Source organism: Sitophilus oryzae, unplaced genomic scaffold (assembly GCF_002938485.1).
Source record: "Sitophilus oryzae breed Bouriz unplaced genomic scaffold, Soryzae_2.0 scaffold_347_pilon_pilon, whole genome shotgun sequence".
Classification (NCBI taxonomy): Eukaryota; Metazoa; Arthropoda; class Insecta; order Coleoptera; family Curculionidae; genus Sitophilus; species Sitophilus oryzae.
In genome coordinates this window covers 96,444-168,532 of record NW_022146915.1, presented here as the reverse complement: position 1 = coordinate 168,532, position 72,089 = coordinate 96,444, and the positions used below count along the sequence as shown (strand labels likewise).

Here is a 72,089-nt window from a genome sequence, read left to right as displayed (position 1 = left end):
GATGAAAAAAAACTATTTTTGGTATGCTCTTAAATTATTTCAATATTATTACATAGTTATCAATAGTAATTATAACATTTTGTAGTAAAAAAGACAAAAAAAACTTATTCATTTACATTGTTTCTAATCAAAATAAAATTCATCACTTTTTTTATTTCGACTTTTTCAAATAATTTCTGCAGTAAGGACAATATTTAGATGAAAATTGGTGTCTGGCAGTTTTATAACATGAGAAATTTGATTTTGATGTCAATGTGACTCCTACTTGAAGAGGGCTCCACCTACATATTTTTAACTGGTTTAAAAAATTATAAATTTTCGTTCGTACCTGAATAAAACTACCGAGTAAAAGAAGATACATTCACGACGTTTTTTAAGTAAAAAAGGTCTTTCTCTTGGTAAAAATCGCTACGAATTATCAATACCTGTCATCATTGACATAAATTATACATGTTTACTAAATAGTTATGAACTAATTAGACTGAAATCATAAATTTAGAATTAGAAACTGTTTTATCAACATTTTTTTCAAAGAAAATCATAAATTTTATGATTATTATAATTTATAAATATTAAGTAAAAAATAGAAAGTTCGCAAATTTATCATTTCATTCAAATAACTATCTACTTAACATGTTTATTTTTTGTCAGTAATTACATGTTTTGAATACTCCCATTCTAAATATCTTGAGAACGGTTACTCGTAGCATTTTTACTAAGAGACATTTTTTACGTAAAAAATCACGGAAATGATTATTTTTTCACTCAGAAGACAGGTACGGACAAAAAATATTACTCTTCAAAACAGTTAAAAGACATGTATGTGGCGCCCTCTACAAATAAAAGTCATACTGACATCAAAATCAAATTTCTCATGTTAAAAAACTCCCAGAGAACAATTTTCATCCAAATATGGACGTTAGTTCTAAAATTATTTGAAAAAAATCGAAATATAAATGAAACTTCTACACCCTGTATCTCTGAAACTAAGCATTTTAGGACATACATTGATACGAACTTTTTTACTTATTTTTATCTACAGAATATGCTGCCGAAATTTCCGTAATACAGTTTGGACCACCCTGTATATCAAAATAAATATATTTAATAGGTTATCTTAAACACGAAACCAAGTATTATAGCTTTTTTAACATTGAATCACTCTGTATATTGAGATAATTAATTATTATCAACATTAAAAATTCCAAACTAAAAACAAATTAGAAAGAAGGACGTTTAAAAACGTCAATGTCACATTCATTTTAACTTTAACAAATTTCGAAAACTTCGCAAACTAGCAGTTTGTAAAAACACTCAATGCAATAACAGTAAACTAGTAACGAAGGGGTAATTACAGCCATTACTTCAGCCAGGGTGACATTTTGCGTCACGAGCAGAAGCCAAGTGGCGCAACTCGCTCAAGTGAATAATGGCCATTAATTGCGAGATGAATACTGTACGTACTTTGTCCACGACTAAATACAAGGACTGTCTAAATATTTACTTCTAGTAGTATTAATTATTCGGATACTTTAATAAACAATCTTTAAAAAGAAACAAAAATGTTTTGTGGAACTTTCATTTTTTCCAATTTTTGTGAGTTACATAATTACGATGGTTACGATTGTCATATCTTTATTACAGATTTAAAGTATACAAATAAATAAATAAATAAATGCCTTTATTGTCAAAAAATTTTTCAATTTGTAGAGAAAGGTAAACTAAACAAACAAAGTAAACAAACAAGGTACACAAACAAACAAACAAAAGATAATACAAAAAAAAATTCTAGTTGTATAATATTGTACTTTTAACTAACTCTGAGCGTGGGGTAGGTAGATAAAGATCTTGCTCCGCGTTCCTGAGTGGATAAGTGTGAGATGGCCTTTTTTGAGAAGCTGATACATGTTTACGTATTAGGCAAACGGATTAAAATATAAATAAGGAAGGAAGAGTCAATATTTTTAATTCTTTAGATGTCTTTTGAATAAAGATATTAAGAAAGAAGTATAATGCCAGCTATGTATTTATTAGGGTTTCCGGAACCGGAACTGTTTTTTGGAACCGGGAATTTCGGTTCCGGGCCTCTTAGGAATCGAGATTTCCCGTTTTTTTGTACTCTTTCGGTACTGACTAATTTTTGATCAATGGTGGTGCAGTTCATCAATCAGAAAGAAAGGGATGTTTTTTCAAAGTAAAATGGATAAAAAATTGAGATTTTTAATGAAAATAATATCAAATTATTCAGTTATGAAAAAATTAACATTAACACAAGTAATTCACACATAAATTTCACATCAAACAACATAAACCAACTAAATTTGAGATAAAAGCCCTAAAATATTGAATTAAAGATGCAAATATCTATTAAAGCATAACAATAAATATTATAAGAACTTCAAAAGAGAAAAGACGCAAAAGCAATAAGAAATAGCATCATTACTTATTTAGAAGAGTTTGATTTCGACTACTAGAAAATATCAAAGGACTTTCTCAAGTAACAAAAAAAATAATTTTTGAATTATTATTACCGAGGCCCTGTTCTGTGATAGTCAAAAAGATCTAAACCTTAATTGGTAGTATTAATTAGAGTTTCCAGAACTGTATTGAAATATTTTCGTTCAACGATTGTGGAGTTCGTCAATTAGCAAGTAATGGATGTTTCTCAAAAGTAAAACCGATAAAAAATTAAGTTTCAAATGAAAATAATATCAAATTAGTAAGTCATGGAGAAAGTAAACATGAACACAATAATAAACACAAGCAAAAAAATAAAGAAAACACATCGGTAGATTAAAAATTACATCAAACAAGATCAACCAACCTCAAAACCAGCTTAACTAAATTAGAAGAAAAACTTAACATTTTCAATTAAACATGCAAATGCCTATAAAAACATAACATAAAAAATATAACTACACAACGGTTCTTTGATGTCTCCTTGGAATTCCTGGTACTTTCGGTACCGGGATTTCCCGGTTCCGAACCCTAGCATCATAGCTATTCATGTATCGATTATTAACAATTAATTATGAACCCCCATTTGACAGCTCTGTTTGGTGGTTCAATTGACGCATTTGAATTTGATTTGAAATTTTGCGAATTTGTTGGGCTTTTCTGAGTTTATTTTTTGTGATTTACTATTTATTCTAGAATATATGTTACGGTTAAAGTTCGATGTCCGGTTAATGTCGACATTAACATGTTAATGTTCGGGTTAGGTTATGTTTTTGGTTGTTTTGTTGTGTGTTATTCTCGAGATTAACCGGGTAATGTCGACATTAACCGGACATCGGAGCTTAACCGTAACATATATATATAATACAGAAAAATATATAGAAAAAAAATCACAATTTTCTCATTAAATATCGATTTTACGTATAGGAAGTGCTTAAAAACAAGAAGTTTAAACAAAACCTTTTTCGATTATGATACAAAATAAGGGTGTTTCACTTAAAATAGTGGAGAAAAATACAACAATAAATTTTGACTCGCCCTGTATATTACAAACAAGAATGCCTAACCATTATACAATAATTCCCGTTAACTTTTTTTAAAATTCTTCGAATTTAGAATTTTAAGAGGGCTTTCGATAAGCAGTAAATTTAGTTTAAAAATGGTTATACTTCGAAAACCACTGGGTGTAGTATATGACATTATGGTATTTTTGGAACGGAAATTTAGTGGCAAATCCACTGAGCTAAGAAAAATTATAGTATCCCATTTAAAAATATACCACTTTGGTTTAAAAAAATATGTTGAAAAAATTGGCGCCAGGAGGCACGTATAACCGCCCATACTAAAAAAAAGTGACTGACATACTGATTAATCACGATCCTGCTCAAACCACTCAACGTAAGAAGCTCAATTTTGGCATACAGGATGATTCTAGGGTGTAGAGGTTTGATAAGAAAGGATATTTCGAAATTCCAGTTCCAAGAGGGTGAAACCACTCGTCAAATATTACAATATTTTTTATTTAAAAAACGGTTAAACACGTATATTTTATTTTGTTTTTTTACATATTTTAAGATTTTTTAAAAATGTATACAGGGTGTTTCGAAAAATCTGATCTTTGATTAATCACGATCCTGCTTAAAGCGCTTGACGTAAAAAGCTGATTTTTGGAAAACAAATTAGGGAGAGATAAGAGAGGTTCGATAAGAAGGGATTTTTCGAAACTCGAATTCTAAGGGGGTGAAACTATCCCTCAAATATAAAAATATTTTCTATTTAAAAACCGGTGAGTTTTTCGGAAAAACTCTTAAACACGTAATTTTATTTTGTTGTTTTACATATATTAAGATTTTTTATAAATTTATAGAGGGTGTTTCATAAAATATGACCATTGAGTAATCACGATTCTGCTTAAACTGCTCGACGTTTAAAGCTGATTTTTGGCAAACGGTTTGACTGTGGGGTGTAGAGGTTCGATAAGGAGGGGTTTCTCGAATCTCAAATTCCAAGAGGGTGAAAACGCTCCTCAAATATTACAATATTTGTTATTTAAAAAACGGTTAGTCTTTCGGGAAAACGCTTGGACACATAATTTATTTGGTTTTTTTACATATTTTGAAATTTTTTAAAAAATCATACAGGGTGTTCCAAAAAGTTGGGTAATTTCTTAACCACGATTCTGCTTAAACTGCTTGACGTAAAAAGCTTATTTTTGGCAAACGGATTTTCCGAAAGTCATATTCCAACGAGATGAAACTACCCCTCAAATATTACCAAGTTATATAATAATATCGCCATATTGTTTTTTCTCATGCTGATATAAATGTGAGAAAATTTTATCCAGTTTCTATGTTAATGGAAATTCTTGCTTTGCTTTATCATCACCATTACAAATGATTAATTCGACGTGAACGAAGTCGCTGGGACACGCTAGTATGTTAGTAAAAAGTCGGTAGGTAATTCTTTTAGTTTCAAAGTAAAGGAATTTTTCCAATTTTTTTTATCTCAAAAACTGCGACTTTGACTAATTTTGATGTTATTACTAATTTTGTTGCAAATATTATTCCTAATCTTAAATTGAAAACCGCGTTTCCCTAGCTACTGTAATTTTGGAGTTACAAGTTTTTAAAATTTTTAACTCCCTCCCATACCCCCTTACCAACCCCCACCCCCACCAAAAACTAATGGTCAGATTATCCATTCTCTGCCATTATTTTTGTGCCAACTTTGGTTAAAATCGGTTTAGCGGTTTTTGAGTTATCGTGTTACAGACAGACGGACAGACGGACAGACGGGCAGACGGACAGACAGACAGACACCATAAAAATATTTCGTATTTAGGTTATTTATGACCCAAATAACTCATTTTGAGTGAAATTAAAAAAAAAAAAAATTATCGATCTTAATAGCCTATACTGTGTTTTTTTTTCTCAGGTAAGATTTCGACAGACGATGACAGAAGAAAAGCAGATGACGTCCCATACCAATCTATTTATTTTACTAAAAAAAGTTTCTAATCATTTTTAAGTTATCTATGGATGGGTTTTTTAGATTTTTGTCATTTTTGACGCTTGTCAAAGTCTTGCCAAGTTATAGGTTATAATTTTGTGTCAACTTTTGTTAAATACCCTGCGTTTTGGAAGATGATGCATTTTGATACGTATTATTACGTGTGTTTTGTGTCTTTTGAAGTCAAGTGGAAAAAAAATCGAGTGAAAATTAACTGTAGAGCCAGAGCACAGTTTATGGTTAATACTCGCTGCCCAGGCAGAAAGTCTTATACACCATTATACACCAATGAAGTTGCCATCGATAAAGTTTGTATACCATTTCGTCGTAGATAAGTGCATCTCGTATATGGTAGAAGGATCAAACTAAACACATACTAAAAACTGGAGTAGCTGTAAAATATCGACATCACACGATAGGTAAATAATGGATTTTAGTACTGCAGAAAAATAATGTCAAAAGGGACTGGTTTAAAGAAATTAAGATTAAAGTTAATTAATCAACCTTTAAGGTATAAAATTTGGTAGGTGTTATTATTAATAAAATAGTTTGTTTTATTTACCTATGTTGTTTTATTTATTCCTGTGGAATATTACAAATTTGTATTTGTACATAAGTTATATTGATAAATATAATCATAAATGCGGGTAGTTTCATAAAGCTTGAAAGTAAATAATAGTTCATTTTTATATTTTTTTTGGTATGTAATGTCTTGTTCTTGTTTCTTTCGTATTAACACATACCGTTTTTATTAAATAAAATAACTCGATTACATTTTTTCAGTTTTATATAGTTTTTTTCACAATATTTTGAAGTAATCACTTGTCATCTTGTCAATCAAATTTTAAATATATCCTGCTATGCGTTACAGTTGTACCAACTTATTTCTTTGTAAAATGAAATAAACTACTTTGAAATTAAAATGACAGACTATACCATACCTGTTGGTATTTATAGTAGACAGTTAATTTACAGTTATAAAGTTACAGTTATAATATACAGTTAGTTACAGTTATAAAAATAATGATCACAATTTACACAAACTCAATATCTCTATAACTTTAATGAAAAAACTTCAAAAATATAGACAGTACTTATTTCACCTTTTATGCTAAACAATATCTAAGTTAAAATAAAGATTTACTTATCACTTATTAAACATTATCTCTAATTCTATCTGAAACAAATCTGCAATTAGTCCTAGTTCATATCCAAACTAAGCCTTCTAACAAATTACCAAGACATGCAAATCGAAATTACACTAAGAACTAGCCCCCTCTCATTTAAATGAAGTAACAAATCATACCGTGACATTGTGAAATGCTAACACGGTTAAAATAATCGGTCTAATATCTTGTCTGGCTTCCATGTTTGACGGAAGATGTTTAAACACAACCCTGTGTTTAACTTTGTGGAAGTTTCAATGTAATTAGATAAGAGTATGTAGAACCATATTGTTCTTAGATTAATCAGTGTTTAGTGCGTTATTCTACTGTATTATTGTGTAAGCATTTTATTTTTTATGAGTAAAAAATCTTTTATATTAGTTATTTTAATGTTTTTTGTTAATTAGAAATACAATATACGGTAATCGTAAAACATTTTCCCATGCACGTCATCAATCATATCGAAATTGACACTAAAGCCTATAAACTTGACTAAATGAAATGTTGGCAAAAATGGTTAAATTTGTTGTATAATTTAAAATACCGGGCAGCTCTTCATTTTACTTTATAGAGCAAATGATTGTAACAGGTATTTTATGTAGATTAAAGCTGCAAAAATTAATTTAAAGCGATTTTCATTGTCGCCATGTTGGTCACATTGCGCCGCGATCAGCAACGTTGTCGTTTATTATTTGACAATAATTATCATAATGTCAGTCACTGTTTTGTATAATATCGTGTTGTTGTTGAATCTTTGGGAGTAATTCTCGTTTTTTTGCCGATTTTCAAAGCCTCTTTTAAAAATTGTACTTTTAAGCACAAACAGTTCTTATAAGAACTAAATTTTCGAGTTTTTCTATTGCATTTCTTCAAATTGTGTGTTGAAATATGCCGAAGCATATAAACAGTCGTCCTGATATGAGTTTATATTAATAATTCAGTAAGAAATAAATAATTCAAATTTTAACATCTTTTCATTTTTCACCTAGTCCTTTAGCCCCCTCCATTTTGTTTTGCCTTAAGCAAATCTGCATCCATGTTAGTCCAGCTACCTCTGGAAAATCAGAGAAAATATCTATTGCGTCATGTTTTTCTAATTTTCTTTTATACTTATTTCAACTCATCGCATGATCAAAGTAATTCATTTTAATATAGCGAGCATTAAACAAAGAAAAAATAAAGATATTTTCGAAAAATGGTTGCACAAAGCTGAACAGTTTAAAAGATTAATTAATTTTTCACCGCGTAATTTAAAATGTTATTTTTCCTTTTTTAGTGACCTTTTGATCTTTCCTGAAACAGTTCAACTGCTATCTTATTTTTCGCAAGGTTAATACATTATTTTAATTATGTTACGTAGGTATAAAAAAATTAAAAAGCTTTGAACTATGTAGAATATAGGTCATAGAAAAATTAATAAAGTAAAATGGGTGGTTTATACAGGGTGTCCCAGAAATGAGTGCAGATATTTTAAGGGGTGGTAGATCTGGTCAAAATAAACATATTTTCTCTTTACCATTTTTAAAATAAATTGAAAATAACCGAATTATTTAACTTTGAAAATTTAAAAAAATAATCGCAACATTTTGAGAACCGCCGGCAGATATCGCCAACTACGTCCAATTACCCGGATCAAGCCCGGATTTCAGTTAATTCGACGCACTGTGTTGCCATATGGACAAGAAAGTATATGTTTAAAAGTAAGTCATAAAATCACAACACCTGAGGAGTTTGCAGAGATGCATTACATTTTTAAGATTGTGATATTATTACATAAAATGAATTAAAAGTTAAATGTTTAAAAGTTAAAAAAGTTAAATTAAAAATCTTACCCAACATTAAAAAGATACTTATGACAGATCGATGTAACTGCGACAGTTCTCTTTTTCGATACACACTTAACTAAATACACTTCATTGTGCTGCTTTACTTGTACATGCTATTATAAAAACTGCTAAAATAACAGTCCCCATTTTTAACTTAACACATTATTTTCATATAGGCTTCATCACAATTTGAACCACTGATTTACAAAACACCTTGAAAAGCACACATTACATATTACTTTGAATACCTTTCTGAATGAATAAATGTTGAGAATTATTGTCTCCTACCGCCACTTTACGAACTACTTTCAATCTAAGAAAATACATGTTTCACTCAACAATTTTAAATACGCAATTTGTTTTTTCGCTATTTTTTCGATGTATTTCGACAATTCCGTCGACAGCCCAACCGTCGGCCAAGACAGTCGCACATCACTGGTTGGTAACTGCTCACTGCTCCTTTCTCGCCGGCGTGTCGAGCTTGCGTCATGCGAGGTTGCCGTAGTTTCAACAATTTCAAATTCAACACTCGACACTCGATTAAAATTTCAAATTCTACACTCAGCAATCAAATCTTCATACTCAGCAATCAAAGCAATCAAATTCTTATTAAATTTTAAAAATAAATCAGAAAAACATGAAAGGAAACAAACAAAACACAAATGAATTGATTATTGATAAGGTCACAAAAAAGAAATTTCTAAAATGTTTATCGTAATTCAGAATTCAATATATCGAAAACAGCCCGACGAATAATCAATTCATTTTTGTTTTGTTTGTTTCCTTTCATGTTTCTCTGTTTTATTTTTAAAATTTAATACGAATTTGATTGCTTCGAATGGCTTGAATTTGAAATTGTTGTAACTACGGCAACGTTGCTTAACATCGTCGTCTGACGCAAGCCCGCCACGACGGCGCGGCTCAAAGGACCAGTTCACACGTGGCACTCTTGGCCGACGCGCGACGTTTGGGCTGTCGAAATACATCGAAAAAATAGCGAAAAACAAAATACGTATTTAAAATTGTTGAGTGAAACATGTATTTTCTTAGATTGAAAGTAGTTCGTAAAGTGGCGATAAGAGACGGTATTCAAAGTAATGTGCGCTTTTCAAGGTGCTTTGTAAATCAGTGGTTGAAATAAAACAGAGAAACATGAAAGAAAACAAACAAAACAGAAATTAATCGATTATTCGTTGGGCTGTTTTCGATATATTGAATTCTAAATTACGATAAACATTTTAGGAATTTCTTTTTTGTGATCTGGTTGTGAATAATATGATGAATCATTTTCGTAAACGTCATAAACGTAATGTTTTAGCCATTTAGTTAATTTTCGGTGGTTTTTGTTAAGTTTTCATTGAAAGGGTAAGTACTAAAAATGTGTTTTTTTCTATAATAATTATTAATAATGAGTACTGATAAAAGATTAAACTTAACATTCCACTTAATTTTTGAACAATTCATTAATGTTTTATTTTATATTATATTTAAATGGGTTGTAAATCCATTGGGGCTGGTTCTGGTGTTTTATTTAGTTTAAGAAAATAAGAAGAGTAATATTTAGGTAAATTAAAAGTTAATTGAGATACTAACAAAAAGAATTATTGCGGATGTTCGCCTACCTTATTTCCAAGTCAGCTCCTTGCACGTTCTTGCACTTTTTCGTGGATAAAAAGTCTATTTAATTTCTTCGAATATCGCGATACAGAAAATGACCAGTTGAGTCTGCGGCGGACTATATCGAAGTCACACTCGGAGTCGTAGTTTCCTGCCCGAGGCGCAATGGCGTAGCGGGCGAACATTTCTTATGAACAAAAAAATTATGCGCGAAATTAAATTTATAAAATGAATAGTAATAAAATACCGAACAATTAATTTTTGAGTAGAAATTTGTCTATGAATTTATAAATGTAGAACTATGTAGAATGTGGATAACATAGGAGGTTGCAACACTGCAACGTTTAGATACACCATAGAGAAATCTCAGGTGAATAAACAAGTGGCACTAAAAAGTTTTTTTCAAATTTCCCGGAAAATGTCAAGAAAAATTTTAAATTTTCAACATTTTTTTTTCGCAAAAAAAACCTCATAGGCGTGTTTCTGGCGTTGAACTATACTACCAGTTAAAATATTTGCACTTATTTCTGGGACACCCTGTATAATATTTATAATAAAATTATATAAGGATTTTTGCCACTTAACTGCTGATATAGAAATTTAATTCTACGCTGTGTTTGTCATAATGTGGATCAATCTGCTCTCACTACCGGTTTCGGAGCCCTACTCCATCATCAGGTGAGCTTGGGTAGATCCACAAAATGACAACCACAGCGCAGAGATAGTTAATTACGACTTGTCGGAAAGTGTCGGTTAGATATTAAGTCCCGAACGTGAGATAGCGGCCTGCGTGCAATGGTAGTACTTTCGTACCACCGAGGCGCAACTATCGATACTAAAGGATGGAAAGGCTTTTTTTCAGGCAAGCCAAATTATAAAATAGAAAACAAATTTCTTGCAGTATAGGTATATAATAAAATAAGGATTCTTGCCTGATATTCACTACTGATATAGAAATTTAGTTCTACGCTGTGTTTGTCATAATGTGGACCAACCTGCTCTCACTACCGGTTTCGGAGCCCTACTCCATCATCATGACAAACACAGCGTAGAATTCAATTTCTATATCAGCAGTTAGGTGGCAAAAATCCTTATATAATTTTATTATATCCCTATACTGCAAGAAATTTGTTTTCTATTTTATAATATTTATGTTACATTATGTAAATATGTAGGGAAAGAAAATAAAGTCCTCCTACTCTGGGCGCCAGCTCCCCAAGGGATAGAAAGTAATGAAAAAGCATATGATCTAGCTAGAAAAGGAGCGAACACTCCACTAACTAGACTAGGACCGTTCTGCTTTCCAAGTGGACACTAACTCAAAGCGGAGAAATCAAGAACATGGAAGATTCCATCCGTAACCTGGAATGGGAATCTCCCAAAGGTTTAAGACACTCGAAGAAATTTCTCAGAACTGACGACCTACAAAAATCAAAGAATCAGTGACGTAGTGAGCAAGACGCGGGCCGGTTTTCAAATATTTATTGAGCCCCTTGCGCCCTCAACAAATAATAATTTTGTTCTATTTTTTTAATAAAAATGATAACAACACTTCTTTATGTTATTATAATATACAAATAGTTTTCTAAAAGAAACGCAATCGCTATACTTCTAACGTAAATAATTATAGATAATAAAATTGATATGCATATTAAAACCAAACATATTATTTTGGAAAATGTTCTGATATGGCTTCAAGATATTTGTTCTGAAGCATCTTTGCTCCTGTCCTAATTCTACATGGGAATAGTTGGAAAGTACACATTTCTTTCACATTTCTCTGATACTGGCTTTTGCCAAAGTCCTGATACTGTATGATGTGTTATAACTCCAGAAAGGAGACATAATAAATCTATAAGCCCAAGCAGCATTTGGACGTCGGGACAACGTTGTGTCACGCGACCAAACGTCGCGTCGGGGCCCAACGTCGGCACAACCTCGTGCCAACCCTAGTCTGCACTAGTTTGGAGAATAATTTTTGGGTCGAAACGACGTTGGATACCGACGTTGGCTAGAAGCCTAATTTAGTACAAACTGCAACGTTGTTTAAAACACTAATTCACAGAAATACAAAACTAATATGGTGTCTAAGTCGCGTTTTATCCTAAATTGGGATAATTATAGTAAAAATATTATTTTTATGATTTAGTTAGAAACATATGTCAGATGGCAGTGAAGGAAAACAAAACAAAAGTATTTAAGTGTGGAGGATGTTTGAAGATCATAATTATTGAAATACTTTAACCGACTCTGTAACTCGTTACCCAAGGCAAAAAAGTTAAACGCAAACTACTTTATTGATAAATGTATTGTTTCTACTTTGAAAAATACTAATGGGCCTTAAAATTAAGGAACTTTTAAACATTTTCTTGAATTTTTTTAGTAAAATGAGAATAATTTATTCGCAGTCGAAAAAATTGTTTCCGCGTGTTTTTTAGGGTCAAATATTTCAAGTTAATGTATTCAAAAAGCAGGAATTGCTATTTTAGGAACGAAACATTTTCTTATTTAACAACATGGCGGCTTTCACGTTTTGGAGATTAAGATGGAGTAGTTCGGGTAGTCGCATACTGGACTAATAAAGTCGCAGTTCGGCCTTAACAGGTAGTATACTAGTCGCAAGATTGCCTAATTTAGTCATCCTAGAGTCTAGCTTGTGGCGTCCTCTATAATCTAAATAAACGAGGGAGTGGATAAACTATCGGTAATATATGTCGATGTATATTTAAATTTAGTTTTATATGTACCTTTCTTATGTCCCATTTTAATTAATTTTTTTTTATAAAAACAAAAACAGCACTGAACTGTCTGACTGAACAGAACAATGAAGTGAAAATTTAAGATTTAAGGTTATGGTTCAATACAGTTGCAAAAAGGTAGTGACTCGACGTCCTACCAACGTAAGAATAAGGAAATCTAAACAACGTTGGAATTAGTAAAACAGACGACGTTTGCATAACGTTGGAATAGGTCCTGAAACTGACGTCGAAAAACTCTATATTGTCCAACGTTGTAACTACGTTGTCCGAATCACCTAAAGATCACTTAAGCAAAAAAGGTTACAAGACAACGTTTATTCGACGTCGCAGAAGCTTCTACTTTGCTGTAGCACTAGTCCAACGTCGGCACAACGTTATAAAAGCGTTTAAATTTATTTTAATACCTAAGGTAGAGAGCTAACTATTTTTTGTAACTAATCCAACGTTGTGTTTAGTAAACATGTGGTCGCAAGTCGTGAAAATGCTACTTGGGAGGTCGATTGTGGATAAAACATATTTATTATGAATTCGTCAAGTAAAAGGTTCGTAATGAAATTCAGAAAGTTTATTTGTGAAAAAAATAACAATGACTTATTTAAAATCACCAATCATAAAGATGGAGTAATAAAACATCGAGAAAGTCCCCAGATTGTGACGATTAAATTTTTATTCTCCCAAGAGATCGGAAGAGAGTAGTAATAAACTAGACAGCCTCTCTCGGAATTTTTACACTTAAGAATTCAACGAAATCATATTTCTGGCACAAACACGTAATTCCCAGAGCAGGCTGTAATACAATTAAAAAAAATGTACAGCGCTGAACGTAGATCGTAAATAGAATTTTATGTTAGTTTTAGATCAAACTCAATAAAGCCCTAAAGGGTTCCCTGGACGTTATTTATATCAGTCTTGCCTGTAAAGTGTACCACACATTATACATTCATTCATTGCCCAGGAGCCAGTGCATGTTTGAATATTTTGAGACTGCACATTTTCAGAAAAAAAAACGGTGTAATGTGACCACGCCCAACAATAGTATATTGTTTTATTAGGAGTAAAAATGAGATTTCTTGCGGCAAGGCTATACGTTTGACATACAGTCGAGGCACAAAAAGTTATTTTTACTCCTAATAGAACATGCTATTTTTTTTTCAAACGCCACAAATAAGTTTTTAAACAATTTCAAACCTTCCAAATAATATAAAAATATTTAAACGTCATACCTTGAATGTAATTAATATCGAGAAACTATGGTTACGCTCGTTGAATTTGACACTTTATGTCAGATTAATAATATATTTTCGTGCTTTTATGCTTAGGCGCAAAAGTGCTTCACTTTTATACCTAGGCGTTAAAATGCCTTTTTTATATTGTCAATCACGTCGCAAAAATTAATACTTTTGTGACGTTCGAAAAAAAAAATATTATGTTAGGATTATTCTAAGGTTGACTCAATCTAAGATTGCAAAATCTTAAAAGAAAGACCTTATCTTGTTCATAAAATCTAAAAATCCTCTGTACAGTAGTTTTTTGGATTTTGTCTATCAAAATCTTTCCAAAGACTTTAACAATGTCTTTGAATGAAAAGAGCATTAGAAAAGAAATCTACATCATGAACCCTATATTTGACAGGTCTGTTTTTTGACAACATCATCATACCAATGTATACCTAAAGTAAATCGTTTTAAGTTATTTAAGATTTAGTTTTAAAGCGTATATTTTTCTGGTTTTTAACCAGTAGCTGCAGACCAACCAGTAACCAGCAGACTTTAAGCGTCAAGCGATGTAAAACTATATCTGGTCATACCATACTGCCGTTAGATTTCACTAAAACACGATATATAATTTTATAAATACACTTTATAAAGTTTTAGCAGCACTATTTATAATATACGAATACTCATTCAAATCATATTCAAATCATTAGTTTTTTGACAGAAATTAATAAATTGTTTGATGGTTTGACACTTAATGTCAAAGGAAGCTAGATAAAATCAAGAAAAAAATACGCTTTTAAATTTTAAATAACTTAAAAACAACTTATTTGGGGTATAGGAGCATGTATAATCAAAAAGTGACGAATTGAAAAACCTCCTCAATAGTGAAATAAAAAAGTGTGTTTCCATTTTCCACAGAAAAAAATGATATCTGATAATTTTTTAATCTCTCAATTCCATGACAGCTACGGCCAATATTATATGACATTCAAACAATTTAATTTTTAAAATAGATAGCCATATGTTTTCTATTTATATCACAGTGACTGTGGTAATCACTAAATTTGACGTTTATGCTATACACTTTTTTTTTGATAGGCAGTGTTTTCCTCCAAAAATTTTAATTTTTTTTTCTCAAAAACGGTTAATATTAGTTAGCTATAGAGTGTTGATATAAAAATTCATAAAATTTTACAGAGAATATAAGTATGCATAAGAAATTGGGGTACCGATTTAAAATAAGAAAGTTGCTGTCACCTTCCGGTTTCTCCGGAAGTGTCAACATATTGAAAATAATTTTAATTTTAAAAAATGTCTATACCTATGGTATTATTTTTAATTGGTAATGGTGTGGATCCGGTGGCTTGACTTGAAACGAGTTTTTGCTGCATATAGTCACAGACACTACGCATGCGCACATCTTCGATGTTGCCAGATTGCAAGTTATTTTGGAATTATTTTCAGTAGAAAACAAATATGTCCTTTTCAGTTTTTCTTTCTCAATATATACCGTATGATCGAAAAAACGGTGTTCAGTTGGCTGAGAAATGGCGATTGATGACATTGAGGACACAACACGTGAACGCTTATTATGTATTTTCATAGTCAATAAAATTAAATAGAAATAAAACTCTAGATTCCTATAATTAATCTAATTGCTCTAGATTATTATGGTACGTTTAAAAAGGGCTTTATTAAAAATTCGGGAAATTAAAAGGGATATGTGTCCAAGTTTTTTCTTTTTTTTAATTTTTAAATGCTGTAGCTCCATGTCATGTTCATAATAGTTTTTTTTAACATTCCATCAAAACTACGGAGGCCTTAAAAGGCCTTTTAGCCTCCGTAATTAAAATTGTAGAATCAGCTTCAGCAACATTAACAGTTACCTTGTTTGAGTCTGCTTATACATATATTGCATTAATTTTTCTGCTACCTTAAGATTTCTCTATTCTTACACCTAATTTATGTGATTTTCTTAGCATATATGATTTATAAACCATATTTTTCCTAATGGAAGGATATGCAAAATTAAGATATTTTAACATTTATTTTCCAGACAAAGCATAATATAGTATTAAGATTAAGACATAACAAATATTATAAGAAAGATCTTAAAATAAGTCACAAATTAACTAAGTCTTGTATAAACACAGGTATAAAACTAATAAGATCAAAACTCAACCTTCGCCATATTGTCAAGATTTGGCATTATAGGAAACAAGAAATTACAGTAAATTAAGAAAAGAATATCAAAGTACACGATATTAAATACTGTAATGTATTTTACGATACAAACCATCTCCCTTCTAAAGAGAAAAAGATAAAACGTAAAGCTTATAATATATTAGTCTTATCACCATACTCTTCGATAAAATATATGTCTAAAATTGCTATTAATCCACTAACTTGATATTTTTAAGAAATTATGATACAAACATTATGATCAAAGTATATTATATTAGTAACATTATAGGTAAAATGTTACCTCTATCTCCCATTGACGTGTATTGTTCTATAAGACTCGTCATGGTAGAACTTCAATATATCAATACATATAATCAAAACTATTGTTGCCTGTAAATAACTAGAAATTAAATAATTTGAAAAAAATAAAATAATTCTAATAAGTTTAAAACCATTAAAAAAAAATCCGTAAATGATAATTTTTAATTCTAATGTAAATATATAAGTAAATGTTATTATTATTACAATTCTATATATCATTCCTTAATTTTGGATTTCAAGATAAATCTGAAATTATAAAATTAATTATAGAATTTGTATTATTATTGATTAACACTCAAAAAAAAATTTCAACTGCAAATAATTCGAAAATAAACTGCAATTTGGCAACATCGACGATGTGCGCTTGCGTAGTATCGATGATCAAATGCAGCAAATATGGGCTTCAAGGTCAGCCACCGGATCCACACCTTTACCTTTTAATTTATAATACACCCTATATACAACTGGGACACCCTGTATATCATGTAACAAATCTTGATGGAATACCCTGTATTAAAGAATAAAACACAACATATATTCAGTTGAGTGTATTTATTTTAAATCTCCACTAAGTGAAGATTAATTCTATTTATTTTTTTGTACAAACACAAACACTTTGAACACAACAAACAAACATTTTACCTTAAAAACAAGAAAAAAAAACATTCACAGACACACGCTATAACTTCGATTTAGTCACTCGAGACACTAGATTGTTCGTGGCAAAAGTGTTCTTTGGATCCACCTCGTTTTTTATGGCAAGAAACAGGTCAACTCCCACCTGGCTCACTGTATTTTTGTACCACCTTTTTCTCAGTTTACCCACACCGTGGTGATGGGATATACTGCCCCCACAGTTTATTATTTCATCTCTGGCAGAGTCCTCCAAGTGGTGGAACAGTCCCACTGGATCAGGAAGGTTTGTATAGTTGAAACCCAAGTAGAAATAGATGACGCAACCGGCGTCGTAGGTTTGCGTCACACGGGAATTGATGATGAAGTGGGTAATGCCCTTGTTACGGCACTCGTTGGCGATCACTTGTTTGACGTTTTTGACTAGAGTGATGGCTCGGTCCCAAGGGCAGGATGTTTCGAAGGATTCAGCGACTATGTTGAACTGTAGTGCCAAGTCCTGAAAAAAGATATATTTTAAAGAAATTTATCGACAATATTGGAATATGAAGGTAATGTCACAGTTTAAAGAATATAAATATATCAGTTGACCTACTCTCCGCCCGTATCAAAATTCCTCACGCCGCTCCCCGCCTGTCTTGTAGACTTGGGTCAGTCTACATCCGTTGCTCGACGTGTACACAGCGTTCCAAGTTTATTTTAGTTTTGTTTTCGGTCCGACGCATAGGGTGAACCAAAAATAGTGTTTTAGTTGTTTTGTTCGAATTGTGAATAAAATGTCTACTAGAAATATTTGTGCAGTGGATGGTTGTGAAAGTAGAATGACAGACAATATATCGTTCTTTAGGTGCCCAAAAGATGACGGAAGGTATGTGTTGATATAGTATAGGATATTAAGTATATAATAATTAAAGTATTAGACATATTAAATATATTATCATTATGGAAACCTAACTATGAATAAATGGTTTTAAAAATATACATATAAATTAAGAAAAGATTTTACTCGAAATATGCACAAAATATTTAATTTAACAATTAGTTTATTATTTTAGTAGATATTTTAGAGTAGTAGTAGATACTTTACTATTATGTTTTGGATTTTGCAGTATTTACCGGTTTGCAAAGTGCATATTAAATTATTATTTAAGATATTTGCATTTTTTAAATAGCATGTTTTACTTTTTAGATGTTTGTATTTAACTTTAACTACCTACCTGGAAAGTCCAAATTCTATCGTCAGGTAATATAATACGTGCATACAACTTCTTCTGCTATTGAAAAGTTTTTTAGAGCTTTTATTAAATTTTATGTAACAGTAAATATAACAATTGACGAGCACATGGGAAAAACGATGAGTATCCAGAAATGATAAATGTTCAGGAAACGTTTTTTTTAATTGAAATTACGCATGGACTTTTATATCCGAGTTTATATCGTTTTTCCCATTTTTAAATGCCTGTTTCTATGTGGCCGTTATCGATATTCCCGTGTATTTAGGTACCAAAAGGTGTAGCTTTTTGGTACTTTCATTATTTTTCCCGTGTGCTCTTCAATTAGTAGTAAATACTGTAATAAATTATATTTGCATATTTCTTAAGTTATAGCATGTTTTGCTTTTTAGCTGTTTGCATTTAACATGAATTATCTAGCAAAATAAAAACACTAAATCACCACAATACACCAAAACACTTTTACTTTTACACTGGACGCGCGTTTCGCTAACCATGTTAGCATCATCAGCAGATGATTATAAACTAAAGTACAATCTGCAAGTTGAGCGTTTATATACTCGCTCAGTGGGCACCGAGTGGGCGTGGCAAAATCTAGCCAAACCGAGTCAGAGCCAACTGAGCGTAACAGTTAAATTTCCGCCACTAGAGTAGTAGGAACAAAGAACTTGAAGGAATTGGACCGTTGACTCTGTTCATACTATCTTTACATTTATTAATTCTGATGCTTTCATATGCATCTAATTGCTTGTAATTTGAGACTTGTTTAATTAATTTTAAATTATTAAGATCTATACAATGTTCTTTATCAACAATATGTTCGGCAACGCAAGATTTATCCGGTCTACCATATCTTATCTGAGCTAAATGTTCTTTAATCTAGTTAATATTGATTTTCTAGTTTGCCCAACATATTTCTGATTACAATCTTTACAAGAAATTTCATAAATACCCGACCTTTCCAGTGGAGGTGTTTTATCCTTTGGATTACCTAATAATTGTTGTAATTTATTATTAGCACTATACACAAGTTTATAATTTACATTCTTCAAAATTCCTTTTAGACCACGGGATAACTCTCTATCAAACGGCATCGAAAAATATTTAGACGTGTCTTTCTCCACTTGAAAAGTCGAATTTTCAGAAATCATTAACCTATACCTACGTTTTCTAATTAATTTATCAACTAGTGAAGGAGAATATCCATTACACTCAGCTACATTCCTAATGTAATCTCTTTCTATTTCATATCTTTCTTTGGAAAGTGGGAAACTAAGTTATCTATGAACTAGGAAATTTAAACTAGCCATTTTATGTTCAACACTATGATGTGATTCATTAGGAATATATCTGCGTGTGGTCGTATTTTTCCTATAGATATTAAATTCCAGGCAATTATTAATATTTCTAATAACTCATACATCTAGAAATGGTAATCTGTCGTTGTTCTCAATTTCATGCGTAAATTTAATGGAAGGAAAACGATTATTAACTTAGAAATAAAATTATCTATGGTGTCTCAATGTGTGTCAAAAACAACAAAAATATCATCCACATACCTAACCCATACTCTTGGAAAATACTTAAACTGATTCTTAGCTTCCACTTCAAACCTGCTCATGAATAAATTAGCCAAAAATGGAGACAATGGATTACCCATTGCTGTACCTTCCCGCTGTTCAAAAAAGTTGTTATTAAATTGAAAACAGTTTTGTTTCATACATAACGATGTAAGCTCAATATATTCAATCACAGTTTTGTTGTCGAGACCATTTGCGTTCAGTAATTCCTTCAAATAGCCTAAAGTATGTGGAATTGGAGCACTTGGGAACAACGAAGATACATCAAAGGAGACCAAAATTTCACCTTCATGCAATGTTATATCTTTAATTTTGTTAATGAATTCAATATTATTTTTAACTGAGAAAGAAGGTTCATGATCAGGTAAATTTTCGAACTCCCTTGATAACCATTTTGCCAAATTATAAGTCGGAGAACCTACAGCCGAAACAATTGGGCGCATAGACTTGTCCGGTTTATGAATTTTTGGCAAAGCATACAATTTTGGTAATGAGGGATTGAATCTTGCGTTGCCGAACATATTGTTGATAATGAACATTGTATAGATCTTAATAATTTAAAATTAATTAAACAAGTCTCAAATTACAGGCAATTAGATGCATATGAAAGCATCCGAATTAATAAATGTAAAGATAGTATGAACAGAGTCAACGGTCCAATTCCTTCAAGTTCTTTGTTCCTACTACTCTAGTGGCGGAAATCTAACTGTTACGCTCAGTTGGCTCTGACTCGGTTGCCTAGATTTTGCCACGCCCACTCGGTGCCCACTGAGCGAGTATATAAACGCTCAACTTGCAGATTGTACTTTAGTTTATAATCATCTGCTGATGATGCTAACATGGTTAGCGAAACGCGCGTCCAGTGTAAAAGTAAAAGTGTTTTGGTGTATTGTGGTGATTTAGTGTTTTTATTTTGCTGTGTAACACCAAAGGTTCCAACCCTCAACTGTAATGAATTATCTACCTTTTTATTAAAAGGTTATAAAAAGTACTTGGATACAACTTGTCCAAACCAAACCACAGTCATTTTTTTTAGTTTTTACTAAATTTTATCGAACACTAAAATTTATTACACAATTAACTATTAACAGTCATAATTACTGTTCATGATAATCATAAAATTTAGAAAAAATTAAAAAAAAAATTGACAATGGCAACACAAGTTGTATGCAAAGGTACTTTTATTACCTTACGATAAAATTTAGGCTTTCCGGGTAGGTAATTAAAGTAAAATGCAAACATCTATAAAGCAAAACATGCTATAATTTAAGAAATATGCAAATTATTATTATATATATTAAAAAAATTAACTTATTATATTTATTTAGTATACATTTTTCATATGGGGTTTCCATAATAATTATTAATAATAATTACCCTATTAACAATTCCATATTACAAAGAATTAGGATAGAATAATATATCTAATATTTTAATATTAATGTAGGTATATTTAATACTAAATACTAATAAATGTTGATCAATTATTAAAGACGCCTAAAACTGTTAATCAATAAAACTAGTACTGTATTTTTATTTTTCTACTTGCTATATTAAAATTCCTTAGTATTTTTAGTTGATCCCTCGTATACGGCCAGCGTTCTGTCTGATAAAATAGCACTTCCGCTGCACCCGGTAAACGTACAAATTTTTTGTCACCTCAAAGGGTCACGGGCCGCCTTTGAAGTCAAAATAACAATAGAATTCCTTAGAGTAGGCCAACTGATACATTTATATTCTTTAAACTGTGGTAATGTGAATAGTTTCCGATCTTACTATGTAAACGGTAACAGTAACTCAGATGCAAAAAAAAGTCAACGGAGAATTTTTTCGTCAAGTTTAAAGTGTTATACTTCTTTTATTTTTAACCCCATTTTCATGATGTTTTTAGCAAACTATACAGGGTGCTAAAAATTCGAGGTACGAGTATCTCGGAAACCGCAATAGATGATGGTTAAATTGGGGCAAACTTGCGCTTTGGGATGTTCACCAAGATGCCATCTAAAAAGTTTTAAAAATTTCAAGGATTGCTGAGTTTTTTGAAGAAAAAAAAACGTATTTTTTGGGAAATTAATTTTATATTTTCCTGTCGTTTCTTGAAAATCAAAAAAATAATTGCACATTCTCATAGCCACTTTATTAGGGCTATCTGATGAGTTTCTTAAATTTTCAAATAGCTGATAATTTGTGAGATACAGAGACCAACTTAATTTTTTTAAATACGGACCTGCAATTTTTATTTAATTTTTTGAAAGAACTCGGCTCCTGAGTACAATAATATGCGACTCTATACTTTTTTTGTTTTGGGTACCTAACAACGAAACTATTTAATTTTTATTTAAAATAATTTCAAGTCCGACTCTGGGTTTTGAAATTATATAATCTGATTAAATTCATCGCAACAATATTGATTAGCGCTAATTAACAATGAATAAAGAAAATCGAGCCAACTGCAAGATTCAAATAAATAATATCCAGGTCAGCAATTTAAAGATATTATTTTTAACTTTTTTTATTGTGAATTTGAAATCTCAGTGTACAATCTAATAATATGCATAATATTGATCTTAGTTATTATAAATAAATAAACTTCTACAATCTAGTTTCAAATGCTCTACATGCTCGAAAGGGTTACCACCCTTCCTATTGCACAAATTTATTATTCGTTCAATTTTAATTACAGCTCTTTGAACATATATGTTCTTCTTATACTTCCAAATGCATTTTGTATTCTTTATTGTAAATGTTGAAAAATATTGATTTCACTTTTACAAACGACGTCAAGTAATGCAACACCCACCTGCCCCTTGACGACAGGTCCAGGAACCTCGATGGCCATTATATTGCTCTACCATTTCCAATCCATCTTCCGGGAAAATAATTTGATTGTTTATATTATAGTATATTATACATATTTATATTATTTATTTTATATTGTTTTTTATTGCATTTGATTTGGTTTGGTTTGGTTTGGTTTATCAATATTGTAACGATGAATAAATTAAATATTGACAAAAACAGAGCCGGACTTGAAATTAGTTTAAATAAATTGTGTTCAAATGTCCGAAACATACAAAAACTATAAAGTGTGGCATATCATTGTACTCAGGAGACCGAGTTTTTTCAAAAACTGAGATAAAAAATGCAGGTCCGTATTTAAAAAAATTAAGTCGGCCTCTGTATCTCCCAAATTATCAGCTAATTTTAAAATATAAAAATACTATCAGATAGCTCTGATAAAGTGGCTATGAGAATGTGCAATTAGTTTTTTGATTTTCTAAAAACTAACGACAGGAAAAAATAAAATTGATTTTCAAAAAATCCGTTTTTTTCCAAAAAACTCAGCAATCCTTGACATTTTTAAAACTTTTTTGATGGCATCTTGGTGAACATCCCAAAGCGCAACTTTGCCCTAATTTATGGCGCGACTTTGCCCTTTTAAAAATATGGAGGTTGTCCCAAATAAAAAATCAATTTTTCTGTTGATAACTCTCAAATTATTAATTTTAAAAAATTTATACTTAAACCATTAAATTCTACGTAAAAAGGTGCTTTGGAAATGTTTTCATAGAAATACAAAATTGTCCATAGCAAAAAAGTTACAGCGATTTGTTAAAGATGCACAGTTTTGAAAAACACCCCGTAACTCCGAAACGGTAACAGATATTGATGTGCGGTTTTCACCATCATGTTTTTGATGAAAATTGAGCTCCAGACACCGATATTAGTTTTCGTCTATCTCCTATAGAAAAGGGTGTTTCCATTTAAAAGCGTCGAATTTGACCCACCCTGTACAGTGAGGCCAACTAAGTATGACACAAAGAACAAAGAAAAAACTATTTAAAATACCTACACATTTTAGTTTTTAAGGAGATACGAGTGTTATAAACATTTGACGTTCTGTTAAAATAAAAAAAAAACAAAAAAACCAAGTGGAGAAATGAAAAATACCCAAAAGCCTTTTTTGAAGAAATAAATCCGCCACAAATGTAATATACATTATTTCTCTCAATATCATTAAGTTATGTAAGAATTATTTAAATATAGCGCCAAAAACTAGGTTGACAACTCCTTCCTGGAAGCTTCATGGAAGCATAGAATTATGGGTAGTTAGTTGTTATGGTGTTATCAGTTGTTATTATTGATAAATAAACAAAATTGGAGAATAAAGAACGAAAATTATTTGAAGTCGTTTTTATTGAAAAGACAATAAAAATTGATGCTCCCCCTTTTATAGTTAACAAAAAAAAATCAATAAAATATTACACAAATTAACAGATTACTAAACTAAATATAAAAAAGTGCTTTAACAAACTCAATAAACTAAATAATAATTTTTTAGCCTCCATACAAACAAATTTCTATAATTTGCTATCAATTAAAAACAATAAATTTGTCAATTAATATCGAATTGATACAAACAACGCTCTTATTTATATTTAATCGATTATATTATCTATTTTAATTAAAAAAGGTTGCATAATTCCGGTTAATCGCAATTCAATGTCCCTAATTTCATTAGCTGCATTAATAATAACTAATTTTTCGAATATTAATTTATCGTGTGCAACGTTGGGCTACAAATTTCCCTTATTTTGCCGTAAAATGTCACATGCAATACAACATTATTTCAAAATGCATTTATTTGGACGGGATACTAATTCGAAACAGGAGTTTTGCCGACATATTTTATGTAAAACCGCGAAACAGGGCATGCATATGGATATGATTATAAATTTATTTGATTAAAAATATATAAATCGCGGTGTATAGGGTGTCCAGTTTCTCGTTTGTAGTAGAGAAACAAATATACGCCCTTTTAGTTCTTGAAATACATGGCGAATTTCAAGATGTTGCATTTTCGACCTACTTCGTATCTTGGTTATGTTACAATTTATCGACAACTGAGTGTCATATGGTTTTCCATGTAGAATCCAGTAGTATAACTAGTTTTTAGTTGGAAGCTCTCATTCTTGAAATGTGACCGAAAGTTATTTTACTTCAAATGGGACGCCCTTTGTATTATTTTATTTTATTTGCTTTGTTTTTTTTTTATTTTATTTGTATGTAGTTATCTGTTGTCCGTCCTTCTTGCTAGGTGTCCTACCCATTGCCACTTGAGAGATATGATTCTGTTGATGACATCTGTTACCTGTTTTTTGTCGTATCCACTCTATTCTTCTACGGTCTTTCTTGGTTACTTTCAGCATATTTCGTTCCATTGTGCGATCTGTAGTCCTTACAGTGTCCGTTTTATTCGCATGCATAGGTCATGACGGGTAGTACACATTGGTCGAATGTTTTTTTCTTTAGACAAAGTTGCATTCTAGATTTGAACATGATAAGTTTCTTCCGTAAGCACTCCATGCTAACTTAATTCTTCTGTTGATTTCTGGTAGTAGAGATCCAGAGCTGTGTATTAGTTGTCCCAAATATACCGTATGATAGAAAAAAACGGCGTTCAGTTGGCTTGGAAATGACGATCGATAACATTTCACATATAATTTTACATATAAAATGACAGCGATCTACATTTCATAGCCATTGCTGACGCCGTTTTTTTCCATCATACGCTATATATTCTTCTACTATTTCCAGTGTTCTGTTATTTATTTGAATGTCTTTTGTGTGTGTTTACTCTAATAGTACAGAGTAGACTATCTATACTACTATTTTATTATTATTTAGAATTATTAGATTTGTTTTGTATTACTTATTTTCTTTTCTTTTGTATCTTATTTAGTATGTAGTGTTATTTCCTTTGTTTTATACTGACTGTTCAACAGTGTTATGTAATATTATTGTGAACTAAATAAATTTACCTATCTATTTATACTTATTTTGACGAACAAGGTAAAAATACGTTATTTAACTTTTTAACATAGGCGCAGGGTTACTTTGAGTAGAATATATCTATAGTCGTAGTTGTTTTATGGAGGAGTAGAAAAATCTGGGTATTTCGCTACTCAAACAGAAATCTAATAAAGTTTTTTACATAATTCAAAATTATTTAGAAATTATTTTTCGAAGATTTAGTAACAAGGTTCAAATCCTACCCACTGCGCCATTTCACTTACCCTTATGTAAGCTATCAGAAACGTCAGCATATATCCTCTTTCCCCATTGGTTTCACCCGCTGGGACTCCCCTAAAGGTGGCAGCGATGTCGTAGATCCTTTTTTCGCTGACCTTAACCTCATTTTCGTCTCCTTCGAAGAGCAACGTCATCACGCACATCCGGTCAGGGTCGAACTTTTTTATTTTGGTAACGTAGACTTTCTTCAGGCCATCCACGACGCTCTCCATGAATGTGCTTTGAGGTTTGACGATTAAACCGAACTTGAACTGGTCGTTGTCCATGAGTCTGATAGAGGCAGGTTGACATCTAGGTATATTAAATAAAAATCTCAATATTTTTGTTGAAATTTCCATTTTTAATAATGTAAAAAGTATTGAAACTAAGAAGAATTTCGGACTTCTATTGTCTTTATTTATTTTGCTTACACAACGTTTCGCTCAGGACAAATCTAAATTCTAAAATTATGAGCTAATATACCCTGCTGGTCATCCAAACTATGTGGTCTGGATTTTAATGCCTGTGACAGAATAATATAAATGACCGATTGACAGACAGAGAGACATAATCAAAAGCGGCATACAGTGTTGCCGGTTTTTACGTTTATAGGAAAATATGTGTAGAAAAATACCGTATGATCGAAAAAAAATGGCGTCCAGTTGGCTGGGAAATGACGATCGATGATATTTCCCATATAAATTTACATATAAAATGACAGCGATCTTCATTTCCCAGCCAACTGGACGCCGTTTTTTCTCGATCATACGGTATAAGCAACTAGCGTGTACCAGCGACTTCGTTCGCGTCGAATTAATCATTTGTAATGGTGATGATAAAGCAAAGCAAGAATTTCCATTAACATACAAACTGGATAAATTTATGTCAGCATGAGAAAAAACAATATGGCGATATTATTATATAACTTGGTAATATTTGAGGGGTAGTTTTATCACGTTGGAATTTGACTTTCGAAAAATCCGTTTGCCAAAAATAAGCTTTTTACGTCAAGCAGTTTAAGCAGAATCGTGGTTAAGAAATTACCCAACTTTTTGGAACATCCTGTATGATTTTTTAAAAAGTTTCAAAATATGTAAAAAAAACAAATAAATTATGCTTGTCCAAGCGTTTTCCCAAAAGACTAACCGTTTTTTAAATAACAAATATTGTAATATTTGAGGGGCGTTTTTACCCCCTTGGAATTTGAGATTCGAGGAACCCCTCCTTATCGAACCTCTACACCCCACAGTCAATCCGTTTGCCAAAAATCAGCTTTAAACGTCAAGCAGTTTAAGCAGAATCGTGATTACTCAATGGTCATATTTTATGAAACACCCTGTATAAATTTATAAAAAATCTTAAAGTATGTAAAACAACAAAATAAAATATACGTGTTTAAGAGTTTTTCCGAAAAACTCACCGGTTTTTAAATAAAAAATATTGTAATATTTGAGGGGTGGTTTCACCCTCTTGGAACTGGAATTTCGAAAAATCCCTTCTTATCGAACCTCCGGGCCACACCCTAGAATCAGCATGTATGCCAAAATTGAGCTTCTTACGTTGAGTGGTTTGAGCAGGATCGTGATTAATCAGTATGTACTTAAGGATTTTATATATTAGTATAGATCACAGCTGTAGTAAAATTAGTAACTAATTGTGAAAAATAGAGTTCCAAAACCAGATGCAACATTTTTCGTAAACGCCTATTTGAGCGGTTTGAAATTTTGATGCAAAATCCGGCAATACCGCATAGAAGAAATGTTCCGACCCAATTTTTATTACTTTTTAATACATCTGATTTTCCTTTGAGCTGTCTACATCACAGGCTTACATAAAATCCAGACCGCATAGTTTCGATGACCAAATCAGTATAGGGTGAGTCTTAAATAAGTGCAAATATTTTCAGGGCTGGTAGATCTTGGTAAAAGAAACATTTTTTTTAATTTTGAGAACCACTGAATCTTTTCTGGGTTTTCTTTCTTGTATATTTAATCTACTACCTATGTTTCCATATTATCAGGAAATTATGTTTTTAACTAAAAACTAAAAAAAATCCAAATTTTTTTTCAAAAAATTCCAAATTTTCAATTTTTTTTTCGCGAAAAACATGACGTCATATCTGACATCATTTTGTACTCACCTCTGCCTAGCAACCTCCCTCATACAATTCACGCCATCCTCAAAATCGTAAAATATGATCGAACCGTACCGCCTAATTTTTGGCACGGGTCTTATTTTGATCACCACCTCGGTGATCACACCTAACGAGCCCTCCGAGCCCATGATCACGTGATTGAAGTCCGGTCCACAACTCAATCGAGGCACTTGACAGTTCTTCTGAAGGAGACCCTTAGGCGTCACCATTTTCACGTGGACTAGAAGGTCTTCTATGTTGCCATACGTGTTCTTTTTCATTCCTTAAAATGAATAGAGCAGTTAAAAGCCGAAATACATGCTTTTATTTAACATATTGTTTATTTATAAGCATAGAGAACGTACCAGAAAAACTGGACAGGAAATTTCAGTTTGTGGATTGTTTTGAATAAAAAGTGTATTTCTTAGATAACTTTTGGGGTGCTTAATACAAAAATAAAAATGAAATTAAAAGTTTAGTTGCAGTTTTTAAATGTTTAATGAGCAGTTTTTAAATGAATTAAAGAACATAAAGATTATTTAAGAAAGAGCGACTTTCACAAATCTAAGATTTGACAGCATTCATGGGACACAGGGCTCCGAATAGATTTTAACAATGCAAAAATTATAATGAAAGACACGATAGCCTCTCAAAAGAAAAATAAAGGAGAATTTAAGAGTCTTTAGAGTATTTCCGGAAATGACAAAGATAACTTCAATTACTAAACAGATAGGGTTCACTAACAGACAACTTTACCCCAATTTAAACCACCCCGTATATTTTACCGTTTCCTAAATCGTTTTGAATAATAATATTAAGGAAGGAGCATATCAAAAAACCTGGTTCTAACCACAGGGGAACTGTTTACATTTTATGCGAATGCCAACATCCTATTGTTATTGTTTGGTATGTTGCCCAGTATTTCTCCGCTTTTGTTTATTTTTAATTTTGTATACGTATACTTTGGGGAAATCTTAAGAAAATAATAATATAATTAGCTTACTACTTTTCAAAATTTCGACATTTATAATTTTATTTAGTACTTATTAAGATTCAGTCAAGATTACAAGAAAAATAAACTTGAAATATTTGTAAATTTCGTCATTTTTCATCAGCCGTTAGGATTAATTTTTAATCTGACAACGCCGCTCTGTTGTTATAGTATTTTCTATAGTAGGGGAATTGGACGCGGTCAACAGCAGGTGGATGACACTTCTTATGGGAGAACTGGAAATGGTTGAAAACTTGACTACAAGCGATTTTCTAGGAATCTTCTTTACCGATAAATTATTGACAAGAGTGACAGATAAAACCTTGACATTCTTTCAGTATAACTGTTCAGCTATTTTTCTTTCTAAAGTGTGCGTTGAAAGGAGACAAAAACAATTTTTTGCAACCCATAAATTGTTATTCGAACACCACTTTTCTCCTTGTCGGGTCGTTGACGTTGACTTGTCGCCATTTTATTTCTTTTGTTTACACGTTGCAGTTTGCTTTGTAAATTGAATACATAAATTATTTAGGCAAATATAGGTTTTTGATAAAACTCCTTGGACTAACGTGTAGGTAAGTGTTGATAAATAAGTTTTTTTCATCTTAACATGCTCATTGTCATTCTCCTGATTTAGGTGACAGAAAAGGATCATCAAATGAAATTGAATTTTATATTTTTTCATCCCAGGACCGATAATAAAATATATATTTTATGGATACCTTCCTAAATATCAACGAGATGAGCCATCGGAAGAAAGGGACCATAGTACAAAACAGAAAGGTGATCTTTTTTCTTTCCACTTAGGATATTGAAATTATTATATAATGTAGTCGTGTTTGGCATTATGCTCTTAGAAATATAGGTAAACAAAGAAGAACAGATATAAAGCATCCCAGAGGAAAAGAGAGGCAATACCTGTACTCTCTCTCTGATATTTAGAAAGTTACGGCAAAGTATTGTTGTAAATGTCATCTTTTTAATCGACCTGAAAACTTCGAGCAAAAAGATGACACTTTCAACAAAACCCTGACAGATATCAGAGACGATACAGGTTTTTCCTCTCTTTTCCCTGGAATACTTTTTAATTTTATTATTCTTTGTTTATCTAGATTTCGCAGAGCACTATGAACGAACTCAGCTTGTATGTTTGAAATAATCGTCCAGTTGGCTTCAAAATGATGATCGATGACATTTTATATAATTTTACTTTCAAAATTATGATATATATCGTCATTTCTAAGCCATCTATGAAGCCATTTTTTTTTGAGTTTTGTTATAATTAATTTTGTCTCTTGATCTACTTGTAACATTATTTTTTAATTTTATTAATTTATTGTGGTGAAATTAATTTCTGTTGTATATTTGATATTGATATTAAACATATTTTTAAAAAATGGTGTATTTTTTGTGTTTTTATCTATGTCATAATTAAAAATAAATGAAGAATTAAAATTTTTTATTTTTTTAAACTTCCCGCCATGCGTGACAATCTAGTCCGTAGTTCCTACAAGCGATATTGGGGGCGCTAGTAGCAGTAGACTTGTCAACAGTGTCAAATTTAAACGTCAATTTCACTTTCCAATATTTAGCAAGGCGCTCGCACTTCTCCTTGTGTATGTGTTTTGTGGTCAACAGTGTCAATACTGTCGATAAACAGCTGATTGGCATGATCAGCTGTTTGCCGTGCTTTTATTTTTCCATATTTCTTAACTATTAATAAACTATTAATGTATAATTGTTTCATTTTATATAAAAGACCAAAATTAGCATTTAAAATGGGTCTACACTGGCAAAATGTGAGAGAATAAAAGAATTTAAACATCGTCATTTCAAAAGTAAGTACTGTTCTGTGGTAATACAACATCTCGTTTTATTTACCTAAAATATTTACTTGTATTTACCATATTTGTTAAAATTTGTTTATTTGTTTTATAATATAATTTTGTGAATATAATATATTATGTATATTATAAGAAGTAATGTTTATAGTTTTGTTACAATATTGTCCGATTTAAAATCGTATATTTGTATTTAATTATGAATACAAATAATTTGTATGTTTACATAAATTATAATTGGTATGTTTACATTTGTAAAATAATGCCTATTTACGTTTTCTATTACTAAGATAAATATTTTATTTCAGATTTCTAAAAGATAGTGAGAGAAAAATTAAATGGTTTTCTCTGTTAGGATTTATTCATAGCATAATATTAAAAAGTCGAGCAAAAGAGAACTCAAGAACAGCTGATTTTTTTTATAAGGAATTGAAGAAAATATTTAAAATCTGATGATTTTCACAGCCATTTATGTCGCGATTTGTGGTCTTTCAGTTGTTTCAACATCACCTAGGAAATTAACATTAAGATATCAGGATCCTGCATATAACGAGATAAGAACTATGATCTTGTTAGGATACCTATTCCGTCACAATATGTAAGTACATATATATTTACAATTTAATTTTTAATATAAAATATTACTATATACTAATATGTATACACAGATTCAAAGTGTACAGGGTGGTGCCTTTCATACGATATGAAGGTTTCAAGGATTTTTGTTGATGCAAGTTTGTATTGAAAGAACAAATGGAGGGTTTAGAAATCAATCAAGTCATACAACTTCACTTTCATTTTCCTTGGAGCCTTCGCGTCCTATGAGAGGTGTTACCCTATATGTATATAGATTTGTATATATATATATATATATATAATATATATTATATTAATATTATTTTACTAAAATTATACTATAGTTGTATAAGATCTCACCATCGAAAAAAAAAACAGCGTTAGGGTTGGCTTTGAAAGCAAGATTTATGTAATTTTATAAAATGTAAATTTATGTGGTGAATGTCATTGATCGTCAATTTTATTTTGCTCACAATGTATACTCAATGTAGATATTTATATTCACCAACTTCATGTTTATATTTTGTTTTAGGAAGTGAAGATATTCATGGTGTGGAAGTCGTTACTTTAATTACATAGTGCATATGAAATTGGTCCTTTACATCATGTTTAAAATTGACGTAATGCTACTATGCAAAATAGTGAGAGATGTGAACCCTAGGCAGAGCTACAGAATTACTTTTGTTGAGAGACAAATTATGATAGTGATTAGAATCGCATATTCTAGACTTTTACTTAAAAAATGATTTGTTCGGAATGAACTTTTATAGTGTGGAGGAATACCTGCAAATTATAATATGAGGCCTACGTATATGATAATTTTATTATGATCTGTTGTGTTTGTTTTTTTATATTTTGTATTATATATTTGTGTTAGCTTTAAGAATTTATTGACTATTCCTATACAATTGTACATTGTTTTATGGAAATAAATAAATGATTGATTGATTGAATAAGTTAGGAAACCATACGATCGAGAAAAAAACGGCTTCAAAGGCGACTGGGGAATGAAAATATGATAATTTCAGTGAGGTCAAGCCCTAGAAGTCATTTTCTTGGCTCGTACTATTTTTTAAAGGCGCTCTAAGGTTGTAATTTATTTTTACATTAAGTAAATATGATTTTTAAATGGTGTAGTTTAAGATTGACCTCGCTAAATTATCAATCGTCATTCCTCAGCCGCCTTTGACGCCGTTTTTTTTAGACTATTTGCTATAACTATGTTATCTGTTATGCAAATACATATGTCAACAAGTAAAAAGCCAATGAGAAATTAGTTTCTGCTTGGATCCTTACAGTGGCATTTAACAAAATATATATTTTTTCAGGTTACAATATTTTATTTAATATGAACCTGTAAATGTAAGAATATTATACATATATTATATTTTTTACTCAGTCCCTAAATATATTATTAAAATACAACACTTGTGTTTTTTATTAATATCGTGTTATGATTAATACCTAATTAATGTAAAATTATATGGTATGTAAATATCCTTACACTGAGAATTCGTTTGGTCAAAATATTACTCTCTTACTAATATGAATTTGAAAACTACAGAACATTGTTTTTTTTTAGTTTTTGTGCTAATATTTCCACTTAAAATTACCGAATATATTTATGGTATAGGTAGGAAAAGATGAATTTTGTGCTTTTTAATTATACATTATATTAATTATATTATTATTGTAAATAATATCTACTGATATTTAATATAAAAAATAGTTATTCACATGCATCTATTTTTCTTTTGTAATTAATACTATCTAAATAACAAGACATCTTATATAATAGATCCATTAACATTTTAGTTTATCAATTATCAATCACTATACGATATACAATACGTATAATATCTTTTAATTATATCTAACTTTTAATTATTGAATATTTAATAAACAAATTTTTATAGTGTTTGTTAAATATTTTATAGCATATACTATTATGTATTTATAATAATTTATTAGTTTTATTGCATGAACATATTTTTAAAATTTATTATTAAAAAATATTTTATCTTTGCCTCTAACCACCTACTTCTATATCTCTGGCTTTTACTTTACTATCATCAATGAATCTCAAGGTTAAATTCTGTTTTGATGCTCTTCCGCTGTAAATTCCCCTACCACTTTCCTCTTTACCCCGCTGTCCATAAACTATGGTAGTGGGGGCACTCACCGATAAAACGATGTAGGCACCTCGATTTTGTGAATTTATGAATGACTTGCTCTATCTATTTTTATTCTTAATCTAAGGTTCTAACGCGATGGGGACCAAAAATGGCCGACTTTTAAATTCCGGTTTATCAGTGCCGTTCTAGTTGTATTCAAAACGTGTAAAAATATGATGTAGGGTAGACTCAATAATTTTTTTTTACGTTGTCAATAAATGTTGGTATTCCAATAAAAATAGATAAGTTATAATAATTATTTATTAATACAAACATCCGATACGCTACTGAAGCAGGTAAGTCAAATTGACGTATCTAAATTCTTTGACATCTAATCTAAGTAGGTAGTAAATAAAAGCAAAAATGCAAGAAAAAATACATAATTAGTTAATTTTGGTGAATTCTCCATAAATGATCGGTTTACTACACGTATGTATATTATACCGATTTGGTCATTATAGAAGTGTGGTCTGGATTTTAACGTGTAAGACAGTGATGTAGGCAGTTTAATGGAAAATAAAATGTAATAAAAAGAGATAAAAGTTGGGTTGATACATTTCTTCTATGCGGTATTGCCATCATCAAAACTTCAAACCGCACAAGTAGGCGTTTATGGAAAATGTTGCATCTAGGGTTGGAACCTTATTTTTTACAATTAGTTACTCATTTTACTACAGATGTAATAGATTATATTTAGCTTAGATATATTATCTTTATTTCAGTAGTATACATAAAAGTTTTTAAAATAGTTTTTTTCTACACAAATTTCCCTACAAACGTAAAAACCGGCAACACTGTATGCCGCTTTTGATTTTGTCTCTCTGTCTGTCAACCGGTCATTTATATTTTTCTCTGCCTTACACGTTAAAATGTAGACCACACTTCTAAAATGACCAAATCAGTATAGTCACTTACTAGCGAAAAGTTATTCCATTATTTTCCTCGATTTTTGACCGAGATCTACCGCACGCTACACAACCAACTATTTTACAGTCTTTTTCGATAAATCGCAATAGTGTCACCGTTAATTTAAGTTCTGTCACAAAATTTCCTTCTAGATTTACTACCTCTAAACAACTACCAGTTGTAGAATAAATAATAAATAATATAAAATAAGCTCAGTAAAGACAGACAAATCCACAAATTTTTAAATCAAATTCAAACGTGTCGAATGAACATAAAAAAAATCATACAAAATAACACAATTTTAGCTTTCAGTGCATCAAAGTACAAATTTTTAAATGGCTCAATATTCATAGACACTAAATCTTACCAACCTGACGCTCTGGTGGCCACCCATCCGCCCAGACTGGAGAATTCGTAACTGTCCGGCTCGTGGCCGCAAGTGAAACCCAACTTGTTTAGCTCCCGCTCCAGATCCTGACCGATGATGCCGCTCTCGCAGCACGCCACCAGGTTCTTCTCGTCCAGCCACAGGATGCGGTTCATCTGCGTCGTGTCCAGGGAGATGATGGGTCGGTCTTCCCCGGTGGGGCACTCCACCGCGCCAGACACTGCGGTGCCTCCGCCGAAAGGAATAATCTGGAAGGATTTGGGGAAGATAAATAAATAAATAGTACATTTATTTGTCTATTAATAGAAAGATAAACATATACAGGGCGAGTCTTAAATAAGTGCAAATATTTTCAGGGCTGGTAGATCTCGATAAAAAAAACATATTTCCTCTTTACCGTTTTTCAAATAAGTCCCAAATAACTGAGATATTTTACTTGGAGAATTAAAAAAAAAACGTTTTTCGCTTAAATTTTGAGAACCATTGGATCTTTTCTGGGTTTCCTTTCTAGTAAATTTTCTGGGTTTTCTCTTATGTATGTTTCCTTATCATGAAGATAAATATGTTTTTAAACTAAAAATTAAAGAAATTTCCAAAATTTTCGAAAAATTCCAAATTTACAATTTTTTTTTCGCGAAAAGAAAACTCAGGCATGTTTCTGGGGTCGAAATATACTACTCTTAAAAACATTTGCCTTGTTTAAGACTCACCCTGTATAAGCGATACCTACTAAATAAACTTTTAGTTATATTATCGAGGTCGCGATTATTAAATTCATTTTTGCCAACCATGAACAGAGTCGGCGCAGGGCTGACTAATTGAAATTTAAATTTCCCGCGGGCAATTCTGGTGGTAGCTCTGCTGTAAAAAATGTCAAGTTGCCGCATTTATTTATTTATTTCCTGACATTGTCATTCGTTTTGACACTTTAGTTTTGTATTATGAGAGAAAAAAATAGTGTTGTGATACTTTAAGCTTGAAAATGTTTACTAGCAGACCTTGCAGTCGAACATCGTTCTTTTTAGAACCTCTTTTATTGCGAAGTATACAACATAGCTTAATAGCCGTTGCAAAAAACTCATCGCAATCTTATTAGAATATTTTGAACGGGAAAGCGTTAGTAATGGCCCTTTATGTCCAATAAGTGCTGTTAAGGAGGTGAGTTTTGTTGATGTAAATAATAACTATTTATATATTTATAAACAAAAGAGTCGTATTTTAGCTATGTTTCATGGCTAATCTTACTGTAAGTTTGCCCAATAATTTCGTTCTTCTTTTATATGTTTATAATTAATTCGTTTTTGTCTCCTAAAATATTTTGATTAAAAGGAAATCAATAAAAATCGGCAACGCTGTGCCGGTCAAGCTTAATCGCGTGACTAAAAGTTTATATGGTATGATAAACAGGGTGGCGCACCTCATTCGCCTTGGTTATTTATACGAAAACGGAAAGATATAGAAATAAAATATTTTATGGGTATATGTGGTGAGTCAATGTGCACAATTTAAAATTATTTTGAAATTTACAGGGTGTCTCAGAACTAAGATCCATACCAAAGTTATATTTTTTCTTATGGAACACTCGGTATTTTATTTCATTTTTGGATTCTTGGGCCCAAAAAAAGACATTTATTATAAGGGTTAAATATGTTTTAAAGCGAAGATCATTAATTTTTGGTACCCCTGTATACATTTAAGGCAACAATAACATTTTTCAGTAAAGTTTATTTCTTTACTTTTAAACTCAGCACAAGAATTAATTCTGAAAAGTAATTACAGGGTGTTGATAATCAATTCTCTTGTAGCATGCATATTTAAATATCTCAAAAACCAATGATTTTAAACATATTTAACCCTTATAATAAATGCCTTTTTTTGGACTCAAGAATTCGAAAATAAAATAAAATACCGAGTATTCCATAAGAAAAAATATAACTTTGGTATGGATCTTAGTTCTGACTCACCCTGTACATTTCAAAATAATTTTAAATGATGCACATTGCCTTCCCACATATACCCATAAAATATTTTGTTTCTACATCTTTCCGTTTTCGTATAATCAACCGAGGCGAATGACCTGCGCCACCCTGTATGTACTAATAATATGAGCAATTCAATATATGCTCTCATATGTAATATTTCGACAGACAGAAAAAATGCAGATGACGTCCATACTCATACATTTATTTCACTTTTTTAGTTTTTAGTTAAAAAAACATAACTTCTTGATAATATGGCAACATAGGTATAAGATTAAATTTACAAGAAAGAAAATCCAGAAAAGATCCAGTGGTTCTCAAAATTTTAACAAAAAATCATTTTTTTTTTGGAAATTTTCAAAGTTAAATAACTCCGTTATTATGGACTTCATTGAAAAACGATAAAGAGAAAATATGTTTCTTTTATCGAGATCTACCACCCCTTAAAATACTTGCACTTATTTCTGGGACACCCTGTATAAATCTGTCATGCGTCGTCTCTGGTTTTTAACCAGTCTATTGGTTTATATCCAGAATGACATTATATCAATATATTTCAATATGATAGGAGTGACGGAACGATGCATAACGCACGGACGCAGATGCATATAACATCGACTTAAGATTTTTCAAAATTATTATACTCTTCTCAAATTATAGGTTATTATTTCTGTCAAATTATGTCAAATAACCAGCGTACTGGAAAATGATAAATATTTGCGCTGTTGCCTTTTGGTTTGTGTTATTACGGGTGTTTTGTGTTTTAAACTTAAGTGGACGAAAAATTGAGAGAAAAGTAACTAACTATTATCCACCAGTAATGTTTGTATACCATCTCGTATATGGCACTAAAAACTGGAGTAGCTGTAAAATAAAGTAATGTAGAGAGATAAAGTGAAAAGGTACTGCTTTTAAAAAATATATGATTAAATTTAATTGGCCCACTTTTAAAGCGCAGAAACTGTTATTAATCAGAAATCAAGTCAGCCATATTAAGACCCCTTTACAGTCTTACCACCTTTGGTAATATCCTTATATGCTTCTTCAATATTCTTTTCATTCAATGGTAAAAATAATTTTTTAGACCGATCCGAAAATATTCCCTTTTCGAAAAATTTTCCGGCGAATAAACGTTTTTTCAAGCTAGATTGATTTTGGATAATGAACATCAAGAATCGGGAAAAACATTTTCCCATCCTATTTGCAACTATACAGACAGATTAAAATAACGAAACACTGAAAATGTATTCACACAGTGAATATTTACACATTTTTTTCCTGGCTTAAAAATTTCACAACAAATATTTTCATATTTTTAAGTATTTAAACAGTACCTATAATGTCTCACCGTTTAAGTTGCTTCATAGACGCACTTCTCTGAAATGCACTAACCCTTATGTACTTAACTTAATATGTCAATATAACGTATTTATTTTGAACAAGCTATTGACTTTTATGTATCAATGTTCAAATCAAAAAAAATATACAATATATATGATTATTACTTTTAAATAAAGAAATAATAAAAGTATTAAAATTTTTCAGCTGTTAAATTTGGCAAACAATAGCTATACAAATATTATGAAACAAATAATATAATAGTAAAATATCATGACAATTAAATGCTGAAATTAAAAATTAAAAAAAATCGAAAAAAATTGTCGACATTATAAGACACACGATAAAATATACAGTTCATACCAAATAAACTTTTAGTCACGTGATTAAGCTGGACCGGCACAGCGTTGCCCACTTTTTTAGGGTTCCGTACCCAAAGGGTAAAAACGGGACTAATTGATATCAAATATATAACAGTTTAGTTGTACTTACCACCATGTCATTTTCGTCAGCTAGCTTGACAATCTTGACAACGTCATCGTGACCTTTCGGCCACAGCACCAGATCAGGAACTCTGTCAAACCGTCCGTACTTCAGTATGAAAATGTCCTTCAACGTGTGTCCATGTGCCCTGACCACCCTATCTATGACCTTGATCGAGTGAGGTATATTCAACTTCTCGAGTTTTTCGTAAATTTCTTTGGTTAGTTTTGGCGGAGGGTAATCGCTCTCTTTGGGAGGGTCGTTGAACACGTTGTATTTGTTTAAGTCTATGTTTAGAACGGAGATGACCCAGGGGGCTAGGTGAGGTAAGGTGAGGTTTCCTATGGAGTACCTAAAATGTGAGAAGTCTTTAAGAATTTTGTTTTAAATATAAGATAAAAAAAAACATTCCCTGGACGATAGCAGTGAGTTTGAAAGATTCAGTTGGCGCGGTTGCCACTACGGCGACTAACTCAGTGACCACCAGTTCAAAGTTGGTCAAGGAATGCATAGAGAAGCTGAACAAATTAGGTAAATAAAATAAAGTCCTCCTACTCGGGGTGCCAACCCACCAAGAGATAGAAGACAATGAAAAGCAAACGATCTAGTTAGAAAAGGAGAGAACTCTCTACTAACTGAACCAGAACCGTTCTGCTTCCCAAGTGAAAACTAACTTAAAGCGGAACTCAAGAACCTGGAAGACTCAATCCGTAATCTGGAATGGGAATCGTGCAACAGTCTAAGACACTCGAAGAAGTTTCTTAGGAGTTACGACTGAGAAAAATCAACGATTTTCCTTCATAAGATTAGATTCTTAGAGGTGGCTTTCGGCCTGATCCACTGCGACCTTCTCAGATCTGTTGTGGTCCTCTTCTGATCCCTAGATTACATTTTCTAGTCCTATCCTTTTCACAAAGTTTAGCAACTTGGAGACTGAACCCTCCATGTCGCTCCCTGGCAATAGCCTATCATTGCCTATTACCGAGAACCGCACATTTGCCAGGCTGCACCGACATAAAATGTGTTCTGTGGTTTCTTCTTCAGATTGGCAGAACCTACATATAGCTTCGTCTATCAGTCCCATCAGCTTTAGATGCCTATTCAGCGTACAATGCCCTGTTAGTAGACCTACTACAGATTTGACTGTCTTTGTCTTCGACTTGTTACGGGGTTTTTAACAGGAGTCTCCTCAATGAACACCTCAGTAGATTAAAGCTAAGAAACAACGGAACGCAGATTCTGTGGGGAAAATGAGGAAACACCAGTACACATACTGAGTAAGCCAAGACGTATTGGTATGACTGATATCTGATATGGAGAACAAAACTCTGTAAATCCGTCTCCGTTACTGACTTTTATCAAAGCCCTGGGACTGTGTGATGAGTTATAACTCAAGAACAGGGACACAATAGATCTATAAAGTCGCGGTGATTAACTTCCTCTCTCATATAAAATCTATATCTACATCTATACTGACCTTTGTCCTGTGAAGTAGGCAACTCCATCCCTGATTACAAATTGGGAATCCTTGTAACCCCATCCATTCCATTTTAGTAAATCTTGTCTGAAACATAGATAATAACAATATTAAATTTAAAAACTAGAACAACAACAAATTATAGAGTTGAGTTATTGGCTATATTTAAAGTATTAATATTTTCTTAATATTTATAAATATATTAATATACTCTTGAGTATAAACGGTATATAGCTTCTATTTTTATTTTTGTTATTTTCATTACTGTACTAAATTGTTTTTTTTTACTTGTCTCTTTATAGGGTTCCGTACCCAAAGGGTAAAAACGGGAACCCTATTACTAAGATTTCGCTGTCCGTCCGTCCGTCTGTCACAAAGGTCTATCTTATGAACCGTTATAGCTAGACAGTTGAAATTTTTACAGATAATGTATCTATGGTGCCGCTATAAGAACAAATACTAAAAACAGAATTAAATAAATGTTTATAAATAATAAAGTACTTCCACTAAACATTATCTTTTAAGTAAGAATTTTACATAGAATCTTTCAAGTCCTCGGTGGCCGCGTGGTTTAAAGGATTAGGATATATGACGTTAGAGCCGTAGTAAGGCAGGTTCGAATCCTAGTCAAGGCGATTTTTTTAATCGTTTTTTTTTATTTTTACATGTTTTTACATATTTATTTTTACTTTTTACATATTTATTATTGATTAATACAATTTTCAGTAATGTGTTTCTTCATTTTTTTTTAATTACCTATACGCGCATTCAAAACTTCAGCTAAATCTAAAAAAGAAGTTTATAATAATATAGTGTCTAATGTTGTATAGATAATGAATGGTACGGAACCCTTCGTGCGCGAGTCCGACTCGCACTTAACCAATTTTTTCTTTTTATATTTTTAATAATACAGGCTATTATTCTTCCCATTTACAGTTGAAATAAAATATTAAAACTACTTCTACAATCACTTCTTAATTTGCGTAATTTAAAAAATTAACAGTGGATTTAAATTAATTACCATACTTTCATTTCACACCGGAATGATAAACAATTTGTTTATTCAGTTTGATACCCAGTAAGCAAACACCGAAAATTATTTAAATAATTAAATTTTAAAGGTCGAAATATTTTTTACCTGACGAAAGAACGAGAAAAAAATATGGCGACGATAATTTAAAGAACCTTGCCAGTTAGTTATTTAAATAATGTTTCTTTTTTAATTATTTTACAATAAAATGCGTCTCTATTGAGAGAAGAATACAAATGGAAATTAGTAAACTGGTTTTTAACAGGGATGATTGAATCAGTAATAATTTTGGATAAACTTACTAAGTATTTTCTATTTAACCTTTTATAGGTTGATGGTCGCTAAATCGACCACTTTAATTTAACCAACTAATCAGTCGCGTCGAAGTGTATTATCGCCCAGTTTGTTTGCTATGCTTATTTCTATGCGCGCTTTGGCCATTTAATCAACCATATCTATACGTTGGCCGAATTGGCGCGAAAAGTTAACGTAATCTAAGTTAAACGCGTTGAATATTCGACCAGTGAGCATTTGTGACACTGAGTTCGCTGTGTATCATATAGGTAATAATTGCCCAAGTTTACAAATTCGGGTCAACTTTTGGACCCGAGCAGATGAGAACGATTCTTAACGTTATTTGATGAAGAATTTATTGAATATTTCGAAAACTAAAACCAATCTTAAAAAATGGGCTGCTGATTTGGATTCAGCTCCAAAAATCATCTTAGAAATTGCTTTTAGTTGCTCAGGTCCAAAACCTGTGTACACTTGTGTTGTCGTCTAAGCATTTTCTAGGCAAATTTCGTGTAATAAAAATTTAAAAATATAGAAACAAATGTATCTGTGACGTTTCTTTTTATTTAGAGCACCAAATTTACGACTCGGATGATATTTTCTAAAATCGTTAACATATCCTGTATATTTTCGATCATTTTTCATAGAATGCGAGTTTCTCGAAAACAAAATTTGATTTACTTGATATGGGCATATTTTTGAGTAGAGAGCTAACAGAAATAATCAAAATAAACTTACTCTTCTTTCTTACACGGCATGATACATAAAGTTTGTACATTATATACATTAAATCATTACATATTATCTATTTGCTTTAACAGTCTCTGGTTGAAAAATCGACCACCAACCCCCACTCCCTTATTTGTTAACTTTTGGAAAAATGTTATTAAGAAGTTATACTCCCTTTATGCTAGTTTATATATTTTCGAAGTCAATTTGATCAAACTAGAAAATAATTAGTACTGCCCTATCAAGGGTTAATTAATATACACAAGACACAGAAACATTCATGTTTTACGACAAAATTGCGACAAATCCAATACATTTCTGGGACAATTTTGTCTCATTTTTGTTTTGTTTCAAAATTCGGAGACTTTTCAATGGCCCGTCTCGAGTCGGTAAAGATCAGAGTGTCTATGTTTTGTTCGTAAATTTTGCGACAAGTTGTCGGTGCAGTGTGGATGACGTGTGCTGCCAACAGTAGGAGACCAGTGAAATCACACATGGTTAATAAAACTCATTCGCAACAACTAATAGCCTAAGAGCTGACGACATATTTAGAGAACATATTTTAGGCAAGCTAGAATAACTAAAAATGTATAGTTTATTAACTGGTGAACCGAGAATACTAAGTCTGGCTGGGGGGTTGGGGGTATCTCGCTACTGCGCAACCCATAACATTTGCAAAAAATAAATCCAAAAAACATTCTTTAGGCAACTTGTTTATTCTTAAATTTTAGCATCTATTTAACCTAGAAATAAGTATGCCAGACTTTTTTTTCGGGTTTAAAGTGTAACCAGACCATTCCAAATATGTTTAATTATTATACTTGGAAAACATACTTTAGGCATTCTAAAATTTTTACAGCGTGTTTATTAGATGATATTAAAAAATATGTGTTAATTGCCAGACGAATTCAATGAGATTTAATACTTGCCAGACGCGAATAAAGATTTTAAATGAGCGCGATAAGAAAGTCTTATGAGTATCTATAAGCGCGAGAAAGATAGTTTAGTGAGACCCGTCGGCAGCCGATACGGCTGACGTAACATCATTGTGGAGTCGTAAAAACTTAAAAAAAAACTAACTAATATTGAATAAATAAAAAGAAACATTTTTTAATAAAAATGTATGATTGAAATCCTTTCAATAAGAAGACTTTTTAATTGAAGTATTTTGTATCTGAAAGAATAAAAAGACGAATAATTATTTAAAATTAGCATAATATAAACTATATTTTTTTTCAAACGTCATAAATGTATAATTATTATTATACTTTTGTGACATATTATATTATTATTAATTTTTGCGACCTGATTGACAATATAAAAAAGTCATTTTAACGCCTAAGCATAAAAGTAAAGCACTTTTACTTACTTTTAGAGAATACTTATTTTTTTAGCACTGTACATGGTACCCTTTTGTCAGGACTACGTTTTCTGGTAAAACCACTTCTTTAAATTTTAAACCATGTTGTTGGCGCACTTTTAAAAATTCTTTGCATTTTTGTAGTCTGCCTTCATCAAAAACAATAACTTTGTCACTGGTAACTTTTTTACAAACTACACAACTTAAATGTTTTTCATCCATTGTGATTTAATAGTTAGTAGCGAAATTAGTAGTTACCTACTAAAATATTTATTTGCAGTAATTATTCTAAACTATTTACACTATGCACGTCAATATTTAATTTATAAATACATATTTGTACATGGTAACTTAATTCCAACAAAATAATCTCTGAATTAAAAGCCTGCAAATAATTGAAATGAAACCGAAAAAAAATTGTTTTTTTGAAAATTTGAAGTACATACTCCAAAATATTGTTACGTCAGCCGCATCGGCTGCCGACGGGTCTCAATAAACTATCTTTCTCGCGCTATAGATACTCATCAAGACTTTTTGTCGCGCTCATTTAAAAATCTTTATTCGCGTCTGGCAAGTATTGAATCCCATTGAATTCGTCTGGCACTTAAAACATATTTTTTAATATCATCTAATAAACACGCTGTAAAAATTTTAGAATGCCTAAAGTATGTTTTCCAGGTATAATAATTAAACATATTTGGAATGGTCTGGTTACACTTTAAACCCGAATAAAAAGTCTGGCACACTTATTTCTAGGTTAAATAGATGCTAAAATTTAAGAATAAACAAATTTCAAGTTGCCTAAAGAATGTTTTTTGGATTTATTTTTTGCAAATGTTATGGGTTGGGCAGTAGCGAAATACCCCCAACCCCCCAGCCAGACTTAGGATTCTGGGTTCACAAGTTATTAAACATTATTTATTTTGGTATTCTGACTTACCTAAAATATGATCTCTAAATATGTCGCCAGCTCTCCGGCTAAGTGAAATCACACATGGTTAATAAAACTTATTCGCAACAACTAAACTTTTTGACTTTTTTTGTACTTTTGTCCTTGCGGTGTGGACAATTTGTCTCAAGTTTGTCTTGTCAGAATTTCTCATTTTTTGTCGCAAGTTTGTCTTGTTTTTGTCTCAAAATCGTGTTTACTTTTTGTCGTCTTGGTCTGGACCTGACATTAGAGTACGTGTTAACAATTTAATGTACTCAAAATATTTTTTGAATATGCAGGTAAACCCAAAAGTATTCCTTAAAACCGAAAAAAATTAATAATTAGAGACAAATACACTTCAAAATATTTTTGTTTCCAAAATTTCAATACAAAAAACGAAATGTGTACGAAATATCCAAATAAAATATTTCATTTCGTATCTCTGTACGAGGCATGTTTTTTAAGTAAGTACCGTTTTGCGATTCCGCCGCCGCAGCGCTACGGTCGGCGTTCCGCGCATGCGCGCTGGTTACCTACATCTCTTGTCTATGCACAGACGCCAGTACAGTCTGATTCTTCATTGTATACGTTGTTTATTAAGTGTTTAAGATGCGTCCGACAATCGTGAGCCCCGCCGATTGTGAAGTACGGGCTGTCATACGATTTCTTAGTGCTAAAGGCGTAAAACCGATCGATATTCATCGTGAGATCTGTGAAATTTACGGACAAAACATTATGAGTGATGGAATAGTAAGGAAATGGGTGAGAGCATTTAAAGATGGCCGCACAAATGTGCATGATGAAGAACGGAGGTGGGCGTCCTTCGCGGTCGTTAGTGCAGAATTGGACGAAAAGGTGAAAGAAAACAGACGCTTTACAATTTCATCATTGTGCGACCACTTTCCTCAATGTTCTCGTAGTGTTTTGTATCGCATTGTGACCGAGAACTTGAATTACCGGAAATTGTGTTCACGTTGGGTTCCGAAAATGTTGACGGATTTGCACAAAACCCAACGTTTAGGCAGTGCATTGACTTTCCTTGAGCAGTACCACAATGAAGGTGAAGATTTTTTAGACAAAATTGTTACTGGTGACGAAACATGGGTGGCCTACGTCACAACCAGAATCGAAACAACAGTCCATGGAATGGCGACATTCATCATCACCCAAAACGAAGTGAAGTTTAAGCAAACAATTTCTGCCCGGAAAATCATGTGTGCACAGTTTTTGGAACAGAAAAGGAGTATTGCTAGTGGAGTTTCTGCCTCGTAATGAGACAATCAATGCAGCATCTTATTGTGAGACATTGAACAATCTGCGCCGTGCAATCCAAAACAAAAGACGTGGCAAGTTGAGTAAGGGTATTGTTTTGCTGCATGACAATGCCCGTCAACATGTGGCTAATCGGACCAAAGACCTCATCAAATCTTTTAAATGGGAAACTCTAGATCATCCTCCATACAGCCCTGATCTGGCGCCCAGTGACTACCATTTTTATTCCTGCACTTGAAGAAACACCTGGGCGGTCAGCGTCTTCAAGACGATAACGAAGTCAAAACAGTTGTGATACAGTGGTTAACCAGTCAGGCGGCAGAATTTTATGAGGGTATTGAAAAACTGGTGCCACGTTATGACAAGTGCCTCAATATTCACAGAAATTATGTAGAAAAGTAGATTACGGTACAGGCTTTCATGTAAAAATAAAATTATTGCGATATCTTTGCACGTTTTTTTTAATTCCAAAACGGTACTTACTTAAAAAACATGCCTCGTACTTAGCAAAGCCAAGGAGGTATCAGATAATAAAAAAAATACAGTGTAGAAATATAGAAGAAATAAAAAAAAACTTTGGTGTAATAAAACATCCTTAAAAATGGCCGTAGTATAAAATTCTTAAACTACATATTTTGTTATGACACAACCCTTAAGATAAATATCTGAGAAAACGACTACCTAAAAATATTCCTCAGATTCTGGTTAAAGTGTTTTTCAATTAATTTTGGTAAAAAATCTGTTAACGATGTTTACGTAGCAATAATGTGTCACATTAATAACAGTTTTTTTTCTCATATAAATAAGCTGTTTATAGGAAATTAAAATATTTGTTATACAAGGCGATCTACAGTTGGAGATTTATTCTATTATTTACGTCACCAACAGTGGTATAAATGACGTCTATTAATTATTAAAATTCATATATTTAAATATTTTCTATAAATATAATTAGTAGATACCTAGATTTTTATAATTTTACTAGTTGATGCCTGGCGCATCCGCCACGACATCGACATCAGGAAAAAAAAATACTTTTTATTTTTTTTAATTAAATGAAAAACAAAAAATCAGGCGACGACAGTTTTTAGAAGTGTAAATTAGCTATCTTTTAGGAAAAAAAGCAGGACAAGTAAATTATGTTTAGGGCTTGACCCTCGCCAAAAATGTTATCGATTGTCATTCCTCAGCCGTCTTTGACGCCGTTTTTTTTCGATCGTAAGGTATTTTGTTTTTAAATGTATTTGTTTTGCTTGTAGTTAAAATTGTTTCATAACAAATAACAAAATATAAAATAATATAAATTATGCAAAATAAAAATATTTTTTTAACCTTTGCTTTATACAGGAATATGTATATACTTATATCAGAAAAAAAATGGCATATATGTACCTACAAAAAAATTTGCAAAATATACATTAAAATATGTTGTGGCAATGACTATATCTTATTTCATTTTATTTTATGTACTCGTGCATATAAAAATCAATTTAATTTGAGTTTTATTCATAAAATAATCAATTATAAACAATTTTTCTATACCTACACATCAAAAAATGTTTTTTAAGAATAAAATGAGGTAACACGCCACGCGATCGAAAAAAACGGCGCTAGAGTTGGCTTAGAAATAAACATCGCTGTAATTTTGTATAAAAAATGGCATCGATCATTATTTCAAACCAATTTGTATTTTTTTTAATTTTCTACAAAATTAAAAAATATTCATTATTATTACAAGATCCATGTGCCTTTACCTGCATTTATAAAACCCTATCAAGAAAGTAAAAAAATATAGTATACAATATGAGTAAGAAAAAAACGGGCGTCAGCGGTGGATGAAATGAAGATAGCTGTTTATTATTAATTCCAAGCCAACTGGACGCCGTTTTTTTTTCGACCATACGATACTAAATATAGTATTATTACATTACCTAATTTAGTTATATTTACATTTTTAAATAAAGGGTGTTTCAAAACAAATGCGAAAAACTTCAGGGGGTGACTCCTTGTTCAAAATAAAGGGTAGTTTGCTTTATAAACGTTGGGTCAAAAGTCAACCATTAGGGAGATATCGCGGTACAAAGATGGCGGAAAAATAATGTTTTTATTTTTTATCTTGAAAACGAAAAGAGACTAATGAAATTTTACGGAAGCATTACTGTTATGAAAATTTTTTTCACTTTTTAAAATGAGGGAAGAGTTGAAACAAACTACCTACTATTTTCTTGTTAATGAAATCTTAAAGAAAAATCTTATCAAACACATGCATAAAAATTAATTTTGATAGTTTAGTTTATTTAGAAACTTTTTATCTCTTGTGTTTTTTGATAAACTCACCGATTTGAAATTAAAAAATAAAATGTAAAGCATTACATGTCAGGACAAAAAACATTTTTAGATAAAGAATCTAGTGGGCAGCTGTAATTTTTTTAGGAAAAAATCTAGTCGGCCGCTGTCACTTTTTAGGATGTTTCTAATATTGTTTTATTTGACCCTACTGCAATACGTTATTATCTAGATTATTATTATTATCATTATTATCACTAGATTCTTATCTAAAAATATGTTTAGTCCTGACATGTAATGCTTTACATTTTATTTTTTAATTTCAAATCGGTGAGTTTTATAAAAAAAATACAAGAGATAAAAAAGTTTCTAAACAAACTAAACTATCCAAATTAATTTTTATGCATGTGTTTGATAAGATTTTTCTTTAAATTTCGTTAACAAGAATGATAGGGGTAGTTTATTTCAACCCCTTCCATTCATTTTAAAAAGGTGAACAAATTACCAGAAAGTGTGTTTTCATAACAGTAATGCTTCCATAAAATTTCATTAGTCTATCTCTTTTCGTTTTCAAGATAAAAAATAAGAACATAATTTTTCCGCCATCTTTGTACCGCGATATCTCCCTAATGGTTGACTTTTGACCCAACGTTTATGAAGCAAACTACCCTTTATTTTGAACAAGGAATCACCCCTGAAGTTTTTCGCATTTGTTTTGAAACACCCTGTATATAGATACTGTTTAATTTATGAGTTTTTAATTTATTTTTATTATTTTTTTTTCAGTTGATTTAGTTCTATCCCATAAGCACAGCAAACAAATTCAAAAATCATTAATCAATACAAACCGATAACCGGATAAAAATCGACGTCGTGGTGGCCTGAAATTATTATTTATTACAAATTGAGATAAGAATTTGGGAAAAAATAATAATATCTAAATGTTCATTTAAAAACATTTATTGAACAGATCAAGAATCAAAACAAAATTAAAAATACAAATTAAAATTTATTATTAAATTAATTAAATTAATTTAGTTTGTAATAATACAATTTTTTTAAATTTTTTTCCAACTTTTTGAGTGGTAAATAATTATTTAATTGTATCACAGAAGAACAACCAAAAAATATTTAAATTAGGCAAAAATATATATCGATGCTAAAAAACGGTGTCACAGTGGTCTTAGAACTTATAATCCAAAATAATTTCTATTTGGTAGACTCCTATACGTTATCAATTAAAATTTGAGATATAAAAATTTGGCAAAAATTAATAAAATCTTATTCAGAAAAACGTCAAAATTTTCCAAAAAACAATTTTTTACTGAATTTATCTATTCTCTAACCATTTTACTTATTTCCGGTAACCAAATGTAATTTCAAAGCATACAGTGACGTCGATTTTTTTTTCATAATTTTCACGTTTTTTAAAAAATTAACCAAAAACAAAATAAATACCTAATCTTAGGGATGGTACTCTCCACATCTACTGAAGTCACTTTTTTGACACCCATCGTGGTAAAATCACGTAAAAAACTTTGAAAACCAAAATATCAAAATCTTGACACAACCAATTCAAAAACTCAACTGGCGGGAACTGAAATTATATATGCGACAGTCCGCAACATAAATACTAAAAAACATTTTTACAATAAGACAAGTTGTTTGTAATAAAATTATTTTTTTGAATGAGGTATAGTCAAGAGAAGGGATTCAAATATAAACAAACCAATTTTTGATAATATAATCATAAAAATTCTAAAAAAACTGGTTTTTTAAATTAAATATACGACACGGATTGATAATTAGGTAAAATTATCTCGATCTATCGCTTAAAAAATATATATACAGGGTGTTTCATGCCCGAATGTTGATTAAATCGACGATAATTTCTTTGGGGCAGACCCTGACCCTAATCTGAAAACTTTTAATTTACTTTTTTTTCCAAATTAAATACTATTCATTTTTGAGAATTCTTTATGTCAATTGTTAATAAATTATACAGTGTGTACCCGGATTGTTTTTACAAGAGGAAACATTTTTTGTTGACATTTTGACAAAAATGCATACATCATAAAAAAAATTTGATTGTTTTAAAATGGTTAATCCCGTTTATACTGTTCCAAATTTCCATACCGTTTTTTAGAAAAAATTAAAAAAAAAACATAGAAACATAGTTGAAGTCCTAAAAATCAAAACGCGTTTCTATGGTAATATAATTTCGTTTTCAATCTTTGTTAGATTCAACGAATTTTAATTAACGTCATATTTTTTGCTCTTTTAAAATGTTCAATATGCATAACATTTATTTAGTTCAATGCTAAGGAAAGGGTGATAATAGCAGTGGCGGAAATTTTTTTTGGCGCATTCACCATTTTGTCAACATTTTTTAAATTATTATTTGAAAATTTTTTGGTGTATTCACCATTTTGTCAACAATATTTTTTTGTTATTATTTATACACTAATACCTATAATATTTTCCTTTTAGTTTTGGCTTAAACGCATTAAGTAAAAAGAGATACAACCAGTTTTCGATAAACACATTATTTTGCATTCCAGTGAAAATTTAATTAAATATAATAAACATTATATACAGTGTCCACCATAAAGTTGGATCAATATGGACGTTTTTTAAAATCTTTTTTGTGGCAATCATTTCTGCTTTGAAAACAACTTAAAATGCACGTCAAAGTTGACAGCTAACATCTGGAAACTGTCAAAAAATACAAAATATTTAAAAGAAATTTTTAAAAATTGGTTAAATTATTATTATTTTAAAAAAGGCGACAAACAAAATTATGTTTCAACTTGGACTTGGTACTTGGTGCATTTTAAATATTATTACACTAATTATTATTTTAATTATTATTACACCTGTTTACTAAGCAGTATTAACCAAAATAAATTTGACTGATTTATATTACAAACCTTACTAACTTCTGTAAATCAGCTCAGTTCTTCTGTTCTTTATTGATGCAAACTTATCAGTAATATCGTCATAAAACGGATTTTCACTCATAAGTTCATTTAAAAGTTCTTTGTGAAGAAAATTAACAAGTTAAATCAACAAAAACCATTAACAAACAACAATAAATAATCAACAACAACTTTACAGTCTTTACACGGTTAATTACTCGCCGAAGTAGCCGAATATTAGCATAAAGGAAGACGAAGCGAACTGCCCAAAAACTCATTCACATCGGTCGCTGATAAAAAAAATTCGGGGCGGGGGATTTACATGCTGCCGCTAGGCTGACGTCACGTTACCATGGAAACCGTGCAGCGCTTGTGTCTAGCCCCAGCATGCAACTATTAAGCCCGACCAATCACGGTAGAGTTTTTGAACAAAAAAAAAGGCTACCGCGACGCCTTTTTTTCGATCGTCTATAGTCTATAGATTCCTTCGGTATAATTTTGGCATTATTACGTATCCCATGATAGATTTAATAATTATTATTATAAAAGTTATTCTTTTTGTCATTTAAAAAACGTAAAAATCATAAAAAAACGTCAAAAAATTAAGAAATACCTACTCACATTTTAAATTGCGAAATTAGAAAAAAAATAATTACATTTAATGTTAGAGCAATCACAAATAAATGTATGGGTTCGCTTTTAAATAAAATATGAACAATTAATTTAATAAATTAATATTAATTAGCCAGCAAATTGAGGAAGAAAATTAAATATTCAGAATTTATTTTATTATAAGCTGACAGTATTAACAACAAAAATTAGCAATTAAACAAAAAAAGATGTTTATAATAATAATGAATTATTAATCTTTTATTTACGTATTTCTGAATAACGTATTTATTAACTATTGAGGTAACACATAATATATGGCTAATTAAATTAAAATTACCAATTTCACTGGCGTCCCAGGGGACATATCGAAAATAATTGAGAAAAAAACGTACCTACCTACACAACTGAATTTCTTGGTAATTTTGATATGTTTTCTAGATAACGCAATTAAAAATACTTTTAACTTTTTTTCTTGTATATCATATGTTCTAGATATGTTCTAGACAGGCATTTGAACGAGAAAGCAATAGTAATGGCCCTTTATGTCCCTTAAGTGCTGTTAAGAAGGTGGTTTTTGCTGATGTAAATAATAACCGTTTATATATTTTTAATTAATTTACTTTTGTATCCTAAAATATTTTGATTAAAAGAAAATATGTAAAAGTCGGCAACGCTGTGCCGGTCAAGCTTAATCACGTGACTAAAAGTTTATTTGATATGAACTATAGGTACGTTTCCCCCTTGAAATTTAGCAGTGCATTTTTGGAGCACCCTGTATATAAGCCTTAATAAATAGAGGGTGTGTAATATAACACCCTTGACAACGATTTTTCAGATCATTATAAGAAAAAAAGTACGTAAAAAATATATTTCTGGGAAAATTAATCAGTCATAGATTTCTAGTATAGGTAGGTATATCTCAATGTCAATAATGATTATTATAGTACCTTAAAAGTGAATATTTCTTCAAACAATTTTATTTACCAAAAGATCAGCTAAAATTACCTACCTATATAATATGAGATTATATTACATTTATTTGTTTAAATTGACTTTTTATCAGTAGCAGGAATATACTACAAACAATAAAAGCTTATTCTAATAATTTATAACAATGAATTAAATAATTTAAACCATCAAGAACCATATTACAAATACCATAATAAAAAAAGTAATAAAACTATTACTAAATTTCAATATTCATTTATACTAAATTATATCCCTTCTAGACAAAGCTATTTAAATAATTTAGACCCTCTGCTATTGATTTCCTATATTTTTCCAATTAAATTATATAAAAATAAATAAAATATTTAAAGGGACTTGACATTTAAAATTTAAAGGGAGCGTCTCTAGACAAACTCCAAATTCACATCGATATTTTGAATGGGATATTAAAACAGACAATCCCCAAATAAAGAAGATTAATACATCTAGTTTAAACTTACCTGTGCTTAGGAATAACGCTCTTAACTATGACTGGATCCGTGAATTTTTGGTTTGAAGCCGGCATTATTTTATTAAATTAAAATTATAAACAAACAGAAATACTAGAGAAATATGGTTCCTTACTTAAGCGTAAAATAAATCTACTTAATTATCACTCATTTTGCCAAGCCCACCGTTCTAGGATAGAGGTAATTTACTAAATTAGATCATCTTCAACCATAAACAGACAAATTTGTAAACTGCAAAACTAGCCTCAATGTGTCACGGGTGCAATATGCTGGTGCGCAAGTTTGGCATTTATTGAGCGAATAGCGCATGGCGTGTCACATTAAATACTCCAAGGTCAGGCAACCAGTAAAACAATATTTACCAGGATTTACCAAATTGTATAATTACTTGATTTGAATTAATCAAATCGCTATTATTTTACCTAAATGAAATAATTCGAAGTTGTTGTTCCAATAATTTCTAAAATATACCGTTTGTTCTTTATTTTTTTAGATAATTATTTGTTAAAATGTCAAAATAACCAAATGACATTTCTTATCTGACAGGTGACAGTAAAGGGGGAAAATTTTTGCACATTGTTTTCAAATTCTTTAATGTGTGATTTTCCGGTATTTCTTGTAAGTTTAGCTTAAAATAAAATGTCTGAACGTATGCCCAAAGTTGATTTGAACAAATTGAATCGCAGCGATCAAGAATTTATTAACCGCCTTCAAAGAGAGAACCTGGAAAGAGTTGCCAAACTGAAGAAAGTTCGCAGGAACAATATTATTACAGCAAGTTGTCTTGGGGCTATGATTATAGGTATTTATTCTTATACGATCTACGCCGTAAAGCAAGAAACGTTCTTGGACGATTTTAACGAACCCGAGAAAACCACTAATTAGCTACAATGTCGTATAATATTAATACGTTAAGATTACCACCTCTTCCTAGCATTAGAGATTTAGTAAAACTATATAAATTAAGAGCTCTAAAACAGCTGTCGCAGAACTTTCTTATGGACGAAAGATTGACTGATAAAATTGTGAGGGCTGCTGGAAGGCTTACCGATCATCATGTTTGTGAAGTTGGTCCAGGTAACAATGATAAACCTTTATATTTCTAGATATTACTTTGTATATTTACAGGTCCAGGAGGTATAACAAGATCCATCATTAAAAAAGCACCTAAAAGACTGATTGTTGTAGAAAAAGACCCCAGATTTCTTCCAACTCTGAATTTATTACAGGAATCTTGTCCGAAAGAGTTACAAATGCAAATCGACATTGCCGATATAACCAGATATAACCTAGAAACGGCTTTTGGGGGTGCTCCAAAAATGGAGTGGACCCACTCCCTGCCACCAATTCATTTAATTGGAAATTTGCCTTTTAATGTCTCCACAAATTTAATTATTCGATGGTTAGAGATGGTGTCCCAAAAAAGTGGGGCTTGGGCTTACGGGAGGTCTTCTATGACACTTACGTTCCAAAAAGAAGTGGCGGAAAGAATGATTGCACCTCCTAGTAGCAAACAAAGATGTAGATTATCAGTGATGTGTCAGTTTTGGTGTGATGTCAACTATAAATTTACCATACCGGGCACTGCTTTTGTTCCGAAACCTGATGTAGATGTTGGTGTTGTTACTTTAATACCTCTGAAGAAACCATTGATTGATTTGCCGTTTAAATTAGTTGAGAAGGTTGTACGAACAATTTTTAACACAAGACAAAAATACTGTGTTAAAGGGGCTCAAAATTTATTTCCCGAAGATAAAAGAGAGGATCTAGCAGCGAAATTGTTTATTTTGGCAGATGTGAACCCTAAAACTCGGTCGTTTGAACTGAGTAATGAGGATTTTGTCCGAATATGTTACGCCTATAATGTTCTGTGCGAAGAATGTTCTGAGATAGCTGATTTCAATTTTAGAGCGACCAAATTTGAAAATATTGAGCAGGTTTTGTGAATTTATTATTAAATGTTATTGTTTTGACATTGTAAAGTTAAATATAGTAATTTAGTTTGTTTATCTTGTTTTATTTATATCATAGACATGTTTTTAATTTGATTCTTAACACGTGATTCATATTTTGTTTTTAATTTTGTATTTTGATGGTGTAAAAATAAAACTAAATTTTTCCTAGATATAGTAAGTCTAAAAATATTGCTGAAATAAAATTGTTAACATTTATACTCCTATTTTTTGAAATATGTATTTACGCGCCATCTAGTTTCTACTTACGGTGTTAAAAAATACTTCTATGTTGGGAATATAGATGGTGCTTTACTCGGCAATAGAAACCTACACAACTTACAATATTATTTTTGTCTAGTCGTCAACAGATGCCGATACACGGCCTAATGCATTACAGATGCATACTTTATAAAGCTTTATAACGGCTAGAGATTATATTATAATTTTTTAAATAAAATATACCGTATGATCGAAAATAACGGCGTCAGCGATAGCTATGAAATCATATGGGGAATGTCATCGATGTTAATTTCCAAGTTCCAAGCCAACCGGACGCCGGTTTTTTCGATCATACCGTATTTTATATACATGGTGCGTTAGAATATTACACATAATATGAAAAATTGTTTTTCTCAGATCAGTTATATTCTTGATAAAAGATTTATTATTCGATATAATGCATTAATAAATTTGTATTCGAATATACAGGGTGGTCCGAACTGTATTCCGGAAACTACTGCGGCATAGTCTGCATATAAAAATAACTAAAAAAGTTCGTATAAATGTATGTCCTAAAATGCTTAGTTTCCCGAGATACAGGGTGTAGAAGTTTCATTTTTATTTTGATTTTTTCCAATTAATATCTGAAGTAACGTCAATATTTGGATGAAAATTGGTGGCCGTACTTGTATGGAACTACTGAATTAAAAAAAATAGCGTGATTTTCTACGTAAAAATGTTCCTTGGTAAAAATCACTACGAGCAACCGTTCTCAAGATATTTTGAATGGAAAGAGTCAATACATGTCATTATTGACAAAAAATAATCACATTGAGTAGATGGTTATTTGACTGAAATGATACATTTAGGAACTTTTTTTTTAAATTAATTATAAATTTAATTTCTTCGATCTTTGATAAAACAGATTTTATTTGATTTTATGATTTCAGTCTAATAAGTATTTAGTGCGCATAAGGGGAAATACACCAAGAACGGTTCTCTGCTATGTTGGAACAAACCTAAGATCATTCAAATTTCAGATTTATTTAAAAAAACTCAAATTTTTCATCATAAGAAGAAGCAGTCACCTCTCTGTTTGCATATTGGAGTATTACATTAATGTTTTATGCATTTCTCTGTTTGTATTTCAAAGGGAATATAAGGGTGGCAAACCATTTCCCTAACAACACGTCAGATGTTAAGTAACGCTTAAATATTCTCCTCATTTACATACTTATCTCTTACTTTTATAGGTGTGTGTATAGTGACATTTTGGTGACATTGCAGTAAGTAAAGCTGGTAATGTATACCTAGTCTAAAGGAACTTATACACTTTGTGTGACGTTGTAGCTAAATAAAGCTTGATTTTCATGCGTCCGTTATCCGTTGATACGATGCCGATGGTCCGACAGCGCTCTGATTGGTCATAGCGTTTTCGCGCCACTTTTCACCGGTAAATTTTTTACTCCAGCCCGTCAACGAAGAAAGATCGTACGATAACGGGCGTTATGACACTTTTCTGACAAATTTAATCTAACCTTAATAAAAATATAATAGTACAAAAGCTAGCAACGTTGGAAAAACGGGAATTTTAAGAATAAAGCTAGTTCTTTAATATATCTTTTGTTATGCTCTCCTGACCCAAGTGCGGGCCGTCTGGCTGCCGGTAGACTACTGCGATTCAATACTGCGCATCAAATCTGTGCAGAGTATCTCGTTTTCGTGTGTTTTATGGGATTTCTCGTTTATTGAGATACAGTGATTCGATTTTCATATTATCTTGTTACTTTTTGATGAAACTAAATATGTTCCACACAGGCTTATTCTAGCCTCCCTAGTTCCTGAAATACAGGGCGAATTTATGATGCGCAGTAGTGAACAGATGTTAAATACAGATATGATGCTGGTTGTGTGAGCGCAACGTCTACCGGCATGGCAGTCCGCACTCTGTTCAGGAGAGCATAACAAAAACTATATTAAAGAACCATCCTTTTTTTACATATACTACAGGGTGTACCAAATGTTCACCAAAATAACAACATTTTGTTTTCCCTCGTATAATTGATAGATGACAACTTTCGTTTTTCATTTAGAAAGAGACACTAAAAAGTCAAATAATTTAGCTACAAATTTTTCTACAAGTTTATATCGAAATGAAATTTTGGCAGCATATATAGGTTAACTGAAATCATTTTATAAAAATGTATAGAAGTATACAGGGTGTTCCCAAAAAAAGTTACACATCAAAGTTGTATTTTTTCTAGTGGATCAACACTCTATATATTAATTGATTTTCGGATTCTAGGAAAACAATAATGGTGAGTTTTACTAAAGAAGCATATACCTAAAATCTAAGGATTTTGACATATTTCACATTTTGTGAAAATGAAGAGTAAATTTTAAATATCGATAATAGCTACCTAAATTTTAGTTCACCTTGTATAGCCTGATATCTATTTACTGTAACCATTGTATGTTAAACCAAATTGAAATTTGACCCGAAAAGTTATACAGGGTGGGACAAAATTAATATGGAACATCAGGCACTTTAAAAAGCAAGTTGCTCCTTTATTTTAAATGGAACACCCAGTATATTTTTCTAGTGTTCAGTGGGGAATTTATATATTTTCAAAATATCATTAAGGTTGCCTATCCCTCAGACAAAGATTTTCGTAGATATTTTAATTTTTATGATTTTATATCAATAGATCTTTATTACTTGAAAATCTAGGGTGGCTGTGTGATATACCTTTTGTTAATTTAACAAAAGTTAAAGATTGAAGAGTAAAATACTTAACGGTAATAAAAAGATACACGTTTAAAACATATTTTAATTATTACAAAATTAAAACTAGATATAAACATCTAATTATGTGACAAAAATTAGCTAGATGAAATCAAATGCTCAAAATGCTTCCATTCCTGTTGACTGCATAAAATGATTGTCTTTTCAAAAGGATCTTTTCATTTGAAAAAATTTGTCTCACCCTGTATAATTTTTTGGATCGAGTTTTAATTTGATTTAAAGTATTTATTTTAATTTACCTACCTATTAGGCTATACCGGGTAAATTCCAATTTAGATAGCTTTTATTGTAATTTAAAAATTGTTCTTTATTTCTAGAAAATATAATGTGAAAAACCGTATATTTTAGTCATATACTTCTCTTATAAAACTCACTTTTATTTTTCTCCCAGAATCCGAAACTCAATTAATATATAGGGTTCCATAACAAAAAACACAACTGTGATATGTAACTTTTTTTGGGGACACCCTGTAGAACTCTCTATATTTTTAAAAAGTCTCACAAAATTTCATTTCAATACAAACTGTCGTTCTCCTTGGAGCATACGCCGCGTATGAGAGGCGCCGCGCCACTCTGTACCGGGTAGCCAACTAAGAATGGACGCCGGCTGTATCTCAGAAACTACTTATCGTATAACCACGGCACATAAAACAATCGGCACGCCAACTCTACTCAGATTCCATTGTTTAAAATTTCTATAAAATTTGACCTTGTCGGCGCCATTATGGTTTCCTAGTCAGGGCCGGATTAAAACGTATTAAAAAATTTCTCAGAAAATACGACAGGGTCGTATTAAAAAAATACTGTAATTGACTGAAACTGAATTTTATTTACAATACTTTTGTCCAAACAAATGAATCGTTAACCGCGCATACTTCTCGAAAATTAAAAATGAAAAGATCAATTAAATATTTCACTGTAGAGAATAGACAATTAAAATTAAAAAACATGCAACTAACAAAAACATGCCAGGAGTTACAAACAAGAATTAAAAAAATACCAATAAAATATTTATTGAACAATATAAAGAGGCTACGTACAAATTATGCCCATCAAGGGGCGTAGCAAATTTTATTAATATTCAAATTTCACAAATTAATAAATCCACAATTTTTTTGAGAAACTTCTATTTTTTTCATGGCAGGAAACAAAGTAGGTACCGCATTGTATTTTATACGGTTACAAAGTGAATTGGTAAACATTTTAAATTCAAAGTGAACAGAACACAACCTGTACCTTTTCTGGGCCTTATTTATATCTTCAACCAAGTCTTCTCTATTAGATGCAATTGCCCATGTTCTTGCCCTAAAAATGTATTGTTAACTTGTTACTAATCTATTGTTATTTTCGATATACTCATTTTATTTATTTTTATAATTTTATTTAAATTAATAATATAATTATTTTTAAATTTAATGTTGAATGTCTAGATACAACATTAAATTTTATGTTCAGAAAAACAAAAATAAATTATATAACACAAGAAACGAAAATAAACTAGAAAAACCAAATATATAACACAATAAACAAAAATAAAACAACAACTATAAAATATAACTCAAGAAATAAACAAAATAAATTAATCCGTACGCTACTGACTCGAATCAGCCGAAAGTGTGCGCAGTCGATGAAAGAAACTACGACACTGGTTACTTTCTGTTGATGGAAACCCTAACGGCGGCGTGCGCGACGGTATGCGCGTAGCGTTCCCGCCAAAGAGAGTTAGCCTGCCGTGTGATTTATATGCCGTGGTATAACTTTGGGAAAACTATTCTAATAAGTAAGTCGACCAAGAGAAATCGCTGGAAATTAATTTCAAGTTCGAAAAATGCCCGCTAGGGGGCGTTTCTCTAAGAGCCAATCAGAAAACAGTTTTTTTTTCAAAAATATGCAAGTGAACAGGTATTTTAAATACTACTGTTGTAATCATCGAGAAATTTGTAATTTTTTTGATATAAAGTATTTTGCTCTATCTCATAAAATAAAGTGGTGGGGGAAGGTTAAACTTGCTTTTATTAAAATAAGGATAACTCTGATTTAGGTTACGCGATTTAAACAAACTAGGGCTCGTTTAAAAGAGCTTTTCTTCCTTAATGATCTCCAGTATAAATTTTGTTTCCACAATTTTTTCGTGGTAGCTAGAGGGCGCTGTTTGACATCATAACAGATATTGCGCTTTTGCGTAAAAAAATTAAATAGGAGGCTATATTTCTCTTTGCACAATTAAATAGAGCACAAAATTTCCAAAATATCAGCGTAAACCGCAATTACCGCCTAACCGGAGATATTAAGAGAACAAATCATGTTAGGCTGCCGCTTAGGATTATATGGTCTAAAAATTATAGTAGTAGACTAGGAAACAAAAAGAGGTAAATTGGTTACGTCAAAATATCAAAACGTTTAAGTTTAGTTTTCATGCATCCGAATTTCGGGCGTTTTCTTAAAAAAAATGACGTCATAATTAAGCATGTGTATTTTAATATACAAACAATCTTCCCAGATAAACAATGGTTTAAACATTTCCAGTATATAGATAGAAGACATATTACAACGTTAATTAGAATGCGTACAGGCCATTGCTTAACAAAAAACCATTTATATAAAATTAAAGTGAAGGAAGATCCATTCTGTGAGTGTGGCTCTGTTGAAGACCTAAATCATATCTTTTTAGAATGTCCTATAAATTTTTTGTTTAATTTGGATTTATATCAAAAATTTATTGAAATGAATTTTCCTACTCCACTATCAATATTTACAGTTTTGTCTAAGCCAAGTGAAAAATTAATAGAAACTATTATGATATTTTTAAACATTAATAGAATTAAATTATAATGCTCAACTTTCTATTTTTTATTTTCTTTTTGTTTCAGTTTCCGAATGCAGTCTGTTTGTGTGACCTCTATCCTATGTGCCTTTGTGTGTGATATAATCTTCCTTTCAGCACGTCATTTATATATTTAATAAATAATAATAATAACATTTTACAGTCACAGGTCACAGGTTACCTTCATAGAAGTTAGTTATATTAAAATTTACCCATTATACATTTTACTCAGATAAGAATCAGTGGCCTTGATATGGTTTAGAGCCAGTCAACATCTTGGTCACTCCCAAATTGAGCTGGCGGTTGCCTTGTAGCAGAGCCATCATAAAAAAAGAAGAAGAAGAAAATGTCCGAAAGTCAGACAATCAATAATTTTATTAAAATTTCTAAGAATTTTGTGCCGCCATATTGCGTTTAACAGAGAACTAGGGATTTATTTCATGTAACGTCATTTAGTTATTAATCCAAGTTCGTCCTTGATTTCACTTTTTTCGTGTTTTACCTGTTCTTTGTGTTATTTATTATTGTATTATAAAGATTATGTCGTTTGGGTCACTTTTCATATAGCACCGAACGAAGGTGCGAATCTTAACAATATGCACTACTGGTTCAAATCTACCCTCGATGCAAGTAGTTTAGCACCAAGACCGTTGGTCGGTAAATGTTTACGCAGGATTTCTAGGATGGCGAATGATTGGACTTTTTTAATTATCCGAATGAAATGAACTATCCATAATTTCTAAGAGATGAATTGCCAATTTTGTTAGAGGATCTATCATGATGAAATTGCATTTGTTGCAATTTCATCAGCATGAATGTAATTGGTGTAGTTGAGGCAGCGGTGCTGCTTATTTTGCTATGAATGTGTGGGGCTTCTTGGATACCACTTACTTTAGTAGATAGAGACGCTGGAGCGGCATATTTCCATAGCTGGGTCGTCGGATTCAATATGCTTGGGTTTTAATTTATGGGGTCGAATCAAGAACGAACATGGATAAATAATAATTAAATGGCATTAAAAGGAAATTAAAATATATGGTTTGGTATTTTGACGTAACCAATTTACCTCTTTTTGTATCCTAGCCTACTACGATAATTTTTAGACTATATAATCCTAAGTTGCAGCATAACATGATTTGTTCTCTTAATATCTCCGGTTAGAGAGCAGATTTAGAATTAGAATTAGAATGAGTGGGAGGGGGGTTAATCACTTCGACCTTACAGATCCATTGTGTCCCCCTTTCTTGAATCATAACTCATCATACAGTCCCAGGGCTTTGACAAAAGCCAGTATCTGGGACGGTTTTATAGAGGGTAGTTCTCCATCTCCAATATCAGTCGTACCAAAATTCATGGCACGAATGGTTGTCGTCTCGGCGCACTCAGTGATGAGGTGTACTGGTGTTTCCCCATCTTCCCCACAGAATCTGCATTCGCCGTTTCCTCTTAGTTTCAATCTACTGAGGTGTCCATTGAGGAGACAGTGTCCTGTTAAAAACCCCGTGACAATCCGAAGATTGTTCTTACTCAGACCCAGGAAGGTCTGTGATTTTTCTTGATCATAAGCCCTCAGAAACTTCTTCGAGTGTCTTAGACCATTACAAGATTTCCATTCCAGGTTGCGGATGGAATCTTCCAAGTTCTTGAGTTCCGCCTTGAGTTGGTTCCCACTTGGAAAGCAGAACGGTTCTGGTCCAGTTAGTGGAGTGTTCGCTCCTTTCCTAGCTAGATTATTTGCTTTTTCATTGCCTTCTATCCCTTGGTGAGCAGGCACCCAGTGTAGGAGGACTTTGTTTTCTTTCCTAATTTATTCAGCTTCTCTATGCATTCTTTGACCAATTTCAAATCGATTGATACTGAGTTGATCGCCTTTAACGCTGCTTGACTATCAGATAAGATGGCTATTTCTTGTTTCCGATAGTTCCTATCTAAGATAAGTTGTACGCATCTCTCGATAGCGTAGATTTCTGCCTGTAGGATACTAGGGTAAGTGCCCATTGGTTCGGAGTAATTAGCTCTCGGCGCAAACACTCCGATCCCTGTTCCCGTATTGGTTTTGGAAGCATCAGTATACCAAGTTATGGTATGGTCTTTTAACTGCTGGGCAAGCGTTTCGCTCTTCCAATCCTTCTTATTGCTCAATACTACATTGACATGTTTGTCAAAGTTGTACGTTCTTGGCATATCGTCCATTGGGAGTTGCAGAAGTTAGAGAGTAGATAGAAAGTTGCGGTTTGCGCTGATATTTTGGAAATTTTGTGCTCTATTAACTGTGCAAAGAGAAACATAGCCTCCTATTTAATTTTTTTACGCTAAAGCGCAATATCTGTTATGATGTAAAAGAGAGCCCTCTAGCTACCACGAAAAAATTTTTTTTTTCGTGGTAGCGAAACGTTTAAAAAAAACTCGTTTAAAAAAAACGCTCTTTTAAACGAGCCCTAGTTTGTTTAAATCGGCTAACCTAAACCAGAGTTATCATTATTTTAATAAAAGCAAATTTAACCTTCCCCCACCACTTTATTTTATGAGATAGAGCAAAATACTCTATATCAAAAAAATTACAAATTTCTCGATGATTACAATAGTAATCTTTAAAATACCTGTTCACCTGCATATTTTTGAGAAAAACCCAGTTTTCTGACTGGCTATTAGAGAAACGCCCCCTAGCGGGCATTTTTCGAACTGGAAAATAATTTCCAGCCATTTTTCGTGGTCGATTTACTTATTAGAATTTTTTTCTAATAGAAGTTATACGATAAATAGTTTCTGAGATACAGCCAGCTTCCATTCTTAGTTGGCCACCCGGTACATCAAAATTTTAATGTGACCGTTTTTCGTGCCGTTGAGTTTGCGTATTTTTCCCATACGAATTTCGATAGTAGGGACAGCTTAAAAAAATCAAAAAAAAATCGATAATTTATAACAGAGTTAACATATCGGCTGTAAGTCCGGATCGATCGATAATGCAAACGGGCGTAAATAAAGCGGAACGGCCCGTGTATAAACGGCAAGTTCCAGGCTGGATTTACGGCCGGCGATAAAATTCGGCTCTGTCCTGACGACCGGCCGCCCGGTAAGTAAATCATGAATCGGGGACGTTTCAATTTTAAAATTGCCGCCACCTATCTGGGGAATCGAATAACTTTCGGACCGAATTGAAAAAGTCGTTTTTTTGTCCACTTTTAGACCATAAATACTCACTAGATACACGGTCCAATATCATATATGATCTATGGTGGAAAGATATCTGAAAGCATAAGCCGCAATGCAACCCACCAAGTAATTGTCTTAACAAGAACTAAGCTGGAAATATAAAAAATAAGAAGAGAGAAAGAAGTATCTGCAAAGTATTTTTTCGAGTCTCAAAAGTGACTCACCCCTATAACTTTTTTATTTTTTCAGATAAAAAAACGAAATGTGGTATGTTAGTATATGACATAAATTAGGATTGATTGACGTATTCATTGTTTTGGTCACTTCCTGTTTCACAGGAAATGACTACAACTTTTGATTTTTAAATGGCACCTTAGGTATTTTTTTACTTTATTCGATAGAAAATGACACTCTGAGTAGAATGACATACCATATGTCAACTTTTTCGCATATATGGTTTATTTGAAATTATAACTTGCGGTTAATAACGAAAATTTGACTCGAAATACCAAGTGTGTGGTATCAAATTATTTGTAAAAAAATGCTTTTTCGAAATATGTATGCTAATCAGCCACCCTCGTTCCATTTGAAAGAATTGAGATATGATTAAAAATATGATTTGAGCATTTTCTAACTGGTTACCCATATAACACACAATATCCGCAGGATATTCATAGAATGTCGGAATGTCCCATTATAAGATCATCTTAGAAAGACATCTATAGGATATCCTCCAGACATTACGAAATCCTGTAGATGTCTCAGAATAGAATATCCTATGGATATATCTGTCGTATATCTAAGAGATATCCAAACATGCTCATGATAATAAAATATCCTAACAATATCGTCTAGATATTTAGGAAAAATAAATAATGTACTACTTTTTATATTACATAAAATGCAATAAACCATACAGATAGATGATATATATTACGTCAAGGCAACAAAATATCCTGTTGGTATCTTCTGGATAATCTGGATATTTATGAGCTTGGCCACTCCCAGTAATACAGAGAATTTAAAACGCCCGCGCAAAAAATTTCCCACAATCCATCTCGACAGTTGTTTGTTTTTGCATCGTGTATTATTCAGTTCTTTGATTTAGTGAAATCAAAGCTTTTAGTGAAATGGGCTTAAAAATGACTGAAACTAACAAAACTGGTTGAGTTTGACTTAGTTTTTTCTTATACTCATAGTTCTAGCCTTCTTCTTCTTCTTCTTTTTTTATGATGGCTCTGCTACAAGGCAACCGCCAGCTCAATTTGGGAGTGACCAAGATGTTGACTGGCTCTAAACCATATCAAGGCCACTGATTCTTATCTGAGTAAAATGTATAATGGGTAAATTTTAATATAACCAACTTTTATGAAGGTAACCTGTGACCTGTGACTGTAAAATGTTATTATTATTATTTATTAAATATATAAATGACGTGCTGAAAGGAAGATTATATCACACACAAAGGCACATAGGATAGAGGTCACACAAACAGACTGCATTCGGAAACTGAAACAAAAAGAAAATAAAAAATAGAAAGTTGAGCATTATAATTTAATTCTATTAATGTTTAAAAATATCATAATAGTTTCTATTAATTTTTCACTTGGCTTAGACAAAACTGTAAATATTGATAGTGGAGTAGGAAAATTCATTTCAATAAATTTTTGATATAAATCCAAATTAAACAAAAAATTTATAGGACATTCTAAAAAGATATGATTTAGGTCTTCAACAGAGCCACACTCACAGAATGGATCTTCCTTCACTTTAATTTTATATAAATGGTTTTTTGTTAAGCAATGGCCTGTACGCATTCTAATTAACGTTGTAATATGTCTTCTATCGTTCTAGCAGAAATTCTATCCTAACCTCAACTAATGTCGAAAAACGACCAACGACTCAGGGTCTCACAATGAAAAATTTGTGACAAAATTATAGGTGAAAATTTGTTGAAAAGCGCTTGTTCTTTATCCCTAAACCCATTTTTGTGTTTGATGTATTCAAACAGAAATCCTATTTTTGTGTTTAAATTGTGAGTTTCTGGAATGTGTGGTGTTAGAAATTATACCTGTATCATATGTGCTAATTTTGATGTAAACTGTTGCTGCTAGACTCTATAAAGGGTATTATAATCTGGTATAATACCATACGATCGAAAAAAACGGCGTCAGAGGTGGCTTGGAAATGAAGATTGCTGTTATTTTGTATGTAAAATTATATGGGGAATGTCATCGATCGTAATTTTCAAGCCAATTGAACGCCGTTTTTTTTCGATGGTACAGTATAAATTGAAAGCTCATACAAATAAACTTCTAAATTTTGACGCAAAATTCGTTGACATAATATGTAGGTATATTTTAGAGCTGTTAATAAAAATATCCAATGAATAACGTCAACATGTGGCTAAATAAAACTAAATCGCGAACGTTTTTACTATAAACTAAAGATGAAGTAAGTACTGTCAAATAACAGTCCTCATATAATGTCCTAAAAATATTCTATAATGTTATTCAAATAATCGTAAAAGGCTTGCCTAGGGATGTCTTGAAGATGACTTTTTTTGTCCCATCTGGATATCCCATAAATATCCTCCTCTGGTTATTGGATATCTCTAAGATATTTACTATATCCTTGGTGGATATCCTCAAGATAGCTATAGGATTGTGTTGTGTTATATGGGTAGGATAAGGCACTAAAAACATTAGATTATCCAATCTATTTTTCCAAGGCTCCTTGATTAAGAATTAGTGTTTTTAACATAGCCATAGCACTCTAGATTGAATTTTAAAATACGATTTTTTATTAAGCGAGAATGTCAAAAGTTGACAGGTGGTATGTCATTCTATTCAAAATGTAATTTTCTATCGAATAAAGTAAAAAAATACCGAAGGTGCCATTTAAAAATCAAAAGTTGTAGTTATTTCCGGTGAGACAGGAAGTGACTAAAAACAATTGAATACGTCAATCAATCCTAATTTATGTCATATACTAACGTACCAAATCTCGTTTTTTATCTAAAAAAATATAAAAGTTATAGGGGTGAGCCACTTTTGAGACGCACCCGGTTTGATTGGCTATCTTTTTCCATTTGTTTCTGTCCTTCGCCTTTATTCTACACCCATCCACTCTTATATCTTTCTCAAGTCCTTTTCAACATCCTTTCTCCATCTAGTTCTCGGTCTACCTCTCCTTCCCTTTCTACCTATTTTACGTTTATTTATCATACCAGAAACTCTTGCTTCAGCCATTTTTTCAATGTGTAACAGCCATCTCAGTCTTTGTGCCGTTATACTACCGTTACACTCGGTGCCCGATATCTTCTTCTTATCCCATACAGCACATCAAATCACATTTACGATGTGTTTGGTTTGGTTTTACATTATTAGATGTAGACACAGGGTGACACAATTCCCCCGATGTAAATATGCGACGTTTACACATTGTAGTTCAACACGTATGCACAAAGGTTAAACGTCCTCCTCACAATGTAGCCACAGTATAGCATTTACGTATACACAAAGTAAGGGATACACAGTGTGCCGTAGGATACACAGTGCTTGTGTATTACGTTTAAACTCTGTTTACACATTGCAGTTGTGACTACTGCGTGTATATGTATGTATTTTACTGCGTATATTCATCTTGTGCTAGATAAAACTACTTCTTATGAACGAATTTAGGAAATAATACAAGTTTTGATGCTTAACTTTTCGTTCTTTTTAAGAAATATTTATTCAATGATACCAATTATATCTTTTTAGAACGAAAATTAGGAAGGCAAAACTTTGTATTTTCCAAAAGTATCTCGATCGTAAGTCCAAGAGAAGTAGCCTTAAAATTGTTCCATTTTTGTTTTGTATTAAGTGTACCATTTTTCTTCCATAAAATGGATTAAGTGGTTAAAAATAAAATTCTTATATTTCTTTATATCATGGAACGCAATAGCGCAAATAACACAATAATAATAATTATTTACACTGCAGAAACCAGAAGTAAGAAAACACTGTAAAAGAACAGAATTAATATCAAAATGTATTAAAAATATAAGTAGGTACCTAGTATAACAACATACTAAAATGGTAAACACTGGTATATTGCCACACCTGGTATATGGTGGACCTCGTTTAGTCATTTTTTCTCTTCTTTTCCCTCCAAGCAGTTGGTTTGTTAGCATACTCATTCATCGAGATTAACAATCTCAGATTAACAATCTCACCCTTAAATTTTACGTGAAACTGATTATTGAATATTAAACATACCTGTATATTGATCCATCAATAACTTACCGAATATCAGTGTAAAAAGTTCTTTGAAGTGTTTAAATTTTTCTTTCTCTGGTCCATTTAGATTTTTGTTACTTCTAAATTAAAAAAAATATATATTGCAGAGCTAACCTCTTTATCATTATACGAGAATATTTGGAGTTTGCATTCATTGGAGTCGCTGTTATAATATTAATATTACTCTTAGAAAGGTCTAACAAGGTAATTAAAAACTTGTGCTTACCTTAAAATCTCTTTTAAACTACACACAAACAGAACATTTATATAGAGCTTCCGAATGATAAAACAATAATGGCTGCTAACGCATACCACTCCTAGAAAGGAGAAAGGAGAGAGGACACATAAGATACATTTGGTCGGTGTCTCTACGCTTATTTCATGCTAGAATGTAGACACAACAGTACACTATTACAAAGTGTCTATATAGAAATTTATATTATATGTATACGTCACATTTTTACAAGGTATATACTATAGGCACAACTATGATACGAAGTATCACACATACATATGACATATACATTGTATGTCTCATATACCGACGTCAGATTTCATCATTTTAATAATTATTTGTTAAGTTACAAAAAACTCTTTAGAATCTTGAGTGCATACGGTATACAACTAGTAAACACTGTATCACACAATTCTACCAATATAAACCTGCGTTAAAACTTAAACCACTACAAAACCGTCTTAGATATTGGCTTTTTTCAAAGCCCTGAGACTGTACGATAACTCAAGAAAAGGGGACAAAATATTCTGAGATCAAAACTTAATTCATGTCAGTTGCATATGACCCCAGCCGTGTCTAGGTATTTTATAGTCTAAACTCCCACCCACTCTATAAAGTTTTTCTTTCAATCTATACGTATATATTTGGGAAAGTTAGGAAATTTTTACGTGTGCTCCGGGAAGTTTTTCCCGATTTCTTCGAAACTCGTACAATCCGGCAAGAATACGATTTTTCAAAATCGCATAATAGAATTTTCCAGCTATTCAGCTCACTTAAATCCAGCCGGAATCAAAAGTTTCCTTTATTTTTTTTCTTGTACAATCCCAAAACCAACTATAGGGTGTTTTTTCCTCAATAACAAGGGGCCGCACTGTGGTTCAAATTAGCCTCGTAGCGCGAATTAAGTCGTTATGTTGAAATTTGTTTTTTGTCCAAAATTTATTATTATTAGAAAGATAAATACTTATCGGATATACCCTCATCGAAAACAAAAAAGAAAACACTGATAAGACTAGTTTTTGCACCCACGAAATGGAACCTACTCGTCCTTTGCATTTTGAGATTTTTATCGGTCAAAAGTTTTGTATTTGTTCAAACCCGTTTCAACGTTCGATAGTGGTGCAATGAGTTATATTGTGATAAATCATTTATAAGTAAAATATTTGTGATTATGGCTGATGATCGAGGTGAGTTCAATCCTCAGGTGGTAATTAGTTTTTATTAAGCCCCAATTTTTCTATAATATTTTTATATATAAGGGACGGAAAAAAAGGCACGCTTTGGCACCTCATGTTACCTTTTTCGTTAGATACCCCAGTATGTTAGCTTTAAAATAAAATATGTTTCATTATATCCTGGCGTATCCGCAATAGTTTTTTTTTTCTTGTTTTAGAACATAAATCCATATCTAATATGGAAATCTACGAGCACTGGTTGAAATTCAAGCATCTTGGAAGATAATCATGCTGCGATAATATTGAAAAACGCCTTAAAATAAATAGCATCCGAAAAACTTATGAAAAGGTAATAAAAAGTTTGAAAAACTTGGAAAAGCGGTGGAAGGCTAGCCAGTGCACCAAAAGCATTATGTTAAAACATCATCATTTTTTTGGAAACCTGGAGTACGATTGCAAAAATTTAATGTGTTTTGTATTATTTACTTTCCTTTATAAAATAGAATTACGTTTTTTTATAGGTAAATTATTGATATTTATAAAATTTGTTTTTTACCCATTTTCAATAATTTATTCTAGTTAATCTATGAATTTAAATTATTTTTTTATTTGTATTGAAATTAATTAGACTGTAAACTTCATTTCACGAGTAATTATTGGTCTTAACAATTATTGATAGAAAAGTCATTTTCCAATAATTATAGGTTATAAAACTCGGCTCTAAATACTTTATATTTATTTTTTATGGCAAGACCATTCTTCGTGAGGTACTTATACTGTATAAAACAGTATTATTTTTATGTTATGTCCCTTAGGTTTAGATTAGTTTACAATGATATTATTTAATTTCTTGTTATTATTTTTCTGTTTATCGTTTTTAAGTAGAAAATTATTAAAAGTTATCTATTTGGTTAATAATTTGTTAATTTTAAAAAATACGATTCTGTTATAATATTTATAATGTTGATTGCTAAAACTTTACTATGGGTTTATTAAATACGAATAGTTACATATTATTATTATCTTGATTGAGATTTTTTTAATAAAAACCAAATTATAGATTTTCAACTACTGACAAATAAGATTTTGGTAGGACATTACTCAATTTTGTGTTTCATTGCGAGCAATATTATTTTTATACTTAATACGGATCTTATACGCGATATCAGTAGTATAACAAAACTTTCAAAGAAAGTCCTTTCAATTGGCATTATTAATAATTAAAATCAGTAATGTTTCTCGTAAATTTTTATTCTTTGGAAATTTTCTTAAATTTTAAGGGTTATTTCCACTCCCGCCCTTTCAATTTGACAAATATTGACGAATCTTCAATATACTTATCTAAAGCAAGTCCTATAAGTAATGATGTAAGCCAATTGATTGTTTAAAGACTTTATTCGCGCTACAGACGGCATCTGAACCACAGTGCGCTGTAGCCTGACACCCGGAGTAATTTAATTCTGTTCCTTCGTGTCCATAGTAACTATAGGGTGTTAAAAAATACAACTTTGATATATAGTTTTTATTGGGAGACTCTGTGTTGGGGAGAACTCCAATTGCAACTAGAATCGTTTTGCTTTCCAAGTGGAAACCAACTTAAAGTGGACCTAAGGATCTTAGAAGACTCCATCCATAACCTGGAATAAGAATCCTCCAAGGGTTGAAGACACTCGGAGAAATTTTTCAGAACTTACGACCGAGAAAAATAAAAAATCCTTGATTTAACTAAGAACAATCTTCTCAGTGTTCCACCCTGTATATTCACATCAACCCTTCAATAAACATGATGCTTTTCCATTAGCCGTGTTCCACGTAAATGGATTTAAATGTACAAGAACTCTTCTATACCAGAATGTCGCAAAAACAGACTAAAAAATCCTGCTCCGGGCAACATAATATTTTAATGAACAAACAATTAGCTGTTTCTCTAAAGTTTCGCCCTGATTTTAATGAAAGGTCTTCCGGGGTTTATTACACAGTGCGTAATTGCTCAAAAAATGTTGTTCCTTTTCGTAGCGAGCCATTAAAAAAAAGTTTGTATCTTTAATTTCGGATTTTTTTAATTAAAATTAAAAGCACTGACAGTAATTGACCTTCTGATAGGGCTTGTTTCCCTCTACAATTTCCTGTCTCACAATGTACCGTTTGTGTCCGGGAAGAGATCATAGTTTCATAGTTGTCGATTTTCGA

At 31.5% G+C, this 72,089-nt stretch overlaps 2 protein-coding genes and 3 long non-coding RNA genes across 7 annotated transcripts; 3 read left to right on the top strand and 2 right to left on the bottom strand.

The window, feature by feature from the left end:
* Positions 1-17,091: 17,091 nt before the first annotated feature.
* Positions 17,092-53,527, bottom strand: LOC115884732 (alkyldihydroxyacetonephosphate synthase). 2 transcript variants are annotated; one of them, XM_030903385.1, is made up of 8 exons: positions 53,241-53,521; positions 49,721-49,895; positions 40,361-40,447; positions 38,893-39,235; positions 35,067-35,331; positions 28,214-28,490; positions 26,079-26,385; positions 17,092-17,688 (listed from the first exon to the last, which is right to left on the bottom strand). In XM_030903385.1, the coding sequence occupies exons 2-8, from the start codon at positions 49,774-49,776 to the stop codon at positions 17,236-17,238; spliced, it is 1,788 nt and encodes a 595-aa protein (XP_030759245.1). In that variant the 5' UTR covers positions 49,777-49,895; positions 53,241-53,521; the 3' UTR covers positions 17,092-17,235. The 2 variants fall into 2 exon arrangements, with proteins under 2 accessions (XP_030759245.1, XP_030759244.1); XM_030903384.1 differs by lacking the exon at positions 49,721-49,895 and having other exon boundaries at positions 53,241-53,527.
* On the top strand, positions 30,834-33,519 carry LOC115884735. Of its 2 annotated transcripts, none has more exons than XR_004050605.1 (3): positions 30,834-31,036; positions 31,348-31,637; positions 32,148-33,519. It is a non-coding gene; the product is annotated as an uncharacterized LOC115884735 (long non-coding RNA). The 2 variants fall into 2 exon arrangements; XR_004050606.1 differs by lacking the exon at positions 30,834-31,036 and adding an exon at positions 31,265-31,279 and having other exon boundaries at positions 32,148-32,969.
* A 258-nt stretch (positions 53,528-53,785) lies between the features above and the next one.
* Positions 53,786-55,255, top strand: LOC115884734 (dimethyladenosine transferase 1, mitochondrial). The gene is made up of 2 exons (XM_030903388.1): positions 53,786-54,326; positions 54,378-55,255. Exons 1-2 carry the CDS (start codon positions 54,140-54,142, stop codon positions 55,193-55,195), a joined length of 1,005 nt encoding a protein of 334 aa, XP_030759248.1. The 5' UTR covers positions 53,786-54,139; the 3' UTR covers positions 55,196-55,255.
* Positions 55,256-60,699: 5,444 nt separating this feature from the next.
* LOC115884737 lies at positions 60,700-61,398 on the top strand. The gene is made up of 2 exons (XR_004050608.1): positions 60,700-60,858; positions 61,100-61,398. It is a non-coding gene; the product is annotated as an uncharacterized LOC115884737 (long non-coding RNA).
* Positions 61,399-65,428: 4,030 nt separating this feature from the next.
* Positions 65,429-66,046, bottom strand: LOC115884736. Its single transcript, XR_004050607.1, has 2 exons — positions 65,586-66,046; positions 65,429-65,529 (listed from the first exon to the last, which is right to left on the bottom strand). It is a non-coding gene; the product is annotated as an uncharacterized LOC115884736 (long non-coding RNA).
* Positions 66,047-72,089: the final 6,043 nt, after the last annotated feature.

Coding starts and splice junctions, on each gene's coding strand:
- LOC115884732 (XM_030903384.1), bottom strand. CDS start 53,305: ATGCCGGCTTCAAACCAAAAATTCACGGATCCAGTCATAGTTAAGAGC. Junction 40,448..53,240: donor AGCGTTATTCCTAAGCACAG/GTAAGTTTAAAC, acceptor TCTATGTTTCAG/ACAAGATTTACTAAAATGGA. Junction 26,386..28,213: donor AGGGAGGTTGCTAGGCAGAG/GTGAGTACAAAA, acceptor TAATATACCTAG/ATGTCAACCTGCCTCTATCA.
- LOC115884734 (XM_030903388.1), top strand. CDS start 54,140: ATGTCGTATAATATTAATACGTTAAGATTACCACCTCTTCCTAGCATT. Junction 54,327..54,377: donor TGTTTGTGAAGTTGGTCCAG/GTAACAATGATA, acceptor GTATATTTACAG/GTCCAGGAGGTATAACAAGA.